The following is a 72,089-nucleotide window of genomic DNA, read 5'->3' as shown; positions in this document are numbered from 1 at the left end:
ATAAGCATGTGTTTTGCTAGCAGCCAGTTTAGCACTTGCTAATTGTTCGTGTTCCAACATCCTTTCCCTGCATTCTAAAGCCCACATTTGAAGGACAACACTTAGGTTAAAGGAGGATTGTTATCTATGTAGTGCCATTTCATGTAAGTTAATGGCTTAAAGTTGTTTGGTTTTTCTGACATTACAACATTGACAAGTGTGGGTAGATAATATATAACACAAGCATATAACATGCTAGCAGATGTTTAGCTCTTGCTAGCTTTTGTGCTCTTTTAAGCTAGCTTAATGTAGCTCATTGATTTGAACTTTTAAATGTAAACAGAAATAAAAAAACCCTTACATTTTAAAAATATTTGGCTTTTCTTAGAAGTTATTATTAAACATATTCAGTTAATTTCATATTAGTAAAGCAAAAAGCATGGATATGATAAGCATGTGTTTTGCTAGCAGCCATTTAGCACTTGCTAATTGTTCGTGTTCCAACATCCTTACCCTGCATTCTAAAGCCCACATTTGAAGGAAAACACTTAGGTTAAAGGAGGATTGTTATCTATGTAGTGCCATTTCATGTAAGTTAATGGCTTAAAGTTGTTTGGTTTTTCTGACATTACAACATTGACAAGTGTGGGTAGATAATATATAACATAAGCAAATAACATGCTAGCAGATGTTTAGCTGTTGCTAGCTTTTGTGCTCTTTTAAGCTAGCTTAATGTAGCTCATTGTTTTGAACTTTTAAATGTAAATAGAAATCAAAAAACCCTTACATTTTAAAAATATTTGGCTTTTCTTAGAAGTTCTTATTAAACGTGTTCAGTTAACTTGATATTAGTAAAGCAAAAAGCATGAAAATGATAAGCATGTGTTTTGCTAGCAGCCGTTTAGCACTTGCTAATTGTTCGTGTTCCAACATCCTTACCCTGCATTCTAAAGCCCACATTTGAAGGAAAAAACTTAGGTTAAAGGAGGATTGTTATCCATGTAGTGCCATTTCATGTAAGTTAATGGATTAAAGTTGTTTGGTTTTTCTGACATTACAACATTAACAAGAGTGGCTGGATAATATATAACACAAGCATATAACATGCTAGCAGATGTTTAGCTGTTGCTAGCTTTTGTGCTCTTTTAAGCTAGCTTAATGTAGCTCATTGTTTTGAACTTTTAAATGTAAACAGACATAAAAAAAACCCTTACATTTTAAAAATATTTGGCTTTTCTTGGAAGTTCTTATTAAACGTGTTCAGTTAACTTGATATTAGTAAAGCAAAAAGCATGAAAATGATAATCATGTGTTTTGCTAGCAGCCGTTTAGCACTTGCTAATTTTTCGTGTTCCAACATCCTTTCCCTGCATTCTAAAGCCCACATTTGAAGGAAAACACTTAGGTTAAAGGAGGATTGTTATCTATGTAGTGCCATTTCATGTAAGCTAATGGATTAAAGTTGTTTGGTCTTTCTGACATTACAACATTAACAAGAGTGGGTTGATTATATTAACACAAGCAAATAACATGCTAGCAGATGTTTAGCTGTTGCTAGCTTTTGTGCTCTTTTATGCTAGCTTAATGTAGCTCATTGTTTTGAACTTTTAAATGTAAACAGAAATAAAAAATCCCTTACATTTTAAAAACATTAGGTTTTTCTTAGAAGTTCTTATTAAACATGTTCAGTTAACTTGATATTAGTAAAGCAAAAAGCATGAATATGATAAGCATGTGTTTTGCTAGCAGCCATTTAGCACTTGCTAATTGTTCGTGTTCCAACATCCTTACCCTGCATTCTAAAGGCCACATTTGAAGGACAACACTTAGGTTAAAGGAGGATTGTTATCTATGTAGTGCCATTTCATGTAAGTTAATGGATTAAAGTTGTTTGGTTTTTCTGACATTACAACATTAACAAGAGTGGGTTGATTAATATATAACACAAGCATATAACATGCTAGCAGATGTTTAGCTGTTGCTAGCTTTTGTGCTCTTTTAAGCTAGCTTAATGTAGCTCATTGTTTTGAACTTTTAAATGTAAACAGAAATCAAAAAACCCTTACATTTTAAAAATATCTGGCTTTTCTTAGAAGTTCTTATTAAACGAGTTCAGTTAACTTGATATTAGTAAAGCAAAAAGCATGAAAATGATAAGCATGTGTTTTGCTAGCAGCCGTTTAGCACTTGCTAATTGTTCGTGTTCCAACATGCCTTACCCTGCATTCTAAAGCCCACATTTGAAGGAAAACACTTAGGTTAAAGGAGGATTGTTATCTATGTAGTGCCATTTCATGTAAGTTAATGGATTAAAGTTGTTTGGTTTTTCTGACATTACAACATTAACAAGAGTGGGTGGATAATATATAACACAAGCATATAACATGCTAGCAGATGTTTAGCTCTTGCTAGCTTTTGTGCTCTTTTAAGCTAGCTTAATGTAGCTCATTGTTTTGAACTTTTAAATGTAAACAGAAATCAAAAAACCCTTACATTTTAAAAATATTTGGCTTTTCTTAGAAGTTCTTATTAAACATATTCAGTTAACTTCATATTAGTAAAGCAAAAAGCATGAATATGATAAGCATGTGTTTTGCTAGCAGCCATTTAGCACTTGCTAATTGTTCGTGTTCCAACATCCTTACCCTGCATTCTAAAGCCCACATTTGAAGGACAACACTTAGGTTAAAGGAGGATTGTTATCTATGTAGTGCCATTTCATGTAAGTTAATGGCTTAAAGTTGTTTGGTTTTTCTGACATTACAACATTGACAAGTGTGGGTAGATAATATATAACACAAGCATATAACATGCTAGCAGATGTTTAGCTCTTGCTAGCTTTTGTGCTCTTTTAAGCTAGCTTAATGTAGCTCATTGATTTGAACTTTTAAATGTAAACAGAAATAAAAAAAACCCTTACATTTTAAAAATATTTGGCTTTTCTTAGAAGTTATTATTAAACATATTCAGTTAATTTCATATTAGTAAAGCAAAAAGCATGGATATGATAAGCATGTGTTTTGCTAGCAGCCATTTAGCACTTGCTAATTGTTCGTGTTCCAACATCCTTACCCTGCATTCTAAAGCCCACATTTGAAGGAAAACACTTAGGTTAAAGGAGGATTGTTATCTATGTAGTGCCATTTCATGTAAGTTAGTGGATTAAAGTTGTTTTGTTTTTCTGACATTACAACATTAACAAGAGTGGGTGGATAATTAATAACACAAGCATATAACATGCTACCAGATATTTAGCTGTTGCTAGCTTTTGTGCTCTTTTAAGCTAGCTTAATGTAGCTTATTGTTTTGAACTTTTAAATGTAAACAGAAATCAAAAAACCCTTACATTTTAAAAATATTTGGCTTTTCTTAGAAGTTCTTATTAAACATGTTCAGTTAACTTGATATTAGTAAAGCAAAAAGCATGAAAATGATAAGCATGTGTTTTGCTAGCAGCCGTTTAGCACTTGCTAATTGTTCGTGTTCCAACATCCTTACCCTGCATTCTAAAGCCCACATTTGAAGGACAACACTTAGGTTAAAGGAGGATTGTTATCTATGTAGTGCCATTTCATGTAAGTTAATGGCTTAAAGTTGTTTGGTTTTTCTGACATTACAACATTGACAAGTGTGGGTAGATAATATATAACATAAGCAAATAACATGCTAGCAGATGTTTAGCTGTTGCTAGCTTTTGTGCTCTTTTAAGCTAGCTTAATGTAGCTCATTGTTTTGAACTTTTAAATGTAAACAGAAATCAAAAATCCCTTACATTTTAAAAACATTAGGTTTTTCTTAGAAGTTCTTATTAAACATATTCAGTTAACTTGATATTAGTAAAGCAAAAAGCATGAATATGATAAGCATGTGTTTTGCTAGCAGCCATTTAGCACTTGCTAATTGTTCGTGTTCCAACATCCTTAGCCTGCATTCTAAAGCCCACATTTGAAGGACAACACTTAGGTTAAAGGAGGATTGTTATCTATGTAGTGCCATTTCATGTAAGTTAATGGATTAAAGTTGTTTGGTTTTTCTGACACTTACAACACAACAAGAGTGGGTTGATTATATATAACACAAGCATATAACATGCTAGCAGATGTTTAGCTGTTGCTAGCTTTTGTGCTCTTTTAAGCTAGCTTAATGTAGCTCATTGTTTTGAACTTTTAAATGTAAACAGAAATAAAAAAACCCTTACATTTTAAAAATATTTGGCTCTTCTTAGAAGGTCTTATTAAAGATGTTCAGTTAACTTAATATTAGTAAAGCAAAAAGCATGAAAATGATAAGCATGTGTTTTGCTAGCAGCCGTTTAGCACTTGCTAATTGTTCGTGTTCCAACATCCTTTCCCTGCATTCTAAAGCCCACATTTGAAGGAAAACACTTAGGTTAAAGGAGGATTGTTATCTATGTAGTGCCATTTCATGTAAGTTAATGGCTTAAAGTTGTTTGGTTTTTCTGACATTACAACATTGACAAGTGTGGGTAGATAATATATAACACAAGCATATAACATGCTAGCAGATGTTTAGCTCTTGCTAGCTTTTGTGCTCTTTTAAGCTAGCTTAATGTAGCTCATTGATTTGAACTTTTAAATGTAAACAGAAATCAAAAAACCCTTACATTTTAAAAATATTTGGCTTTTCTTAGAAGTTCTTATTAAACATATTCAGTTAATTTCATATTAGTAAAGCAAAAAGCATGAATATGATAAGCATGTGTTTTGCTAGCAGCCGTTTAGCACTTGCTAATTGTTCGTGTTCCAACATCCTTACCCTGCATTCTAAAGCCCACATTTGAAGGACAACACTTAGGTTAAAGGAGGATTGTTATCTATGTAGTGCCATTTCATGTAAGTTAATGGATTAAAGTTGTTTGGTTTTTCTGACATTACAACATTGACAAGTGTGGGTAGATAATATATAACACAAGCATATAACATGCTAGCAGATGTTTAGCTGTTGCTAGCTTTTGTGCTCTTTTAAACTAGCTCAATGTAGCTCATTGTTTTGAACTTTTAAATGTAAACAGAAATAAAAAAACCCTTACATTTTAAAAATATTTGGCTCTTCTTAGAAGGTCTTATTAAAGATGTTCAGTTAACTTAATATTAGTAAAGCAAAAAGCATGAAAATGATAAGCATGTGTTTTGCTAGCAGCCGTTTAGCACTTGCTAATTGTTCGTGTTCCAACATCCTTTCCCTGCATTCTAAAGCCCACATTTGAAGGACAACACTTAGGTTAAAGGAGGATTGTTATCTATGTAGTGCCATTTCATGTAAGTTAGTGGATTAAAGTTGTTTTGTTTTTCTGACATTACAACATTAACAAGAGTGGGTGGATAATATATAACACAAGCATATAACATGCTAGCAGATGTTTAGCTGTTGTTTTAAGCTAGCTTAATGTAGCTCATTGTTTTGAACTTTTAAATGTAAACAGAAATCAAAAAACCCTTACATTTTAAAAATATTTGGCTTTTCTTGGAAGTTCTTATTAAACGTGTTCAGTTAACTTCATATTAGTAAAGCAAAAGGCATGAAAATGATAAGCATGTGTTTTGCTAGCAGCCGTTTAGCACTTGCTAATTGTTCGTGTTCCAACATCCTTACCCTGCATTCTAAAGCCCACATTTGAAGGAAAACACTTAGGTTAAAGGAGGATTGCTATCCATGTAGTGCCATTTCATGTAAGTTAATGGATTAAAGTTGTTTGGTTTTTCTGACATTACAACATTAACAAGAGTGGGTGGATAATATATAACACAAGCATATAACATGCTAGCAGATGTTTAGCTGTTGCTAGCTTTTATGCTCGTTTAAGCTAGCTTAATGTAGCTCATTGTTTTGAACTTTTAAATGTAAACAGAAATAAAAAAACCCTTACATTTTAAAAATATTTGGCTCTTCTTAGAAGGTCTTATTAAAGATGTTCAGTTAACTTAATATTAGTAAAGCAAAAAGCATGAAAATGATAAGCATGTGTTTTGCTAGCAGCCGTTTAGCACTTGCTAATTGTTCGTGTTCCAACATCCTTACCCTGCATTCTAAAGCCCACATTTGAAGGACAACACTTAGATTAAAGGAGGATTGTTATCTATGTAGTGCCATTTCATGTAAGTTAGTGGATTAAAGTTGTTTTGTTTTTCTGACATTACAACATTAACAAGAGTGGGTGGATAATATATAACACAAGCATATAACATGCTAGCAGATGTTTAGCTGTTGCTAGCTTTGTGCTCTTTAAGCTAGCTTAATGTAGCTCATTGTTTTGAACTTTTAAATGTAAACAGAAATCAAAAAACCCTTACATTTTAAAAATATTTGGCTTTTCTTGGAAGTTCTTATTAAACGTGTTCAGTTAACTTCATATTAGTAAAGCAAAAGGCATGAAAATGATAAGCATGTGTTTTGCTAGCAGCCGTTTAGCACTTGCTAATTGTTCGTGTTCCAACATCCTTACCCTGCATTCTAAAGCCCACATTTGAAGGAAAACACTTAGGTTAAAGGAGGATTGCTTATCCTATGTAGTGCCATTTCATGTAAGTTAATGGATTAAAGTTGTTTGGTTTTTCTGACATTACAACATTAACAAGAGTGGGTGGATAATATATAACACAAGCATATAACATGCTAGCAGATGTTTAGCTGTTGCTAGCTTTTATGCTCGTTTAAGCTAGCTTAATGTAGCTCATTGTTTTGAACTTTTAAATGTAAACAGAAATCAAAAAACCCTTACATTTTAAAAATATTTGGCTTTTCTTGGAAGTTCTTATTAAACGTGTTCAGTTAACTTCATATTAGTAAAGCAAAAGGCATGAAAATGATAAGCATGTGTTTTGCTAGCAGCCGTTTAGCACTTGCTAATTGTTCATGTTCCAACATCCTTACCCTGCATTCTAAAGCCCACATTTGAAGGAAAACACTTAGGTTAAAGGAGGATTGTTATCTATGTAGTGCCATTTCATGTAAGTTAGTGGATTAAAGTTGTTTTGTTTTTCTGACATTACAACATTAACAAGAGTGGGTGGGTAATATATAACACAAGCATATAACATGCTAGCAGATGTTTAGCTCTTGCTAGCTTTTGTGCTCTTTTAAGCTAGCTTAATGTAGCTCATTGATTTGAACTTTTAAATGTAAACAGAAATAAAAAAAACCCTTACATTTTAAAAATATTTGGCTTTTCTTAGAAGTTATTATTAAACATATTCAGTTAATTTCATATTAGTAAAGCAAAAAGCATGGATATGATAAGCATGTGTTTTGCTAGCAGCCATTTAGCACTTGCTAATTGTTCGTGTTCCAACATCCTTACCCTGCATTCTAAAGCCCACATTTGAAGGAAAACACTTAGGTTAAAGGAGGATTGTTATCTATGTAGTGCCATTTCATGTAAGTTAGTGGATTAAAGTTGTTTGGTTTTTCTGACATTACAACATTAACAAGAGTGGGTGGATAATATATAACACACGCATATAACATGCTACCAGATATTTAGCTGTTGCTAGCTTTTGTGCTCTTTTAAGCTAGCTTAATGTAGCTTATTGTTTTGAACTTTTAAATGTAAACAGAAATCAAAAAACCCTTACATTTTAAAAATATTTGGCTTTTCTTAGAAGTTCTTATTAAACGTGTTCAGTTAACTTGATATTAGTAAATCAAAAAGCATGAAAATGATAAGCATGTGTTTTGCTAGCAGCCGTTTAGCACTTGCTAATTGTTCGTGTTCCAGCATCCTTTCCCTACATTCTAAAGCCCACATTTGAAGGACAACACTTAGGTTAAAGGAGGATTGTTATCTATGTAGTGCCATTTCATGTAAGTTAATGGATTAAAGTTGTTTGGTTTTTCTGACATTACAACATTAACAAGAGTGGGTGGATAATATATAACACAAGCATATAACATGCTAGCAGATGTTTAGCTGTTGCTAGCTTTTGTGCTCCTTTAAGCTAGCTTAATGTAGCTCATTGTTTTGAACTTTTAAATGTAAACAGAAATCAAAAAACCCTTACATTTTAAAAATATCTGGCTTTTCTTAGAAGTTCTTATTAAACATATTCAGTTAATTTCATATTAGTAAAGCAAAAAGCATGAAAATGATAAGCATGTGTTTTGCTAGCAGCCGTTTAGCACTTGCTAATTGTTCGTGTTCCAACATCCTTTCCCTGCATTCTAAAGCCCACATTTGAAGGAAAAAACTTAGGTTAAAGGAGGATTGTTATCCATGTAGTGCCATTTCATGTAAGTTAATGCATTAAAGTTGTTTGGTCTTTCTGACATTACAACATTAACAAGAGTGGGTTGATTATATTAACACAGGCAAATAACATGCTAGCAGATGTTTAGCTGTTGCTAGCTTTTGTGCTCTTTTATGCTAGCTTAATGTAGCTCATTGTTTTGAACTTTTAAATGTAAACAGAAATCAAAAATCCCTTACATTTTAAAAACATTAGGTTTTTCTTAGAAGTTCTTATTAAACATGTTCAGTTAACTTGATATTAGTAAAGCAAAAAGCATGAATATGATAAGCATGTGTTTTGCTAGCAGCCATTTAGCACTTGCTAATTGTTCGTGTTCCAACATCCTTACCCTGCATTCTAAAGCCCACATTTGAAGGACAACACTTAGGTTAAAGGAGGATTGTTATCTGTGTAGTGCCATTTCATGTAAGTTAATGGATTAAAGTTGTTTGGTTTTTCTGACTTTACAACATTAACAAGAGTGGGTTGATTATATATAACACAAGCATATAACATGCTAGCAGATGTTTAGCTGTTGCTAGCTTTTGTGCTCTTTTAAGCTAGCTTAATGTAGCTCATTGTTTTGAACTTTTAAATGTAAACAGAAATCAAAAAACCCTTACATTTTAAAAATATCTGGCTTTTCTTAGAAGTTCTTATTAAACGTGTTCAGTTAACTTGATATTAGTAAAGCAACAAGCATGAAAATGATAAGCATGTGTTTTGCTAGCAGCCGTTTAGCACTTGCTAATTGTTCGTGTTCCAACATCCTTTCCCTGCATTCTTAAGCCCACATTTGAAGGAAAACACTTAGGTTAAAGGAGGATTGTTATCCATGTAGTGCCATTTCATGTAAGTTAATGCATTGAAGTTGTTTGGTTTTTCTGAAATTACAACAATAACAAGAGTGGGTGGGTAATATAACACATGCATATAACATGCTAGCAGATGTTTAGCTGTTGCTAGCTTTTGTGCTCTTTTAAGCTAGCTTAATGTAGCTCATTGTTTTGAACTTTTAAATGTAAACAGAAATAAAAAAAACCCTTACATTTTAAAAATATTTGGCTCTTCTTAGAAGTTCTTATTAAAGATGTTCAGTTAACTTAATATTAGCAAAGCAAAAAGCATGAAAATGATAATCATGTGTTTTGCTAGCAGCCGTTTAGCACTTGCTAATTGTTCGTGTTCCAACATCCTTTCCCTGCATTCTAAAGCCCACATTTGAAGGACAACACTTAGGTTAAAGGAGGATTGTTATCTATGTAGTGCCATTTCATGTAAGTTAATGGCTTAAAGTTGTTTGGTTTTTCTGACATTACAACATTGACAAGTGTGGGTAGATAATATATAACACAAGCAAATAACATGCTAGCAGATGTTTAGCTCTTGCTAGCTTTTGTGCTCTTTTAAGCTAGCTTAATGTAGCTCATTGTTTTGAACTTTTAAATGTAAACAGAAATCAAAAATCCCTTACATTTTAAAAACATTAGGTTTTTCTTAGAAGTTCTTATTAAACATGTTCAGTTAACTTGATGTTAGTAAAGCAAAAAGCATGAAAATGATAAGCATGTGTTTTGCTAGCAGCCGTTTAGCACTTGCCAATTGTTCGTGTTCCAACATCCTTACCCTGCATTCTAAAGCCCACATTTGAAGGAAAAAACTTAGGTTAAAGGAGGATTGTTATCCATGTAGTGCCATTTCATGTAAGTTAATGGATTGAAGTTGTTTGGTTTTTCTGACATTACAACAATAACAAGAGTGGGTGGGTAATATATAACACAGGCATATAACCTGCTAGCAGATGTTTAGCTGTTGTTTTAAGCTAGCTTAATGTAGCTCATTGTTTTGAACTTTTAAATGTAAACAGAAATAAAAAAACCCTTACATTTTAAAAATATTTGGCTCTTCTTAGAAGTTCTTATTAAAGATGTTCAGTTAACTTAATATTAGTAAAGCAAAAAGCATGAAAATGATAATCATGTGTTTTGCTAGCAGCCGTTTAGCACTTGCTAATTGTTCGTGTTCCAACATCCTTTCCCTGCATTCTAAAGCCCACATTTGAAGGACAACACTTAGGTTAAAGGAGGATTGTTATCTATGTAGTGCCATTTCATGTAAGTTAATGGCTTAAAATTGTTTGGTTTTTCTGACATTACAACATTAACAAGAGTGGGTGGATAATATATAACACAAGCATATAACATGCTAGCAGATGTTTAGCTGTTGCTAGCTTTTGTGCTCCTTTAAGCTAGCTTAATGTAGCTCATTGTTTTGAACTTTTAAATGTAAACAGAAATCAAAAAACCCTTACATTTTAAGAATATTTGGCTTTTCTTGGAAGTTCTTATTAAACATGTTCAGTTAACTTGACATTAGTAAAGCAAAAAGCATGAATATGATAAGCATGTGTTTTGCTAGCAGCCATTTAGCACTTGCTAATTGTTCGTGTTCCAACATCCTTACCCTGCATTCTAAAACCCACATTTGAAGGACAACACTTAGGTTAAAGGAGGATTGTTATCTATGTAGTGCCATTTCATGTAAGTTAATGGCTTAAAGTTGTTTGGTTTTTCTGACATTACAACATTGACAAGTGTGGGTAGATAATATATAACACAAGCAAATAACATGCTAGCAGATGTTTAGCTGTTGCTAGCTTTTGTGCTCTTTTAAGCTAGCTTAATGTAGCTCATTGTTTTGAACTTTTAAATGTAAACAGAAATCAAAAAACCCTTACATTTTAAAAATATCTGGCTTTTCTTAGAAGTTCTTATTAAACATATTCAGTTAATTTCATATTAGTAAAGCAAAAAGCATGAATATGATAAGCATGTGTTTTGCTAGCAGCCATTTAGCACTTGCTAATTGTTCGTGTTCCAACATCCTTACCCTGCATTCTAAAGCCCACATTTGAAGGAAAACACTTAGGTTAAAGGAGGATTGTTATCTATGTAGTGCCATTTCATGTAAGTTAGTGGATTAAAGTTGTTTTGTTTTTCTGACATTACAACATTAACAAGAGTGGGTGGATAATATATAACACAAGCATATAACATGCTAGCAGATATTTAGCTGTTGCTAGCTTTTGTGCTCTTTTAAGCTAGCTTAATGTAGCTCATTGTTTTGAACTTTTAAATGTAAACAGAAATCAAAAAAACCCTTACATTTTAAAAATATTTGGCTTTTCTTAGAAGTTCTTATTAAACGTGTTCAGTTAATTTCATATTAGTAAAGCAAAAAGCATGAAAATGATAAGCATGTGTTTTGCTAGCAGCCGTTTAGCACTTGCTAATTGTTCGTGTTCCAACATCCTTTCCCTGCATTCTAAAGCCCACATTTGAAGGACAACACTTAGGTTAAAGGAGGATTGTTATCTATGTAGTGCCATTTCATGTAAGTTAGTGGATTAAAGTTGTTTTGTTTTTCTGACATTACAACATTAACAAGAGTGGGTGGATAATATATAACACAAGCATATAACATGCGAGTAGATGTTTAGCTGTTGCTAGCTTTTGTGCTATTTAAAGCTAGCTTAATGTAGCTCATTGTTTTGAACTTTTAAATGTAAACAGAAATCAAAAAGCCCTTACATTTTAAAAATATCTGGCATTTCTTAAAAGTTCTTATTAAACGTGTTCAGTTAACTTGATATTAGTAAAGCAACAAGCATGAAAATGATAAGCATGTGTTTTGCTTGCAGCCGTTTAGCACTTGCTAATTGTTCGTGTTCCAACATCCTTACCCTGCATTCTAAAGCCCACATTTGAAGTAAAACACTTAGGTTAAAGGAGGATTGTTATCCATGTAATGCCATTTCATGTAAGTTAATGGATTAAAGTTGTTTGGTTTTTCTGACATTACAACATTGACAAGTGTGGGTAGATCATATATAACACAAGCATATAACATGCTAGCAGATGTTTAGCTGTTGCTAGCTTTTGTGCTCTTTTAAGCTGGCTTAATGTAGCTCATTATTTTGAACTTTTAAATGTAAACAGAAATCAATAAACCCTTACATTTTAAAAATATTTGGCTTTTCTTAAAAGTTCTTATTAAACATGTTCAGTTAACTTGATATTAGTAAAGCAAAAAGCATGAATATGATAAGAATGTGTTTTGCTAGCAGCCGTTTAGCACTTGCTAATTGTTCGTGTTCCAACATCCTTTCCCTGCATTCTAAAGCCCACATTTGAAGGAAAACACTTAGGTTAAAGGAGGATTGTTATCCATGTAGTGCCATTTCATGTAAGTTAACGGATTAAAGTTTGGTTTTTCTGACATTACAACATTAACAAGTGTGGGTAGATAATATATAAAACAAGCATATAACGTGCTAGCAGATGTTTAGCTGTTGCTAGCTTTTGTGCTCCTTTAAGCTAGCTTAATGTAGCTCATTGTTTTGAACTTTTAAATGTAAACAGAAATCAAAAAACCCTTACATTTTAAAAATATTTGGCTTTTCTTAGAAGTTCTTATTAAATTTGTTCAGTTAACTTGATATTAGTAAAGCAAAAAGCATGAATATGATGTTTTGCTAGCAGCCATTTAGCACTTGCTAATTTTTCGTGTTCCAACATCCTTTCTCTGAATTCTAAAGCCCACATTTGAAGGGCTATCCATGTAGTGCCATTTCATGCAAGTTAATGTATTAAAGTTTGGTTTTTCTGACATTACAACATTAACAAGTGTGGGTAGATAATATATAACACAAGCATAAGCCCAGAGCTCCTTTTCACTGAGAAATGCAACCAATTTGCAAACTTTTTTGGCCAGAAATTAAAACAATCAGGCAAAATAATAATTCCACACAGTCAAACAAGAAAATTAGTCTGTGTCTAAAACCCGGAAATAATTCTGATGTCATGTCGCAATTTAAAATGGTGAATTTAAAAGTCCTATAAGAAACATTTTGCCATTTGAAATCAGCAACATGCACTCTGGACATGATACCATCCGACTTTATAAAAACAGTTTTTAAGTCAGTAGAAAGTGATCTCCTACTCATAGTTAACAGCTCACTGGCATCAGGCATATTTCCCAAGTCACTAAAGATAGCTGCTATTAAGCCACTCCTAAAGAAAAGGACTCTAGACGCCTCTATAATGAACAACTATAGACCTGTCTCTAACCTCTCTTTTATTTCCACGATTATTGAGAAAGTTGTATTTCACCAGTTTCATGACTTTTTAAATGAAAGTGGAAATCTTGATAAATCTCAGTCCAGCTTCCGACCATATCACAGCACTGAAACAGCTCTGGTCAAAGTGTTAAATGAATACTGATTCTGGTCAAGTATTAGTCCTGGTTCTATTGGATCTCAGTGCTGCGTTTGATACTGTAGATCACAGAATCCTGTTACACAGGCTGGAAAACTGGGTTGGACTTTCTGGAGCGGTTCTTAACTGGTTCAGGTCCTATTTAGAAGGCCGGAGTTATTTTGTTACGATCGGCAGCTATGAAGCTGAGCGAGTGGCCATGACTTATGGAGTCCCCCAGGGGTCAGTCCTTGGACCTCTTCGGTTCAACTTGTATATGCTTCCTTTGGGTAAAATACTGCAGAACTACAGCATTAATTATCAATGTTATGCAGATGATACACAACTTTATGTGTCTCTGTCACCAGATGACTGCAGTCCAACAGACTTAATATGTCAGTGTCTGGAGCAAATAAACACCTGGATGAGGGAGAATTTCCTACAATTAAATGAAGACAAAACTGAGATTATTCTATTTGGTAGCAAAGAGAAGAGGGTCAGCATTGGTAAACACCTGGAGACTCGGGCTCTTAAAATCACCAACCAAGTTCGTAGCCTGGGAGTGTTGATAGACTCAGATCTGACTTTCAGCAGCCACATCAAAGCTGTCACGAAGCTTTTTACCAGCTCAGAAACATCAACAGAATTAAAAGTCTAGTCTCCCAGAACGACCAAGAGAAACCCATCCATGCATTCATCTCCAGTAGGCTGGATTACTGTAATGGTCTTTTAACAGGACTTCCTAAAAAGAGCATTAAACATCTGCAGCTCATCCAGAACACTGCTGCTAGAGTTTTAACCAGGACTAAGAGATCTGAACACATCACACCAATTTTGAAATCTTTACACTGGCTTCCTGTCAGTCACAGAATAGATTTTAAAACCCTTCTGCTTGTTTACAAATCCCAAATGGTTTAGGCCCAGAATACATCTGTGATATGTTCAGAGAATATAAACCTAGCAGAGCTCTTAGATCCAAAGACTCTGGTCAACTAGTCCAGACCAGAGTCCAGACTAAACATGGAGAAGCAGCATTTAGCTGTTATGCTGCAAACAAATGGAACAAACTGCCAGTGGAGATTAAACTTTCCCCAAATGTAGACATTTTTAAATCCAGGTTAAAAACATTTCTTTTCTCATGCGCCTATGCATGAAATCTGCACGGTAACTTTTTTAACTTATCTTGCTTTTAATCATTTTAATGTAATTTATTATTTTATTGTGATTATGTGTTGATGCCTTTTACTATTCAAAATATTTGTAATGTCTTTGTTTTATGTAAAGCACTTTGAATTGTCCTGTACATGAAATCTGCCTTGCTTTGCCTTACCCATAGGCCTCCCCTTGGCAGAGCAAATTTGTTCAGCACGATACAGCAACCAGATTATAATTTTGCTTGCTATGATGCTGGATAGGACAGGTTAAAAAAAAAAAAAAAAAAAAAAAAAGAAGAGACTAGACCAGTGGTAAGTAGAGCAAATAATCTAGAAGCTAATTTAACTCAGAGCTTAGTCTGTCCTCCTGATGACTACCTGAGTGTCAGGAGGCTGAAAATAACAGATAACCTGGATCATATCAAATTAAAACTGTCTAGTGTATATTAACTATCAAATTAAGAAGGTTAAATTACAGAATTCATGGGCTCCTCCCTGAGCCGCCACCTTATCGTGGTGGAGGAGTTTTTGGAGTCCTGACGATCCTAGCGGCTATGTTATCGGGGACTCATGCCCCTGGTAGGGTCACCCATGGAAAACAGGTGTCTAAGGGAGGGACCAGATGAAGTGCAGCTCAAATCACCCCTATGATGAGGAGAAAGCAAGGACCAAGGTTTCTGTTGCGTGGGTCACTGGGGCCCCCCTCTGGAGAGAGGCCTGGAGGTGGGGCATGGAGGCGAGCGCTTGGTGGTCAGGTCTTTGCCCATGGGGCCCGGTCGGGCTCAGCTCGAAAGGGTGACATGGGCCTCCCCTCCCGTGGGCTCATCACCTGCATGAGGGACCATAGGGGTCGGTGCAGTGTGAGTTGGGCGCCTGCCAGAGGCAGGGACCCTGGCGGTCTGATCATCGGCTGCAAAACCTAGCTCTAGGGACGTGGAATGTCACCTCTCTGGCGGGGAAGGGGCCTGAGCTGGTGCGCGAGGTTGAACTCTTCCGGCTAGATATAGTTGGACTCACCTTGACGCATGGCTTGGGCTCTGGAACCACTGTCGTTGAGAGGGGCTGGACCCTCTTCCATTCTGGAGTTGCTCCCGGTGAGAGGCGCCGAGCAGGTGTGGGCATGCTCATTGGCCCCCGACTTGGCACCTGTACATTGGGGTTTACCCCGGTGCACAAAATGGTAGCGTCCCTCCGCCTTCGGGTCAGGGGACAGGTCCTGACTGTTGTTTGTGCTTTTGCACCAAATAGCAGTTCAGAGTACCCACCCTTTTTGGAGTCCTTGGAGGGGTTGTTGGAGAGCACTCCTTCTGGGGACTCCCTAGTTCTGTTGGGAGACTTCAATGCTCACGTGGGCAATGACAGTGAGACCTGGAGGGGCGTGATTGGGAGGAACGGCCCCCCGATCTAAATCCGAGCAGTGTTTTGTTGTTGGACTTCCGTGCTCGTCATGGACTGTCCATAACAAACACCTTGTTCAGACATAAGAGTGCCCACATGTGCACTTGGCAACAGGACACTCTAGGCCGCAGTTTGATGATCGACTTTGTAGTCGTGTTGTCGGACTTGCGGCCGCATGTCCTTGACACTCAGGTGAAGAGAGGGGCTGAGCTGTCAACTGATCACCACCTGGTGGTGAGTTGTCTCAGATGGTGGGGGAGGATGCCGGTCAGGCCTGGTAGACCCAAGCATGTTGTGAGGTTCTGCTGGGAACGTCTGGCAGAGTCCCCTGTCAGAAAGAGTTTCTACTCCCATCTCCGGCAGAGCTTTAACCATGTCCTGGGCGAGGCGGGGGACATTGAGTCCAAATGGGCTGTGTTCCGTGCCTCCATTGTCGAGGCGGCCAGCCACAGCTGTGGCCGTAAAGTCGTCTATGCCTGTCGCAGTGGTAACCCTCGAACTCGTTGGTGGACACCGGCAGTAAGGGATGCCGTCAAGCTGAAGAAGGAGTCCTATCGGGCCTTTTTGGCCTGTGGGACTCCAGAGGCAGCTGAAGGGTATCGGCGGGCTAAGTGGAGCGCAGCTTCGACGGTCACTAAGGCAAAAACTCAGGCATGGAAGGAGTTTGGAGAGGCCATGGAGAATGACTTCCGGATGGCTTCGAGGAGATTCTGGTCCACCATCCGGCTGCTCAGGAGGGGAAAGCAGTGCTCCATCAACACTGTGTACAGTGGGTATGGGGGGCTGCTGACCTCGACACAGGACGTTGTGAGGCGGTGGAGGGAATACTTCGAAGACCTTCTCAATCCCACCAACACGTCTTCCGATGAGGAAGCAGAGTCTGGGGTAGCTGGTGCTGGCTCTCCTATCTCTGGGGCTGAGGTCGCTGAGGTGGTTAAAAAGTTGCTTGGTGGCAAGGCCCCGGGGGTGGATGAGGTCCGCCTAGAGTTCCTTAAGGCTCTGGATGCTGTAGGGCTGTCTTGGCTGACACGCCTCTGCAACATTGCGTGGACATCGAGGTGGAGGAGGGTGTGCTTCAACTACAGGGGGATCACACTCCTCAGCCTCCCCGGTAAGGTCTATTCAGGGGTGCTGGAGAGGAGGGTCCGTCAGACAGCCGAACTTCGGATTGAGGAGGAGCAGTGTGGGTTTCATCCCGGTCGTGGAACAGTGGACCAGCTCTACACCCTCTTCAGGGTCTCTGAGGGGGCATGGGAGTTTGCCCAACCAATCTACATGTGCTTTGTGGACTTAGAGAAGGCATTCGACTCTGTTCCCCGGGGACTCTTGTGGGGGGTACTCCGGGAGTATGGAGTGCCAGACCCGCTTGTACGAGCTGTCCGGTCCCTGTACGACCAGTGTCAGAGCTTGGTCCGCATTGCCGGCAGTAAATCAGAATCGTTTCCAATGTGGGTTGGACACCGCCAAGGCTGCCCTTTGTCACCGATTCTGTTCATAACTTTTATGGACAGAATTTCTAGGCGCAGCTGAGGTGTTGAGGGGATCCGGTTCAGTGGCCGCAGGATTGGGTCTCTGCTCTTTGTGGATGATGTGGTTCTGTTGGCTTCGTTGGGCTGTGATCTTCAGCTCTCACTGGAGCGATTCACAGCCAAGTGTGAAGCAGCTGGGATGAGAATCAGCACCTCCAAGTCTAAGACCATGGTCCTCAGCCAGAAAAGGGTGGAGTACTCTCTCCGGGTCTGCAATAGGGTCCTGCCCCTAGTGGATCTGGTTAGGATGCCTCCTGGATGCCTCCCTGGTGAAGTGTTCCGGGCACGTCCATCGGGCAGGAGGGCAGGCCAGAAATCGGGTATGTATTACTGAATGAAAGTAATTGTATGTTACTGTTTTATTTTCCATGTCCAGTAGGCTAATGTATGTGCTGTTTTAGCTGTAGATGTAGTCCTATAGGGTCATAATGCAGGTTTCAGCACATTTTTTAATCTTCTGTATTGGAACTACATTAAATGATATTGGCACTTTTTAATTAAATTAAAATAGTAAATAATGAAGTAGAAGTCAGTAGAAGAAGTGAAAGATAATAAGCATGCTGTTGTCATTGTAAGAATTATACATTATCATAATAAAAGCATGATGAACCCTGGTTGGAGGGGCCCCTCATTTTGAAGTTTTGGGTTTTAAACCTGATGGTCTGCAGGTGCTCCTTTATGTGGAGTTTGCATGTTTCCCTTAGCCTGTTCTCCAGATAACTTTCCACCATCCAAACACATACATGTTTAGTTAACTGGCATTGACAAATTTTCTCTTTGTTTGAATACTGTATTCCTGCTCATAATTGAAGCTAGAAAATTTCCATATACTCATTTATCGCTTCAATTCAAAAGTATATTTCTGTATTTTTTAAAAAGAAATCAATGAATTACATGGAATCGTTCAGGGTTAATATTTATATTGACTCATAACTCTGAATTTTGGAGAAATGCTCCAGCTCAGTATGGCGTCCATGCACACACATGCAAAGCAGCATCTGCCAGACCAGAATCCCTGAATGAGGTCAGGGGTCAACTGACCTCAAAAACACATGACTCAGCATTTCTTTTGAGAGGAGCCAGCAAAACTTGAGCAAAATGGATACTGCCAGTTTTCAGCAGCTGTGAGCTGTACTAAACACAGAGGTCTTCTGAAATCCTGCACTTGCATTTTGTTTGTTTTTATTTTTTTAACAGTTTATCTTTTAAGAATGTAGCAGTCATGCTAGTTTCTGAAACATTTGAGTGAAAAAGAGATGTCTGAAGCTCCAGAAAAGTCAATAAAAAATGTAGATAGTGCCCTGGTTGGTGGCTGCCTCTGGGCTCTTGGGGCTCGGGGCCCTTCGCTCTGGCCACCCTGGATGGCCGGTGCCTGGTGGGGTCGACGGGCCCGCCTGTGCCCCGTGAGTTCAGGGGGCTCTGGCTGGGGCCTTCCTCTGCCACCCTTGGGGTGGGTAAAGGGTAGCCTTCATGGTGAGGTGACTTGGTTTTGTGCTCCGGGATTGCTGCTGATGGCCCAGGTCTCTAGGCTGCCCTAGTCTGCCTCTTGCCTCCATGGAGACGTGGTCACATTTGCACGATCACACTCGCCTCTAATCACAACTCATTCCTCATCCTCTGCATGCTGACACAGTCATCGACTCATGTCTGTAAACTGAATTGCCCCTTTGGGATAAATAAAGTATTTTGAATCAAAATCTGAATCTCTTTTTTGTTGTTGTTGTTGTTTTTTGAACAGGCAAAGAAAAAAGGCTAATAAAAAACATATCAAGTAAGTTTACAAATGTATGTGTATGTTTCTATTTTTTCTATTTTTAAGTTTTTAATTCTCATTTTCTAGTAAAGGGGAACCAAAGCCAATAAAGGGAACCTGAGTTGTTTCAAGAAAAAAAAAATCTTATGAGGAAGTTGGAACAGAATAAGAAGACAGGACCCGTTATTGTGGCACTTGTGCATGAGATCAACTCTGGAACAACCATTTTCACTTCCTTTAAAATAACTAGCTATTTAATTTTACTTCCCACCACTGCATATAGCTTTAGGCATTGAATTCTTTTAGAAAAGGAAACTGTTTCTTTGAAAAATGATATAATAAGGCTTCCCTTTGTGTCTATAAATGAAAACAGGGGCTATGTAACAAGTGATAGTGTGCTGAGATGGAAGTGATAGGTTAGTTGTGCATGAGAGTGAAAGACTCCATTGTGTCAGCATCTTGTTTGCAGATGGGTTAAAAAAAATCAATCAATTATTATTAGCTTCTATTCTAACAAACCACTTTTTGAAAAATATACAGCTTATGAACTTAATTATTTCTTGCCAGGAAACTGCTTCAAGGAACCCGTAAAGTAAAGCTGTATTCTGGATTTAAACTATAATGCAAACTCCCTGAGGGCCCCTTAACGCCAATAATTAAAAACAGAGGGTCTCTGTGTAATTGCTGGGATAACTGGTGAACCTGGCATGTTGGAAAACAAACTGATCAACTAAAGCGCTTGTGTTATTTTGTCTTTACCCAAGTTAATGTTGTCTCCTCATCACCGTCCTTTATTTTCTCTCCCTCCGGTCACGAGTCACGTCCTCTGTGCTGAGTAAGACCCGGTGATCACCAAGTGTCATAACAGACAAAATGAAAAGATGTAGGAGAGGCTGACGGAATGGAAAATAAATGCACAGGTTAAAAAAGGCACTGGGAAATGTATACTAGAGGAGAGGACGTAAAGGAGGAGAGGAGTACAGTAGAAATCCAAATTTTTATTAACCCCTACCCCCCTCCTTCTCCTCTGTTTGGGGGAGCAGAATGTAGGTCTGTACTTCGCCTACAGCCATCAGCAACAATCAGTTCTGCCCCAGTTACTGACGCATCTCACAGACTAAACATGCACACACACACCTACATCACAACATGCAGAAATACACAAACACATATCCACATAGACACGTTTGCAATATGCTTGTAGACGCACAAATAGAGTCCCACATGCTGGCGTACAGAGGCATGATCTGCAACATGTCTGCACAGATGTATGCAAACAGTTGAGCTTGATCTTGTTTTCACAGGTTAAGAGTAAGATGATGAGCAACTCTGACATTTCTCATGAAAATTTTGTCATGCACATGTACCCATGATGTGATCGCCCAGATTTGAGCGAAAGTGAGCAAACACACATGACAAATCCCAGTGTTTCTTTTACAGCTTAAAATCCAACAAGTTTTGCTACAATCTTTGCTGCATATAAAACATGTATTGACCTATTTCAAGGACCATGATGGTTGAATTTCCCTCATGACACAACCGAGCAGAATTAACCATGCATACTGTGACAGGAACTGTCATACAAAGGCAATCTGGACTACAGGAGGCGGCTATCGGAATGGCTGTTATGCTGTTATTTCACAAACCAGAAAATGCACTCAGCAGTGGTTTCAGATCAGATACTGGGCACTAACTAGGATACACAAGGTCCCCCTTTAATGTTTGAACATTCCCTTGACCTTAAATCAATACACTAGAGTACAATTGCCATTTACTGTTGCCCTTCAAATAAATTCCTGTGCACTACTCAAAAAAAAAAACAAAAAAAAAGAAATTGTGTTGCTGCACAATCAACTGGAAAATAATCATGTTCAACAAAGTTATGTTTATTGTATACAATATATATAATTAGCTCATTCCTAGTCATCCAAGATTACACGTGTATTTAGGCTTAAAATTAAAATAAAAAAAAGTTATGCTCAAACCATTTTTTTAAAGGCATACTTAAATTAAATGGTAATTACTCATACTGGAGGACTCTGATCTCATCAATGATCAGTAGAATAAATACCCTTGAAATAGGAGTCCTGCAAAAAAAAGTGTAAATAATATTCAAAGTTTGCCAACAGTGGTTCCAAATTATTTCTGTAATATTCTGTTAGATTTTGTTCAGGTCCACTCTGATGGGGGCATGCGTCTTTTACTATTTAAAGGGGCTCTTCTGTTACTTATTTCTGCAGATGTTAGGACACAGGCACTGAGCTTCTCCTGATCAATAATCGTTCAGTCCGGCCTCCTGTGGTTACTGCTAGAGAATATAATAAATTCCTGCACACACACACAATTAAAGAGACAACATGTTCCCTCGTCTTGTTTACTAACAAATACTACATTTCATTCTGAAACAGTTAGTTTCTTCTAATGAGAAGGTTTACTGAATTACAGGACATTTAGCCTCTGCAGTACTGGATCAAAGGTTTACTAAACTGAATGTAAATGAATTTGTATGTTGATATAATGTTTGAATCTCTCAATCAACTGAGCTTAAAATACTAAAATTCCAAACTTTGGTTTTATTTCCACATGCAGTTAAGGCATATTTTGAAATTGCTAGTTGCTAGTTTCTCCCTTCATTTGCAGATAGCACCATCGATGGGGAAGGTGTTGCCAAGGAAATTAAAAGAATTTAGGAAATCCATTGTCACTGTTTTTCACAGAACGGCTGCAGAAACTGATTCTGTTGTGAATGGATGATCTGAAATGTCACTAAACAGGAGGAAGGTCTGCTGTTACAACACTTAAATTTGGTGCAATTGTTTTTGTTTTCTTCCTCTCATCCTCTTCTTTTGTTGTGGTTTTATGGGGGTTTTGAGACTGTGTGTATTTCTGGGATATTTAGAAGGTTTCCTTCAAAAACAGGAGGTTTCTAACTTAGTGCAGTTTGATTTTGACATGAGGACATGGTTGAGAATGTGCTTTTTTTCTTTATTCTTTTGGGAAGGGGGTTACATTGGGTTGGGTGTCATTTTGCTTTTGTTGACAAACGGAAAACCAAACATGATTCATTCTCCCATTAGTCATTAAAAAGGACAAATGCCACCCTTTTATTTCCCTAAGAAACTCCAGCAGTCAAGCTCTTCCTGTTTGTTGAATTCAAAGAGCAGATCATCTGCACTTATATGACCCACTTTATTCCCCTAACGTCATCTGTGTTGGAATTTCTCTAAATAAATTATATTGATGTGACTCATCGCGATGCCCATCTGGGCAGCTCTCTGCAGGCCCCATGAGATCGACTGCTTTCTGTTTCATCACATCCTGGATATGTATTTTCACACATTGCACACATATTTTTATGCTTCGTTGACTTGCAGCATTTTATAACATCCTCTCACTTCACAATGCTTCAGTCACATAATGGGGTAGAAATATAAGAAAGCTTAAGTTTTTTTGTTTTTTTAATGTTGCATCTGACACATTCATTATCATGCACATTACATATATGTTAGGGTTCTTTCTCTGACAGCAGGGCCTAAAAGGTTCAAACCTGAGGAGGTTTGTGACACACTACTGTAGCTGAATGATGAGGGAAAGAGACTTATCTGCATTCTTTGCGATATGAAAATGTGTTTGAGGGTTGTTGCCATGGAAAGAATAAGCAGAGAAAGCAATTGAATCTTAATGCTGATGACAATGCTGATATTAAAGCTAAGTAAGCAGGAGAGAGGATGAAGAGAAGACTCTTACATCAGGAAGTGGGAAGAAGAAAAAGCTAATTCATTTTTCACTCTCATTTATTGTAAATTATTTAACAGCCATGTTAAATTTCGTCTCAGATACAGTCTAAGCTTTCACATTCATAAAACACCAACAAAGAGACACAAACACGCAATCATTCACCATCTAAGCACAACCAAGCAGCACATGTATATTTATCATTTGAAAATATTGGGTAGCATTATGCATAAAGACTCGCAGGCACCATCCCAGGGGAGCTGATTAGGGTAAGACATGTCAGACAGTCCCCTCATTCCCCCAACCACACATGTGCCACAGCACCAGTGCCAGCTCTTTTTACACTGATCACACAAATATGTGCACCCACAGAGAGCTGCCTCCCTGCTCCTGGAGATAATGTTGTATTTCTTTAAATTAACCAACTCAGTTTGATGAATAATCCATGAACTGTTTTGGAGAGCTGACTGTCATGTAATGCACATATCATTACATTCTGGCAGTGAAAGCAGATTAATGTATATGTGAACACCTGACTCCTGGCTCCGATCTGCCTTATTACACGAGGAATATAATTTCAAACCTCTACAAGAATCCCAAAAGGTCAAAAAGGCTTCCAGAAGTGTTCGGCATGTGAACTCCCAGAGAGCAGATTTGCATTTTTACCTTCAATATCACAAACAAGGTAAGAGCAGCAGAGAATCTGTAATTCACTTTTCCTCAGACAAACTGTGAAGAGTATATGTCTGCTGTTTGGCCCAGATACATCAGACTGTCTGCATGCAGCACAGCAACAAGGCCTTGGATCAAAGCGTGGAGAGGAGAGGAGCGGAAAGACATGAACACAATCAGGACTGCAGAGACCAAGAAGGCAGGTGGAAGCCAAAAACAAGAAGGGTCTCGGAGGGAAATGGAGAAAAAGTTGAGTAGATGGGAAAAGAAAAACACAGAGACAAACTAATGAAAGACACGGAGGACAAAGAAGATGGATATCATTTAATGATGGTGGATGATGCTACAAGAGGCAGAGGAAAAAGCTCCCATCCAGGGACTCGGCTGATCTGGAGAGAAAGGGATTTCATTTCAGTTTCAAGAAAATCATTTCCAAAAATGATAAAATAGCCTTAAAATGTTGAGACTACAACAAATGAGTAACTTCAGTAGTATTAGATATTTCAGAAAGTATGTGTTTGGTGTTGTCAGGGTACATGTCAGGGTAATGGAATGCATAATCTGACACAAACCCACAAGTAATGAGACTGGACTTTTCATGTGTTTAGAGGCAGTAGAGTTGAGAAAGTAACTCTAATTTCCTGGTTAAATGAAAGGTCGGGTCATTTTATTTTCTCCTTTTTGTATGGCTGTAAGCTAAAAGATATAATTTATTTAAAAAATCCAGAGGTGAGTTGCTCCAGCAACGTATGCACGTTAAGTTCAAACTAGTGGAATATGTTTTCATCTTTGCCTCAAGTGGCAGCAGATGGTTATTCACTCTTTGGAGAGGCTGCTTTAGCTGCAATAAAGATTCAATAGGAGGGACTAAGTCCATGGATAAGCACTCCCAGCAGAATGAACAAAGTTCATTGTAACCATGCATGTAGTCTGAACTGCTGTGAGACCTTTGAGCCTACATGCAGCTGTCATGCGGTCTAGTTTAAGGAAATTCATGTCAAAGCTAATTGTACCCTCTAGTGGTTAGCGTATGCACATGCATCAGTGACCTGCAAGCTGAACTTTACAAGAGCTATATGTCAGTGGTCCTTTACGCGGGGCAGGATGACAAAAATGTCGACAAAGAGAAGCTGTATAATAAACTGTTGTGGAGGGATTTTAAATGTTAATCTATCATCTATAGAGGCTACACAGCAAATGCCTCATGTAGCACCGTTGCTCATGTTTTACTTTACTTTGTAAAATGGCTTGATGAGATTTTTTAGTCTGCTTTGTGTTGTCACACATTTGTACTTTCTTTGTAATAGCTAACTTAAAGATGGTATATTTATATATTAATCTTAATCCTTTAAAAGCCTGTTCTACTGTATGGTGGGGTATTTTCCCACTAACTATAATGAATTTATAACAAACAAATGTGTGGAAATAAACCTGTCACTGCCACCTGTACCACTTGATTTGGGTTTGTAATGCCAAAAGTATGTCAATAAAAAGAAAAGAAAATGAAACAGAAAGTATTTATTATCTCTTTACTGTTTTCAAATTCACTAATGTTACAAATAAATAATAATAATAATATGTAACATAAAATGTCATCTCAATCATTTGTTAACAACATTGATTCTTCTTCTTATTATTGTACAAAAGGAAAGAATAGGGGACAAAGAATGATTTTTCTCTACAGTCATTTATTACAGTCAAATGCTTATGAGCACAAACAAAAGCTATTTTTGTTGTTTTTCAACCAAGAGCCATGCAGATTATGCACATTTATATTAATTCATTTTGAGTGAGTGATTTTTATAATTAATATAATTTACGTTTTTCTCTATATATTTATGTAATAGAGAAGCTACGACATGTAAAATCCTAGGATAATAAAGTCTGGTTTTTGGTTAACCAGTGAGGATGACAGTGTCGTGTAAGTTTGTCATGGTGGCACCAGTGAAGTTTAAACTGGTTATTCCTGTTTTTTTTGTTTTGTTTTTTTTTGTTTGTTTTATGGTTTTTTTTTTTTTTAGGTTTGTCTTGGATGTATCAGCTGTGAGGACAGACGCTTCTCAGTGACCAATCCGCTAACGCACCCTGATCTTAACAACCAATCACAGCAGAGCGTCTCTCAACGTTCTTCCCTGCCTCCGATCCACTATGGGAGAGCCCATAGACGTATGTCAGGCGCTCGTGGCTTCAGTCACTGTTAACCAATCAGAAGTCATAAACCCAGCTCAGGCCCGCCCTCCGACAAAATGCCTTTGTTAAAATGTAGAAGGTAGTCGCCTTATGGGCGGAGCTTATCGCTGATTTCCGTCTAGCGGTTACAACAAGCAGAAATCGTCCCTGAAAGTAAGAAAACAAGAACAGACTTCCTTCTCCGTGTTACCAACAGGTGAGCGAGCTACAGTAAAATTGTACAACCGTATAACGTGTTTGGCCTAATATCATATTTATAATATTACTATGTTGATGAAAACAGCCTTGATAGAAAATCTTTTCGCTGCAGTTTTTAAACGCTGTAGTTCAGAAACAAGAATATAAAAAAATAAAAAAAGCACGCGTAAGATTCACTTTATTCCCACCATTGTGCATTTGTTCTATAAGGGAAAACAGTTCATTTTTTATTTTATTTCATTTTGTTAACGTTGCGTAACCAGGAGTTTCTCCACTCTCTCGTTTTCATCTGTCCAAAGAGAAGAAGCTCCTGAGGACTAAAACAAGGAAGATGAGCTATTTTTGTATCTGATTTCATTAATACTAATAATTCGTTATAATGATGGTATGCGTGTATGTTCAGTGTACATATTTCAGTCCATTTTTTGCATTATCTGTAGTCTGAAAGCATGTTATCTGGAGGGAACATGAGTTCTCCCACACTGTGGCCCTACGCCCCCTTTCTGTGGACATGAGCTAAATCACATTTTAGAAAAAAGGCTTTGTTGAGGTTAAAACAGATGTAAGCTACGTTTATTGACAGGATTATGAAAGAAGTCCTGGTGGTGCTGGTTAAGGTGCTGAAAAATGAGAGCAGTTTATTGAAATAACTTGTGAAAAGACAGAAACCTAATTGTCTTTCTGTGCAACAAGGCAAACAAAAACCTGTTTGTCACCTTAAATCTCTAAAGACATGAAACTCATTTCTCCAATTACTTGATTGGTCAGAAGCTTCTGCCTTTCTGAACTATCTCCATGGTTTATATGTTCATTCTTTAATCTAGTTTAGAAAAAAGACATTAAATGTGTTTAGAAATGGAAAAGTCACACCTATTTTGTGATTGATGGTACCATTGAACACTTGGTGAATCTTACTGGGTGTCCACTAACTTAGTAGTGTGCAAAGGACAGCTAAATGTTGCATAACTGGTGATAACCTGATAACCGGGTCGTTCAGCAGGACTGAATGGTGCAGTGAGCATGGAGGCCACCAGGAGACGTCCCCAGCACAGTTCCAGTGGGAAAGCATCTGAACTGGGAGAGCAGTCGGCGCAGTGGGGGAGAGCATGGTGAGTAGATGCCACACAATGATTATCACCAGAAAATATTAAACACTGCTTAAAGTTCATCTTATCAAAATACACTAGCATTTTCAACTAATGTGTGATATTGGGACCACGTTAATATTATGTAATTTGCTTCTTTTACTTTCTGTACTTTTATAGCCAAATTAAACTAAATTACACTAAAATAAAAGAACAGATCAAGTTTAATCTAAAGCAGTGACTAAAATGTAACTTTGCTAATTTGTTCTATAATCAGCAACTGATTAATTTAGGCTTATTTATAATGTGAAACAAGGATTCAGAGAGTAAGTAATTACACATGGTGGTGCAGACTGAACTGAGTAGACAGAGAGGTTCTGATAAGTTCGGATCCTGGTCACCTGCTTTTGGAGGTTTTTTGGCACGTCCACCTGGGACAAGACCCTGAACACACTGCAGGGATTATATTTCTTCTGGCCTGGGAATGCTTGGGCTCACCTCATGCGGCGCTGCAGAGGGGATGGATGGATATTTCCTCTCAGTCCATCTTTACTTAGCCTTCTTGAAACAACATGACCTTGTTAAAATTCACACAATGCACACACAACACTGTTGTTTGCAAATATTTTATTTTTAGTGAAGAATAGCTTAACAAGCTTTAAAGTCTGTGCTCTTTAATGTTGGTAGATTCTTGTATTTTAAAGACCTTTAAAGACATTCAGAGAAGCGTGACTAGTGAATTCATGTGAATAATGTTCTCGTCTACGGTCTGTTTTTATATGTTTATTTTATCCATTTCCAGGGAGGTGGACTGGTTTTCCCTCATCGGGGTAATTGGCCTCCTTTGCTTTGCCCCCTTTATTGTCTTCTACTTTGTGATGGCCTGCGACCAGTACGAGTGCTCCATCAGCCAACCTCTATACGATCTGTGCAGAGGAGAGACAACATTACTCTCTATCTGGGCCAGGGCCCCCTCCTTCACATGGACAGCAGCTAAGATATATGCTGTTTGGGTCAGCTTCCAGGTAAGAAGAGGCAAAACAAGTGGTGCAACTCCAAAAACGTGACTGTATGTTCAGGTTAAAACTGGCTGTCTTATGCTTTAGGTGTTTCTCTATATGTGCATTCCTGATGTTACCCACAAGTTTATTCCTGGCTATGTTGGTGGAGTGCAGGACGGAGCACGAACCCCAGCTGGTATGTAACACACACATTCCCCTACGCATCAGACCGCATGTTTTATTAAGGCTTTTTGGAGTTATACCATTTTGTAAGTGAACATGTTATTCCCCTGCAGGTCAACAAAACAGTGCGTTTATAATAATTCTTAAAATAAAACTGTTTTCTTTTTTTTTATTCACAAGGTCTTATTAACAAGTATGAGATCAATGGGCTGCAGTGTTGGCTGATCACTCATGCTCTGTGGTTTGCCAATGCACAATATTTCCACTGGTTTTCTCCCACCATCATATTCGATAACTGGATCCCCCTGATGTGGTGCACCAATATACTTGGCTATGCTGTGTCCACCTTTGCTTTCATGAAGGCCTACCTCTTCCCAACCAACTCTGAAGACTGGTGCGTACTGTTTGTTATCTGGCAGGGTGACTCAGCAAAACTCCACAGTACTTCAATGTTTTAATAGTAAACTAATATTTTCTGTATTAGCACAGAACTTTGTCAGCTTATTTCCTTCCACCTGTTTGGGATTTTGCAGCAAGTTCACAGGAAACATCTTCTATAACTACATGATGGGCATCGAGTTCAACCCGCGCATCGGCAGCTGGTTTGACTTTAAGCTCTTCTTCAACGGCAGACCGGGCATCGTCGCCTGGACTCTGATCAATCTGTCCTACATGGCCAAGCAGCAAGAACTGTACGGCCACGTCACCAACTCCATGATTCTGGTTAACGTTCTGCAGGTAGGATGGGAAAGTTGTCTTCTAAGTTGCCATCTAATTTAAATAATGCGGAAGCAGAAGTGCTGCAAAAATGGAAATATTGCAAAGGATAAACTACCAGTCAGATGAAGTCATGTTTCAGCCTAAAAAGCTTATTTACAGGGCTTGTTGTGCATTATATTTCACATTACCTGAAACTTCACTCAACAGTAGGAGTAAATATAATTCTATTTATTTATCTTTATTAAACTAACCCTTCACATATAGACATGTTACTTTGAGGGAAATTGTACTAAATTAAATGTTTCTTGCCTGAATTATTACATCTAGATCATGTGGTTCAGAGAGAAATGACTCAGATTTGAGCCTGAAATCTGCCTTTGCTTTATCCAGTGTTGTTTTCGTCAACGATGACGAATTTATTTCGTTGACAAACCTTTTTTTCATGACGATAACGAGACGATGACGAGCTAAAAATGGCTCTCTGGTGACGAAAACATGACGAGACGTTTGTGAGATTTTGTTGACGAGACGAAAATGTTCAAGGCTGATTGTCCGACATTAAAAACATGACATTTCTGTCTATTGTGAGCCAATCTGTCAGTCAGCAATGCTGCTGCACCTTGGCCACGCCCACCACCAGGCGTGCAGCACACACACAGACAAGCAGTTCATTCATTCATATGATAACCTTTCCTGTTTTCCTCTTCTGAGCGTGGTCGGAAGACATGGTGGAGATCCTTCTTCTCTAGGGCCGAAGCAGCGTTCTCTTCGGGGTGAACTCCCGACGCTCCTCTACACGTGTTAACGGGGTGAAACACAAGGAAAGGAAGGCAGCGGTTGTGCTGAGAAACAGCTTTATTACAAGACCTTGTTCATACTTTTACACCACTTCTCCACTCGCTTCACTCCCGATGCTCATTTCCATCCACGTGCACGTTCACTCACACACGCACTGAGCTGGCTGAACCACACACACAGTAATTAGACACATCCCATAACACACAGATGAATGATGACGCAGCGTCGACAAAAGGGTTTGAAAAGCGATAAAACGATATATGGACATATTTTAACTATAATCCATCATAATTTCACTGGCAGACCAGGTCAAGTTGAGCATGTGTTCCTCATCCTTTGCTCATATTTTGGACATGTGTAGTTCAGGGTGGAGTTTTACACTTCAAAAAATTCTCAGAAATAAAGCCACAGTTACCAAAGTAAGGATGTTGTTGCTCTTTGCTTTTTTGGAGTAATTGATTACAGCATTTGCTGTTGGCTGGGAAACCTTCTAAGTCTAAAGCATTCATTTTAATTTTGTAATTATTGATGAAAATAACCAAACAACAAGCTCACAATGTGTTGTTATAGGTTGAACTTATAAATCTGCTATTTTCTTGTGACATTTTGTATGATGAAGTAGGGCATTAATTCATGAAAAAAGCTGAAATATAGAAATGAAATGTTTCTGCCCAACAGCAGTAAAGTAGCACGGCAGCATTGCTTCCCTGTTGATGGGAAAGTCTCAGCTAAACTCAGTCTGGTAAAGAATCTGGTTATTATGTAAAAGCATTAAGGTTAACTTGTTTTATGAATTGCAATACTTGTTATAACCTGTCAACCTTGATTCCACTTGTTAATTTGATTATTGACCTAAATTAATTAGTTTTAGTTATGTCCAATAAGCATTTTTGTCATGATGAGTAAAACTAAGACTAAAACTGAGGTGCCTGCCAAAAACAACACTGGCTTTATCCTGGAAACAAGTCACAGAGAAGTTTTAAGTCTAACCACAGTATAACATCGCCTCTTCTTTTAACAGCGGTCTGTAAATGAGTGGGACCTGAGGAAACCAGCTGTTGGATATTTGGGAGAGGATATTTGTCCCGTTCAGTGTGGGTTTCTAGCTCAAGCTTTTATTCTATAGCATAAAGCAGCGGTGTCCAGGGTTGGGCCTTGAAGGTGCTGTCCTGCAGGTTTTCAGTGTTTCCCTGCTTCCACACACGATCCGAGCCAGTGCAGGGATTTCTATAACAAAACCATCCTTGTTTTTAATGTCGTGCTTTTTAGTTTCCTCGCATACAAAGAAATTCCCGGATCTCATACGTTGTACTGCAGATGGTGGAATATTCAGAAGTCTGCAAAGCACCTGCTCTAAAATTGCTTTACAATTTCTAGATTTAGATGAGCAAACTTCTACCCAGCTTACTTCTGAGACTCCACCTCTGTAAGGGGCTCTTACTTTACAACCAGTCACATTCCCGACCTTCCCTACTTCCCCAGCCTGTTCTTGTCCCTGTCCCAACTTTGTAATGTGTTGCCGACAATTTAAGATGAGCTAATATTCTGTCATGCGTTAGAAAATGCCTCACTCTCAATATTTGGTGTGTTTTCTATTTTCTATTGTAAATTGCAAATAATTGTATTCTGTTTTATTAATATGTTAGTCAGTGTCCTAAATTTTTGGAGGGCAGGGTTTAATATACAATAATAATAAAAAAATACTTTTATACAATAATATACAAGTGGATTTATATTTTTTTTGTTATAGGGTATTTATGTGCTGGATTTCTTCTGGAATGAAGCCTGGTACCTGAAAACCATTGATATCTGTCATGACCACTTTGGATGGTATCTTGGCTGGGGGGACTGTGTCTGGCTGCCTTACCTTTACACGCTGCAGGTTGTACACACTACTAGTCTCTTGTCATACTAGTCATACTACTCTCTTGTCAAATTTAAGAGCAATAGTGAGACAGTACTCATAAGCATGTTTGTTATTATAACACGTAAATTTGGTTGAAAGTGCAGTAAATGAAATTTACAGCTGAAAATAAGCTTTGTATAAATGTCATAGCACATAAAATCTAGAAATGTACTCACAAGGACAAAGTTCACAAAACACTGAAAGAAATAGATCCATTAAATAATAGATGAAGGCATTAACCCTCAGGAAATGTGTTTGTGGCTTTCAGGGCCTCTACCTGGTTTACCACCCTGTCCAGCTGTCCGACACCCACGCCCTAGCTGTCCTGTTGCTAGGCCTCGTTGGATATTACATCTTCCGCTCCACCAACCACCAGAAGGATCTGTTCCGCCGCACAGAGGGCTCCTGCTCCATCTGGGGTCGAAAGCCAAGCTACATCGAGTGCTCGTACCGCTCTGCTGACGGCGGCGTGCACCGCAGCAAGCTCCTGACCTCCGGTTTCTGGGGAGTGGCTCGCCACTTCAACTACACCGGTGACCTCATGGGCTCTTTAGCCTACTGTGCTGCCTGCGGATTTGGCCACATACTTCCATACTTTTACATAGTTTACATGACCATCCTGCTGGTCCACCGCTGCGTACGTGATGAACACCGCTGCAGCAGCAAATACGGAAAAGACTGGAAGCGTTACACTGATGCAGTGCCTTACCGGCTGGTTCCTGTAGTGTTTTAGAGAGAGAAGAGGAAGGAGTAAAGTGAGAGGGAGAAGGACAGTGAGCAAAGTAAAGCTTTCTTTTTTTAATTATAAAATGAACTGGTTAGCAAGAAAACATGAGGTTTATAAATATTGAAGACACACCCCACTGAACATTATACACTTCATATTATACTCTGTATTTTTAGTATTGCTGTGTGAGGGCATGCACAGTAAGTTTACAGCTATAATTCTTAATGCAATGACAAATCCTGTAGTTAAGTTAAAACTGCACAGCCTTGTGTAGTATGTTTGGCATTAAGAACACAACTTAAACCAATTCTAGCCAAAAGGAGGAACATTTTTTTTTACCTCTGCAGCACATTTAATGTCTGTTTTTTTTTCTTCTTTTCAAATATTTATCCTCCGACCCATGTTCTGTACACCTGTTTGTTTCAAATCCCCAACATCACTTCTCTAATGCAGTGAACATAACTAGGAGGGTTTTTCTTCTTCCAGTTTAACATCATGAAGTGGTGAGCATGTAGCGGTGCATAGGCTACTGCATTTTTATGAAGACAGGACAACTTTAGCTCTTTTCTAACTGCATCGAAGACAGCTACCAAAAGATCAGGCTGTAGAGTTTTACCAGGTATCGAGTGACTGAAAGCTTAAAGACCAGAAACCAGAACAGAAGCACTAAGGTGATTTATCTAAAATGTTTTATATTAAAGACTCTTTAATGAGAGAAATGAATTATTACATTTGTTATTTTTTCTAAATGTAACTGTGGGTTTGAACGTGTCCCGTAACACTCGGGTCGTTGCTGGTCTTTAGACTAAACGTGTTAGTGATGCATGGAACTAGTAGAAATGATGTCTCGCTCATTAACACTGACTAAAATGGGTTGTTGCTGCGCTTTGGTTTAATGGACAGAATCTGAAAGTGTTCTATAATCTTTTACAGGTGCTGCATTCAGTGTCATTCTCACATGGGATCGAATGGCTGCACATTTTCAGCCTTAACAATATTTGATTGTAAATGTTTTTCCTGAATGGGAAGAAGAAAAACATTTTTGTGTGTGTGTTTTTCTCAAACTACACCTTTCTCATACCAGAAAGCTATGACAAAAAATATACTTTAAGTTTTGTGATAAGCATGCTCTAATCTGACCCACTGTGTCACTTTACTGTAGGCACATATAAAAAATACTTTATTTATACTTTATTTTCTTTCAGTGAAATCATTAATACTTTGCTAAAACAGAAATCCTAAGCAAATTTGATTTCAGCCACATAGTTTTTTTTTTCATAAATTATAAAAATCTGTCAACATGAAGTTAAAGTAATTAGGACATCAGTTTAATGTTTGAAGACAATCTCAGTAATTTTATGCCCAATCAGATGTATTTTTGTTATGTTAACACCAGAGGGGAGCAGAGGACAGCTAATCTGGTCGGTTAGCAGAACAGTTGTAGCTTTCCCCCTTAACACTGGCTTTCCCTGTTTGTAATGAATTTATTTCAAGTCTGAACTACGCACTGAAGACTTTTAAGCAGTCACGTATCCTAATCTAATGTTGATATTCTTGCACTGAAAGTGTGTTTTTCTTGCATAAAGACTTTGCTATATCAACAGAACAAAAAAAAAAATAAGCTAAAATCAGTAAAGAAAAAAGAAAATTAAGATAACTGAGACAAACCATCAGTCACAGAAGAAGTCCCTGGAATTTGCTAAATAAAAATATGTATTTCTGCTGAAAAAGACTGAGCTGTTGTCAGACCGGCTGTCTTCAAGGTCCAAGTTTAACACAGAAGAGGAAACTTCAGATTCACAAGAAAAAACAAATCCAAACATTTCAGTTTATGAGATGTGAACAAAGTCCAGCTGATAAGACCGACTACAGGACGACTATTAAATGAGCTCTACTGATAGCAATAAACATCACACCCACCACCCAGAAAGCATTAACACAGCATGTAACGTAAAAAGATGCCATTAATGAGTTAACAGACACGGAATGATGCATCAGACCCAATCCTGCCTCTTAAGCACAGCACAGGCCTGTATCCTGAACCTCGCCATCAGCAGGTGTCCACTCAGTATAATGATACACGTTATGGATGTAAATCTGTTACCGTAACGGAAGACTCATTGATCCCTCTTGCCTTAATTCAAAGCAAAATCAATTTGCACCTGATTCATCATCTTGCACCGCATTGAAGCAAATTACCTTTGATTCTTGTTTCAGGCTGACCTACTCTCAGATTACACCTGAAGGCGAGCTCCATTGTACGATGACTGGGTTCACTCACACGAAGTTGACTAATAGTTCTCAGTGCAAGAAATGGAAATCTGAAGAAAGGAATGATCCTTTTGCGATGACACTAAAAGCTGGACTATTGAATTTGCCACTAGGGATCACGCACCCATCCATATAAATGTCCAGAGTACACAGTAACCATATTGTCGAAGCCCACTTTTTACAGCTGCACATTCTTCTCCTCTGAGGGGCTGGTGGGGGTCATGGAGAAAATCTAGAAAAGTGGGCTGTGTGAGTGAGTGGCAAAGATAATGAGAAGCAAAGACAGAGAGGGAGTAGCAGAATGAGAGACACAGAATTCACAATGGGATACTTAGAGCTGGTGCCACTCCTCAACAAAAGTTGGCTTGATTTCCCACGAGGCCAAATTAGTTTTTATTGGAAGTTTGGGGGGTAAGAGATTTGTGGGCGAGAGTCGTAAGCCAGGAGGAAAGAGGCACCACAAAGGGAGTAAAATACATGATTTGTCAGCAAACTGATAACTCACATGTACCATAAAGTACAGCAGACCACTGAAGAGCGTTCCAGGCCACAGTAGGCTTAATAATCACGTTGTGGTCGGTGAGGTTAGATGGACTGGCCTGTGGTTGGTGGCTGAGGAGCAATTCCTGCCATCATAATGCTGATTTCTTGTATTTCGGGCCTGATGATTAAATTTATTTCAAGTGTCACCCTTTATTTCCCGCTTCTTAACAGCCTAACAACAGAAAAACCCACAAAAGTGTCCTGTGGTGCTGGTAGGTGCGCCTGTTATACAACGTTACAGAATCACGTACAATGGCGTATAATAGGCCGTGACTGTTTTTCTTTTGCAATCAGTTAGGAACACAAGTTAAGTAACTATTAATCATGAATCTGTTATACATACGTTCTACAAACTCAGGACTTCACGCCAAATTCCAGTCAGAACAGCTGAATTCACTTTAATGCATCAGAAACCCCCTGAAGTTGATTTTAGACCAAACAATAACAGCCTCCAAACTAGAAATCCAATATGGCTGCCGCATGACGAGCAGTGACAGCTTTATACTTTACCAGTAACCTAATTACCTGTTTATGAGCAGTTCTATCAGTTTATGTCGAATTGAATCAGTGGCACACACAGTCCAACCTCCACCGATGAACATGTCGCTACACTATTTGTATCTGTGATACATTATGTTGCTGTCAAATTGCATCGCTAACCCTCGCTAATTCAGTCAGTGAGCACAACAATAATCAAATACCAGATTTTCCAACTTGCAAATGGTATTCTGACATAATTTCCTGAATTTCAAGGTCAATTTAAAGCAGTTATGCCATGTTTTGTTCAGGATTTTAGAGGCAAAAAACTGTTTCTTTTATAACTTTTTACAAGTTGTTTTGTTTTTTTTCTTGCGTTCAACGAATATATGTACACTTACATGATATGGATCAATAACTAAAACTTTTTATTTCATGTAATTAATTTTTTCTCCAAAACAACAACAAAAAACAAATATTAGCAAACAAAAATAAAGTTAGAAGGAAACATCATTGACTGGAAAAAAGCTAATTACACTCACAAAATATCCCAAAAGTCTCTGACTAGATTTAGGCAATAAATAAATAAATAAAAGAGGTGCAATATGAGAATAATCTGACCAGTTAGTGTACATCTGTTGTAGAAACAGTTCCTCTCTGGTTATAAAAATCCAACTCTACAAAAAAACAAAACAACAACTATGTTCTATGAGCTACAATGAGCCGAAGTTCCAGCTCTATCCAAAAAAACACAAGGGGAACTGTCTACAATAGTTGGAGAAACCATTGAAAAGTTCAAAAGCACGTACTAACTGTACTTTAAAGCAGGATATTCAGGATCTTCAGCTCTGGTCCTTGAGGACCACAGTCCTGCAGGTTTCACGTTTCCCTGCTTTTTAAAGGTGTGTTGGAGCAGGAAAACACTTAAAGTATCAAGGACCAGAGTTGAAGAGCCCTGCTGCATAGTAGAAAAAAAGCATTTGCTGGAAAAGATGTTTTGCCTTTCCAGTGAAAGTCCTCAAAAGTCCTTTAAGTAATCAATAAGACAAAAAGCTATAAAGCCCCATGTAGGCCAAACACGTACCCTGAAACCATATGTCACACCCATCTCTTAATACTCACGCTTGTGCTCTTCCAGACATATTGAAATGAGTCTTAAAGAAAGAAAAGGTCTTTTTCGAAGTAAGGTGATTGAACCTTATGTTTACATTTGAGCCTTGACTCTTCGTAAGTCGCCCAGAGAGTTAAATTAAAAAGGATTAGGAGCAGAGAAAGAATTAGAGGGATTAAAAAGGATTCTCAGGCTGCAGCACAAATCATAGCTAATGTGGTAAAAAATGATTGGTGGTAGATTCTACATCTTATATTAACATGGCTTCTGAGGCGTAGGGACAGGCTCTTAACAGATCAGCGGCATCGCCAGCATGAGTTCAGGCAACAAATTGCTCCTATTTTACATGCATGGAGTGAGAAAACCAAGAACCTCATACTGCTTTCCTCATGTTGATAATCAGACTCCAGCTGGGAGCAGCTTGAATTCTGCACCCCTAACAGTGAGTCAAATTAAGCTTAACAAAGGGGCAGAAGAGCCGCTAGTTACATTGTTTGCAGGATTAAAGCTGATACCAAGAGATTGCCAGCACTGACCATTAAAACATCCAAAGTACAGAATAAGCTATTTCTTTCCATTGACCTCACTGACACAATGCAAACTGCTAATGACAAGAATCTTGAACATTACAGCACATATGCGATAAACAGGTGTGCAGTTTCCATAAGGAGGGGATTTCTTGGATGTGGGGATTTCTTGGATGTGTTTGGTTGCTTTGGAGACACACAGGCATGCATCAGCGGGAGTGTGGGAGTATGTCTGAGTGACAGCCAGTTGTCCAGAGTATAGGGAGTAGGGTAAGGGATATTAGCTGGCACTGAAGTCCAGGGTTGACACAGCCAAAGTGGGCAGCACATCAGCTCCAAAGACGACATCTGACGAGAATTTTCCAGCCTCATCCGACCTCTCCCAACTCCAGAATTCAGAACATTGTCTGGTACAAAGGCCAACCACTGACAGTTATCTCAGACTTAGACTCTGAGGTCGAAGTTGATTTTCAGGTCTATTTACTTTTATTAAACAGAACTAGAAGATGGACTCTTTCCACATAGTCAAATGTCCACAAATGCATCTACGGTAAAGCAAATGGTTCATAATTTTCACAAAAAAAAGATAAAGAAGACTGTCTTTTCAGCTGGAAACTCCTGACTTTGTAGAATTCAGAGTCAACTTTTGCTGTGAGATTATCTAACTTCAAAAAGAGACCTTAGCACTGTTAGAGTGTTAATGTATTGTATGTATTAAATGTGTTAAAACCTTCAGATCTTAAGTGGAAATATAGTTCTTCAAATATATGTCATGGTTCAAGTTCCATTATGTCCTAAAACAATACTGATGAGCAGCACATTTTTAATACAAACCTATTTATTTAGTCAATTATTGCATTTTTATGATCCTCTGCCAAGGAATTCACTGTAGTTTAACACCCAACATTATTATTATTATTATTATTTAAAAAGGCATTGTAAAGCAAGGCAGCTGCCCTGTATACCATTATAATATCTAAAATGCTTCCAAACCCTGATTCTCTCATGTTGTGATTGACCTTCAAAGACAACTTTTATTTCCTGTTTGCTTCCTCCATACTGTAAGCTGTCCTTAGCTTAGTGTAGAGGTAATAAGGGTATACGTACGTAAAGCTAAGACACCTTCTGCTGAATCACAAACTACTTTTAACAGTCTGCTTCATCTGTAACTCCAGCCTATGAAGGAATTATACACATTGATTTTTTTTACTTTTTAACAGGCTCAAAGTTTCCCGAAGTAGATGTTCAAACATTGAAGCAATTGGTCGAACCCTGCTGAACTATTTGACCACAATTTCCAGCGGCAAATAAAACCTTCCCTTGAGCTTTGCCTCATCAATACCATCCTTAAGACCATTAACTGTTTCCAGAGGTGTTTTAAACATGTGACAACCATCTGACTGATTAAAAAGCTAAATTAATTGAATCCAATTTTAGATAATTCTTGAAATCAGCATGATGTGGAAAACAAGTGTCTAAAAACTTTGCTGGCACCGTGATATAATATGCGGACCCAGAAAGAGATGCTGAATGAGCCTTCCACTTTCCCCTTATCAATTAGCTGACTGGTCTGAACTAGAGTTAATGATAATCGAAGCTACAGCAGCACCTCATGCAGGCCCTAATAACTTTCTCTTTAATAAATCACAACTGCAGTCACTCTTCTATTACCTTCAATCACATTTGTAACAATCACACACCATTAAAATCCTGCGCCGTATAGATTACTTTAATTGACAGAAATTCAATGCTTCGTCTTTTCAGCTGTCTGAAGCACAAACAGAAGTTGGATATGACACTATGCCTGCAGTGAAGTCAGCAATTTTAGTCACATATGCACCCAATAAGTGTTCAGTCTTGCCTTTTGTTGGCAATTAAGCTAAGTTTTTTAATCTTGTTTTCACAAGTTAACCACACAGCTTTGCAGGCTCTAACTTTTCTACTAGCCATCTCAATGCTTAGCCCAGCTCTTCCTTGCCACATTATTAGCTTTGACCTTTGTATGTCAGTTCTAATGTTGATACAGAGCCAGCGAAACTCGGCCAGAACCCAAGCCAGAAATAAAGGGCTAACACATGTTGCATTTTATGAACATTCTCGGCATGGATTGTACTTAAACCGTCATGAAATCAAGTCTGTAGGGATTGTAAAACCATGGTAGACTCTCCTCACACACAAAGTCCTGCCTTCCACACCCAACAGCTCTCCCCTGGCTCAAACTATCTGTATATACAGTATAACACCCCTTCCTTTTAATGCTCACTTATTCCCATTCCTAACCTTTATCCAGCTGTAGAATTCTCAACACATGCACTCATCCCCACCCTAAATTTGATCTTCCCCAGTCTGCCATCACATATTCTATCTAGGCCTTCTCTGACTTCTGTATCAGCTCATGATCATTGATTTCTCCTTCCATGTCACACTTCTGATCCTGTCTCCCAACACACCGCCAGTGAACAGGTCACCTTAACTCCCCTTCATCCTCAATGATAATTTGAGGTCTAAGGAGTGATGCCCTTTTCAGTTGTATGGTTCTTTTCTGCTGTCCCAGCAGCTTCTGAGTGAATTAGTCAGCTGTGGTTGTATGTGTCACGGCACAGTCACTTTCTTTATTGCATGACAAGCGTATACTTCATCTGGACGTTTCAAAACTCACAACAAGCACCTACATCTGATTCCAGACACTTGAAATAATGTGGCAAGGAGTATTTTTTACCATAACATGGTGATGTTTTGATTACAAATGTTCTTCATTGTAATGAAATGTCCCATACTGCCAGATTTAAATGCATGCTTAAGCAGTTCAATTGATTTTAGAGACAATGGAATATGGAAAAAACTGACGCTGGTGCAATAATATCATGGTTTTTGCATCCTGACAGACAAAATGTTAAAAAACAGTGTTTAGAAACAATATATATACAAAGAGACTTAAAGGCACATATACCATTATGTAGAAGGCTACACTGGAAAATAAGTTACCATGTTCAATTAAAATAATTGTACCAAGAACTGATTTTATGACTATTTAAATGAAACTTTTCTAATCTTAGACACATAGTGATGCAGACAGAGGATTCTCACCATTGCAGTGACGAGACAAATTAGAGTTTTCATGCTAAACAGAATTATAGTTTTCTGTTTTTAATTGATGATTTTCTTTTTAGAGCCTGGCTGTGCCTCCCTGTTCCTGTTTTTGTTACTCCCTTTTCCGTGCTGTTCCCTGTTTGTTTCTCTTTGTCTGTCTAGGTGCGGCTGGCTGTGTAGTTGCTGTGATTACTGATCCCACACACCTGAGAGCATCGTCCACCCAGTAGCATATCTGTACATCCCAGTCAGCTCTTCAGTCCTCAGTTTGTTTACCTCTATGATACTCAGCAAGCCAAACTTTAGTCCTGCTCTTTGCAAAATGTCTGGTGATCTATACCATCCAAGCCCTGTTTTTCCCCCAGTCATAGCAGATCATAGTAGATCTTTAGAACCAACCCTTCTACACTACAGTCTAGTGCTACGCTTAAACTACATAACTTTCCAGCTTTAAAACTCCATGCTTTTGACTTGTTTGATGGCACAGGGACATTTATTATGTACATCCCTGGAGTTGTCATTGTCCAGCAGCACCCTGAGGTTGAGAAACCACACTTCATAACTTTTCCCATCCTGGTGCATCACTTTACAGCAGCATTGTGCTTTTTGGCACTTTATCACACGCTAGCAACTGAACATCAACACACCGGCTGCTTTGGATGTCACCATGGCTGATGCAGCAAAGAAATCTAAGAGGACATTATCTGTTTCCCCATCACATTGTACCATTAGCAGATCTTAAGGTTAATGGCACAACAAATTATAAAAAATCGTCATTATGGCTCCCTGTGGCCCTACCCCTATTACGTGGCAAAGGTCAAGTCCCTTATTTTTATTTATTTATTTATTTTGAAGGGATCAGGACAAGTAGTCAACTAACAATTTAAATGGCTAGATTAGCTGACCATTAATCTTTTATTTCTTAAGGCTAAGGGTATAAACAGACTGGATCTACGAATCTACTTAATGCAACCATTATGGAAAAGGTCATATTGTATAACACTGTGCCACTTGAAAAAAGATTTCCCTGGTGGCTTCAGGTCTCCGGTTGTCTCCTGGGTGGGGATCTAGGCTGCTCCGCTGCTGGGTCGGCTGGGGGTTCCGGTCTGGGCGGGCGGCATTGGGTGGGCCCCGGAGTGGGGCTGCCTCGTGGCGGTGGGGGGTGGCTGCCGGGGTGCCTGGGTCGGTGTCCGTCGGCCCCTGGCCGGGTGGCCGGTCGGGCCCGGGGTGGGCCGGGTGGGGGCCCCGGGCTCTGGGGCGTCGGGTCTCCCCCCGCTCCTGGGGGTGGGGGGTCTGCCGCTGCTATGGGGGGCTGGGCCCGTCCGGATGTGCCGTGCCGGGGGTTGGTCCGTGCCCTGGTGCTTGGTCGCAGCCCCGGAACCTGGGTGGGGGTGTGTTTGTGTGTGGGTGTGTGTGTGTGTGTGTGTCTGTGGGTATGCTGGTGTGTGGGTGGGTGTAGAGGGACGTGTGTGCCGTATGTGTGTGTGGGTGTGTATGAAGGTCTGGGTGTGTGCGTGTATGTGTGTGTGTGAGTAGTGTGCGGGTGTGTGTGTGGAGGTCTATGTGGGATGTGGGTGTGTGTGAAGGTATGTATATATGAGTGTGTGCACGTGGAGGTCGAGGTGTGTGTGGAGGAGTGAAGGAGTGGGTGGAGGCGTGAGTATGTATGGAGGTGCTTGTGTGTATATGCAGGTATGTATGTGAGTGTGTGTGTAGTGGTGTATGTGTATGGAGGGGTATGAGAGTGTGTGTGTATGTGGGCACCGGTGTGTGTGTTTATAGGTATGTGCGTGACGTGTGTGTGTGGAGGTATGTGCACGTATTGAGGTGTTGGTATATAGAGGTGTGTGAGAGTGTGTGTGAGTGGCTGGGGAGAAAAAAAAAAAAAAAAAAAAAAAAAAGGAGTGTGTGCGTTTGCAGGGGGTTAGGACGTGTCCTCTGGGGGGCGCCCTGGCTGGGTGTTGGGGGCGGGGGCCTGGGGTTCCCTTCCTTCGCCTCGCCCCCCTCCCACTCAGAAAGAGGAAAGTGGCCCCTTGGGCTGGTGGCTGGCCCCTGGGGGGGTTCGTGGCGTGCCTGGGTTGGGGTGCCTGCTCTGGGCCTGTGACGCCCTTCGGGGCCGGCGGGGGACGGGGGCGCCCTAAGCCACTGGCGGGTCGTCTTCCAGGGGGGAGGCTTACCCCCCTCTGGACCTACATCTCCTGACCCCTCCCCTCCCCACTCTTCACTACATACACAGGTAGGGCCGTGGGGGGTGTGCTTGTTGCGCTGGGCGGGGCAGGGGGGGTCATCATAGTGGCCCCGTTGCTTCGCCGAGCGGCAGCATGCCTCCCAGCTTTTAATTCCACTTAGTCACTGAGCACAAATAACATTTGCAACATACAAACACGTTTTGGGGGGTGGAACATGCGAGGTCAGGTGGGTGGGACTGCTCAGGTGGCCCCACCTCCTCCTCAATGCAGTTACTGCCCCCCAATTTTAACCCTCTTTTTTTAATTGCAAACAGCACATAATATATTCCCTCACTAGTGGGGGAGGGAGGGGCGATGGGGTCTTCAAGCGCCCCTGTCTCCATGGATGGCCCGGGGGCGGGGCGGGCCGGGTGGCCTGTCGCGTTGGCCCGGGGCGTGGGCGGGCTGTCCCGGGGGGTTTGGCTGCTGGCCCTGGGGGGAAGGTGCTGTTTTGGGGGTGGGGAGTGGGGGACTGGGGCGGGGCGGGGGGGGGTGGGGGCCTGGCTCGTGTCTCCTCGCCTCCTGGCTGGGGCTGTCCCCCCGCGGCGTGGGGTGGCGGGAGGATGGTGGTGGGGGGATGGTGTTTGTGTGTGTGTGTGTGTGTATGTGGGGGGGGGGGAGAGAGAGTGGTGTGTGTGGGGGGGGTGGGTGGTGGAGGGATGGTGTGTGTGTGTGGGAGGGTGGGGTGTGTGGAGGTGGATGTGTGGTGTGTGGGAGGGGGGTGGTGTGGGTGTGGGAGGATGAATGGTGGAGGGATGATGTATGTGGGGGAGGATGGGGTATGTGTGGGAGAATGTATGGTGCAGGGAGGGGGAGTGTGTGGGAGGATGGATGGTGGAAGAATGGTGTGTGTGCAGGAGGATGGATGGTGTATGGGAGGGAGGATGGTGAGTGTGTGGGGGAGTGGTGTATGTTTGGGAGAGTGGGTGATGGAGGGGTGGTGTGTGTGTGTGTTGGAGGATGGGGTACGTGAAGGTGGATGTTTGGTGTAGGAGAGGGAGGACGGTGTATGTGTAGGAGAATGATGTATGTGTGGGAGGATGGGTAGTGGAAGGATGGTGTGTGTGTGTGTGTGTGGGAGGTGTGAAGGTGGAGGATGGTGTATGTGTGGGAGGATGAGTGGTGGAGGGATGATGTGTGTGTGGGAGGATGGGGTAGGTGTGGGAGAGTGTATGGTGGAAGGATGGTGAGTGTGTGGGAGGATGGATGGTGGAAGGATGGTGTGTGTGTGGAAGGATGGATGGTGGAAGGATGGTGTGTGTGTGTGGGAGGACAGAGTATGTAAGGATTGGATGGTGTATGTGTGGGAGGATGAATGGAGGAGTGGAAGGAGAGTGTGTGTGTTTGTGTGTGTTGGTCTGGGGGGGGGGGCAGGACTGGTTCTCGGGGTGTGCGGCTGGGCGCTGGGGTGTGGGGCTGGACTCTGGCGGTGGCCGTCTGGGCGGGCCGGGTCCCCCCGGGTGGCGTGCTGGCCCTTGGCCTGTGGGGGTGGGGGGTGTCCCTGCGCTCCTGGGCCCGGGCCCTCTGCCCCGTCTGTCCCGGGCGGCCGGTGCCCGGGGGGGTCGGGGACTGCTGGCCTCGGCCTGCCGGGGCCGGTGCCCTGTGTCCGCGGGGCGGCTCCTGCTGGGGTCTCCTGCTGCTGCCTTCCTGAGCGGGCGAGTGGTCGTCTCTGTGGACCGGTCGGGATCTGTAGCCTACGGGGGGGCTGGTGGCCTGGGTCTCGGGACCGCTGGCCTGACTCTGGCCTCTGTTCAAGTGAGGTGGCATCTGCATGATCACTCTGCATGGTCACTCCTTCCTGAACGTCTCCACACAGTCTTTGCGTCGCCATGTGGCCGAGTTCTCCAGCATATCCACACAGGTTTCTCTGCGCGTGTTCTTGAATACAGCAGTTTCACTTATATCTATTATCATATTTTTTTTTCTTTTTTTTTTATTATTTCTGTTCTTATTATTATTATTATTACTCTTACTCTTATTATTATTACTACTACTATTATTATTATTACTATTATTGTGATTATTATTATTGTTACTATTATCAACTAGTTGTGTAATGACCTACTGGCCAGGATGATCTTAGCTATATATGTTGCAAGGAGTATGGATTACATGGTTTTCTGTATAATGTTTTAAGTCCCCACCCGCACTCCCCACACCCTTTCTGTCCCTCTCTCTCCCCTCCCTCTTCTCTCTACTTTCTTTTCTATCTCTCTCTCTCTCTGTCCCCTCCGGTCGAGTCCAGCATTAAGAGTCTGATTTAATAAAGTTTTTCATGTCATCAAGAGGGACTTTATACATGTAGTATAAATCCCTGCTTGATAGAGTAAAATTGCCCAGCACCAGACAGCAGCCAGACAATCATTCTGTTTGCAACGATGCTGGACAAGACAAGTTAAAAAAAAAAAAAAAGAAAAAAAAAAGAAAAAAGATTTCAACTATCAATGGATCCACAATGGGGTTTTAACTTTAACAAAAACCAACTATTCTTTGGTTATGAAGAAGCAGCATATGTAGCTGACTCCTGCCAGATCTGGGCGGGGAACTTAGTTGGTTAAAAGAAGTATACAGTAAGTCCTCTTCAATGAATGAGTGAGTGAGTGAGTGAGTGAGTGAGTGAGTGAGTGAGTGAGTGAGTGAGTGAGTGAGTGAGTGAGTGAGTGAGTGAGTGAGTGAATGAATGAATGAATTATTAAATGAATGAATGGAAATTACTTGATATGCATAATTTGGCCAGGGATTGTAACAGATAACCCTAAGGACCTGGAGGTTCAGCCATAACACAGCAATGTTAAAAAGAATGGATTTATTGAACTGGAGGTTGATTATGGTGGTTAGAGGACTCTGGGATGGCAGCCTGATCACTTGAGAAGGAGATGTGGATACTCTCCAACTAAAGCACCAGTCCCAGATCCAGACATATTTATAAATGGAAATGGTCAAACCAGGAAGGCAGATTTCAAGATACTTAAGTTTAGGTGAGAATCAGTGGTCAAGGGTCCGAGTGAGGGTCGATGCCCAGATATCCAGTAGGCAATTACCATGGGCAAGGCAAGGAGAGAATAATCCAGGGACGTGAATTTTGTCAGCAACTGCTGCTGGACATCTACTGACACAAGACTGTCGATAATCAGGCAGCGAAAGAGAGACTGGTGAGAGTTTAAATAATGCTGAGCACAGGTGAAGATAGAGATCAGTCATGGAAGCCCGGGCGGAATGAATGAGGTAGATTGTGAGTCCATTAACAAAGATGTGGCAGAAATGCGGACCATGACAGGAATGTTTCCATCTGATTAGCAGCAACAGTGGATTTTTTTTCCTGATTAGTTTTTGAAATACAAATTAGCTGCAGGCATGTATTTTATGAGGAAACATTACATTACAAACACTTTCTGATAGCCATGATCTCTGGATGGACTTTTAAACTTTGTTGATGTCACCAGCACAGAGTTTTGTTGTGTTAAACATAGAACATAGAACAGCCTTCTGATATTTCTGTTGTTTTCAGAATAGTTATCTTTTCATATAGAGTTTAAAACAAATGTATTGAAAGACAGGGTAGCAGCAGCTCAAATGATCTGAACAGGCTGATGTTATAAAATTACAGAGACGACAGTCTTTATGCTTGCATAAATGCGATTCATCTACTTTTTCTGAGCATAGTATTGAAGATGAGACAAGTCATTAATACTAAAACAGATTAACCTCTTGGGAGCATGAATGTGCTGAGTGAATTTTATGGCCATCGACCTCTTAAATCCACTTAGAGAATTGTTTCAAAAGTGGAATTTTATCCTGATTATATGAATGGTCCACAGGGATAAATCACAGTTTAACTATTTATCAATCTGGGATCCCCATCACTAAATTTATTGACAATCTTGATGTTTAAGATTTTTTGCTGAGAAGTGTCAGTCAGGTTTATATTTTGGTTTCACTCAATGTGTTTCATCAGTATAGGAGATTTTATGGCAAATGTTTCATATGCACTTTGGTATCCATGTTCATTAAAAAAGTGGTAATGGAAGCAGTAATCCCGTGCTGCAGGACTCGAGTAAAGATAACCTTGCAACACTTATGGTGGAAGAAACTAGATGTCTTTGTTGGCCAATTAAACTTGCACAAGTGCACATTCCTTGTGGATTACTCCATAATGTGACAGCATATTTACACCTTTTGGGAGTCAAACAGGAGGATACAGTGGTGCTGAGTGTCAAGCCAAGTAAGGCTGATCCAAGTGTCTCATCAAAGGGAATGAATATGAGCACAGACTTAAATATTATTGTAATCAGACTACGGATTTTCCCAAAACTTTGACTTGCATCATCAGGCTACATCACCAGCAGAGTAAAACGTTTCAGTTGTCTACCTGTTATTATTTTGAGCAGTCATTTTTGCACATGCAACGTGCACAAAAACAGATGTTTGTCCCTTTAATAATTCAGAATGAGTGAAAGGCTATCTGAGCCATCTAAGTTAACCCTATAACACCAAATGTATCATATTTGATACATAAAACCTCTACCCCACTGTTTCTAACACGTCTTCTGCCCACTTCTTAATGGATTTGTTGATGTTTTGGAGTTACACAGTCCTCAAGGAGTCATTTTCAAAAATGGTTGCATCCGGTGGATATGCAAATGGATATCTAGTAGAAAAAGACAGTTGGATGATGTTTAATTGTCCAATAAAAAGTTTATGTTACAAAATACAAAACTTTCTCTATTTCATGTGTCAGGTTTTACAAGGTTAATTGTGAAATTTTATCCTTTTAAATTGCATGTTAATCACATTATAAACATGCAGACTTAGTATTTAACTCTGGCCTCTGATGAGTCTGAATTCTTTAAATCAAGTTTTTAAAGTTTCTTGTTAATGCATTTAAAAAAATAAATTCTTTACTCTAAGCATTATGCTACTGGGATGGGGTGGGGGGTGGACATTATAACATCACTCTCTAAATCTGTCAGACGAACAGTGGCTGCAGATGAATGCATTTCCACCAGTCTGACCTAGCTGTGCTGTGCGGTTTTTGAAGGATGTAGAATTTATTGTTATCACCCACTCTGCTTCCTTTCTCCACTTCCTTTTTCCTCTTTAGCCAGTGGCTCTGCAAAAGCACAGGACCATTTTGTCAAACTCATGTGTTCTAATTTTTTAGATACCATTGGGATCTTATCTGATCTAAATACTGCCTTGGTCCTTGTGGGCACCAATGCCCACTCCAGAGTCTGGATGTTGCTTCTGTGGTTGTTTATGGGAAGGAATAAGAAGTGGTAAAAATTAGGAATAGAAGTGAACTGCTTTTTGAATCATTGCATTTTTACAATGAATGGAATCTGTAAGATAAGACTCAAAATGAAAAGCAGTTAAAAGAAAGAAACATTATATCCACAAACAGTAAAAGTGCATAATTAGCTGTCAGTCAAAGTTCAAAGTTCACTATTACTGCAGCTCAAAAGGAGATAAAAACAAGAATTAAATGAAAAACAATTAGAAGAAAAAAACATTATATACACAATACAGTAAAAGTGCATAATTAGCTGTCAGTCATACTGTCCTGTGAATGTGGGTTACAGTGATGCAGTAGATTGTAATGCAGCATTATACAATCTACTTGCTGTGGGAATGAAAGACCTGCGGAAACGTTCCCTTTTGGTGTAGGAGTCTATTACTGATGGAACTGCTTAAGCTCCCCACAGTCTGATGCAGAGGGCGAGAGGTGTTGTCCATGATGGGGGACAGTTTTTCCAGAACTCTCGTCTCTACCACCACCTCAATGGAGTCCAGGGGGCAGCCACAGACTGAGCTAGCTCTTTTTACCAGTCTATTGAGTCTGTTCTTGTCTCTGTCTTGCTCAGTACACCCCCCTCCCCAACACACCACAGCATAAAAAACCACGGTCTCATAGAAAATTCTCAGCAATTGTCTGCTCACTCTGAAGGATCCCAGCCTCCTCAGCAGGTATAGATCACACTGACCCTTCTTATAAAGAGAGTCAGTGTTATATGTCCAGTCCAGTTTATTGTTAAGGTGGACACCCAGGTACTTGTATGTCCTCACTCTCTCGATGTCAAGTCCCTGGATGTTTAACGGTGCAGTAGAGGAGGGTTTTCTCTGGAAATCAACCACCATCTCATTTGTCTTGCTGGCATTTACTAGAAGGTGATTCTGCTCACACCAGTCGACAAAGTCCATGATGACCTTCCTATACTCACCGTCGTTCCCCTCCGACACACATCCCACTATGGCAGTGTCATCTGAGAACTTCTGGAGGTGACTACTGTCAGTGGAATACCTAAAGTCAGATGTGCACAGGGTGAAGAGGAAAGGTGATAGTACTGTGCCCTGAGGGGCCCCTGTGCTGCAGAACACCCCATCCAACACACAGTCTCCCAGCCTCACATAGTGGGGTCTATCAGTAAGGTAGTCCATGACCCATGCAGCCAGATGGTCACTGACCCCTGCCCACACCAGCTTCATCCTGAGTAGTGAAGGTTGAATTGTGTTTAATGCACTGGAAAAGTCAAAAAAGTGATCCTCACAGTGTTTCCAGTGCCTTCCAGGTGAGACAGGGATCTCTGCAGCAGGTAAATGACACTGTCATCCCCCCCAATGCCAGGCTGGTATGCAAACTGCAGCAGATCCATGCATGGGCTTACCAGTAGGAGGAGATGGTTAAGTATGATCCTCTCCAGTGCCTTCATCAGGTGAGAGTTTAAGGCCACAGGTCTGAAGTGGGTGGGCTCCTTGGCGCACGAGGTCTTGGGAACTGGGACCACACAAGAAGTCTTCCACCTGACCGGAACTCTTTCCAGACTCAAGCTCAGGTTAAAAATGTAGCAGATTACCTGACAGAGCAGATCTGCACAGTCCCTGAGGAGTCTGGGGCTGATGCCATCAGGACCCGTGGCATTCCTGGCTTTGATCTTCTTTAGTTGCACTCTCACCTGATCCACTGTTGGTGTAAGGAGAGAAGGGGGTGGTGGAGAGGAGAAACTCAGAGATGGTGGTGGAAGTGAGGGGGAGGGTAAGTGGGGGTTGTAGTGGGGGTGGAGCATGAGAGACCCAAAGATGATGATGATGGTGGTTGTAGTGAGGTCGCAGACATACAAAGGGAGCTGGGGGTAGACTGATTTGAGCTCAAGCAGAGGGGGTTGGGAGTAGGCCCAGTATCAAATCTGTTGAAAAACAGATTTGGCTTGTTAGCCCAGTCTCTATCACCAGATGCAGGATCCCTCCTCTTGCCCTTGCCCTGCCCTGATATAGTTTGGAGTCCTCTCCAAACCTCCCTTGCTGCAGTTGGTCCTCCATTTTTCTCCTGTAGCTGTCCCTTCACTCTGATCTTTCTTTTAAGATCCTTCTGCATCCTATGTAGTTCCTCTCTGTCACCAGATTTAAAAGCCCTCCTTTTCTCCAGCAGCAAGGCTCTCAGCTCAGGAGTCACCCAGGGCTTGTTGTTAGAGAAACACCACACCATTCTGGTGGGCATCGTGGTCTCTACACAGAAATTAATATAAACAGTGATGCAGTCCATTAAACTGTCAATATCCTGTCCGTGTGGCCCACAGAACCACCTCCCAGTCGGTGGTGTCAAAACAGTCCCTCAGTGCCTTACCGGCCTCCAAAGACCACATTTTCACACACCTTTTGGTGGGGGGCAACCTCTTCACCATAGGTATGTAAACAGGGAGCAGATGGACCAAGTTGTGGTCTGAGCAGCCGAGGGGGGAGAAGGGGTAAGAGCTGTAGGCATCTGCTGTGTTCCCATACAGCAGGTCCAGAGTTTTATTGCCCCTGGTGCAGCAGTCCACATACTGATGGAGGTTAGGGAGAGTGGCAGACAGGGAAGCATGGTTAAAATCCCCGGTGATGAGGAGAAAGGCTTGAGGATGCGCTGTCAGTAGTTGTGCCACAACACTGTGGAGAAGGTCGCAGGCTGCATTGGCGTTGGCCGAGGGGGGATGTACACTGTAATTGCAATGACATGAGAAAACTCCCTCGGTAAGTAGTACGGCCGGATGCTAACAGCTAACAGCTCAATATCCCTAGTACACCGTTGCTCTTTAACATGAGTATGATTAGGATTACACCACTTGTTGTTCACAAACATTGCTATTTCCCCGCCTTTCTTCTTACCACTCTCCCTTAAGTTTCTGTCTGCTCTGACAAGATGAAATCCGTCCAGCTGCACCAGTGAGTCTGGGGTGAGCTCGTTTAGCCAGGTCTCCGTGAAGTAGATCAGACTGCACTCCCGGTACTCCCGCTGTAGCCTCGTTAGCGCCGCTAGCTCTTCCATCTTGTTCATGAGAGACCTCACGTTTCCTGTGATACCAGATGGACAGTGTCCTAATAAGGATAGCTGCACACTCTTGTCTGTTTGTGTGCGTATGTATGTTTATTTTTTCTTTTCCAGGAAAAGTCCCACTAATTCCATCCCATCTTGACTTCTGTTGTGGTTGAAGTGTTATCTGACCCAGTTTGTGTGCAGCTGCATGCATGTATTCCTGTTTGCATGTGCAGATTTGCAGAACTCTCTAGGACACACTGACTAAGAAGTTATTCTTGTGTGGATTCACTTTCATGCTTTGGCTCATTGTTCTGCTTATTCAACAGAATTCATCCAAATGCCTGCTGTGTGTTATGTGAGTTTTTCTTCTTTTTTTTAAAATACCACCATCTTTAAAGCTGCAACATGTGAAGAATCTGGACAACTGCTGTTGTATGCACATTTTTTCTAATATCTTTATTTGCCATTAGCACTCATCTCTTGCTGATAATCCGTCCTAATCTCCTTCATGAAAGGTTGAGAAAGCTCAAGGATTTACAGCTGTGTCTTAGGCTATGTTCACACAGCAGGTCTTTACACTTAAGTCCAACTTTTTGCAGAGAAACAATTTTTTTGGGGGTGATTCTGACCATTGTGATCACTCGATCAGACTACAGTGTGAACAGTCTGTGGCCCTGAAGTGAACTGCATGTGCAGAGGAAGGTGTGACATAACATGCAGCATGCTGTGTTTACAGAAGTACACATGGATGCCATACTGTATGTCAGCATGTGTGTTTTGAAGTTGACTAAGTAAGAAACTCACCCAAACATAATAAAAGGGTAACCAAAAGCAATATCTAGGCGATGTACATACCAATCCTCCAACTAATTGGGCACTCCACCCAGACTGCTTGTTAAACCCATCAGCACCTGGAAGCAACAAAAGACAACTGATTGAATTCCACTAACACAAACACTTAAGACAAAAATGGACGAGCCTCCAGTTTTTCATGGCTGGCTCAAAATCGTGACCAATGAAGGGAGGTAGCACCAAAGGTTGAATGAAGAAAGAACAAGTTCATTTAAAAATTAATAACTTCTTATGAAAAAAACAAATGTGCTTCACTCAGTTAATCAGTAGTGCTTGCATGTATGCATGAATGTACACGTGGTGAACTGAGTGTTGGATGGAAAAAACAAAAAGCAAAAGGCCAGGTGTTCCCAACACACAACAACCTGACCATGCCCACAGGGCACCTGCCACATAAAACACAAAGTCAAAGAGGTAGCCCAGCAACCAGCAGAGGCGAGGTCACCACATTTCACAATTAGAGCCAAGAAAATCATGATATAGCCTAATATTATTTTATCCATTGTTTGCATTAGATCTTGTTGCATCTGCCTCCTCTGGTGCAGAATTGTGATGTCTCTCTCATTGCAGTGACATAAAAGTCAGTGAAATGTGATGTGTTCAGAGTAAGATCGCTTTGAAAACGACTCGGTATGTATGTGATGTAGTACAACATATTATAGTAACCTGGGTTGGATTTAAAAAAAAATCTCATTTGTGTTGTTCAGACTGTCATAAAAAGTTCAAATATGGGTCACATATGAGCAAAAAAGTCAAATTTGGGCTACGGTGTGAAAGCCTTACTGTTTACATTTTTGTTGGTTTATCTTTAACATGACAATGTTCTTGTGTCCCTCCCATGACCGTGTGTTTTCTCCTCACCATTTTGGAATATCTAGTGTACAAACATAAATGTAAAAATCACATATCTTTCAGAATGGTTGTTGCAAGGGACCAACCTTCCCTTAGAATTAAGAAAGAAACATCTACGTGATGACCATATAGGTTTTAATAAAAAAAAAAATCTTCCTGATTTTTCAGGAAAGATGAGCTTAAACTATAACTGAGCCCATTCTGCAGTTTTAAAGCCTTTTATGAATGTTATTAATCAGTAGAGATCTATGTTTTAATTCAGCATTAAGATTATCTTACTAAATGACCTGAAAAGTAATATCAGATTAACTTTGATTCAGTGGTGTAAAATGTGAATACACAACCTTCCCCATCAGCAGCTGCCTCAGTGATCTATTGGCTGGGCTTTGTGGTTGAGCTGTTTTTAGATGAGGGGTGTGTTACTGCATTTATGTGGCTAATGCAAAAGCAGCTGCTGCCACAAATAGCCCAATGAGGACTTGTATCCACATCCAGATCCGTGCCATTCAGGAAATGTTGCAGGTGAAGGTTAAGGCAACAGAACGTGAACACAGATTATAGCATGAATGGTGTGCAGTGGTTGTATCCACACTCTTAAACAGCTCCATCTCAGTCTTTATCTCCTACTTTGGCAGATACACATTAAATACACACACACACACACACACACACACACACACACACACACACACACACACACACACACACACACACACACACACACACACACACACCAGTTTCCTCTGCCAGCCCGCTGGCATTGTTCCCATCTGAGTCCATTCTGAGGCCTGTCTGCCATTTATGTTCCCAGCCCATCCACAGGCTTTCACATATGTGTGTGTGTGTGTGTTTTCCTGTGGAGAACCAGTCGTCTGACACAGATAGTCCCATTTCCACACCCTGCTCCATCCGCACACCTCCCCTTCACACAGCAGCAAACACACATTTTGGATGAGCCTGGTGGTGGAGCTTGATGTTACTGGAAGGAAGCGGTGGAGGGAGCGTCTGCCAGTGGTGAAGGGAGTATTTAGGTGTGTATGTGACACTGAGATTGTTTTTGGTCGAAATAAAAAGTACAAAGTGACATCTTGTCATGAAGACAAGATAAAGCCATGAGAACGGACATGCAGTTTATATTGAACTAAATTATTTTCTTTATTTACACAAACTGCATGGCTGAGAAAAGATGATCATATACTGGTGAGAAGCCAGTGTGAAAAGTTTCTTTATTAAAGTTAATATGTATTTATTTCCCTGCTGCCTTTCAATGCTATTACAGCCCTCACAGGTTTCTTGACAAAGTGAAATTTTGAACGCTGTTATTTTTCATGTCAGACATACAAACCTGAAATCTTGTCAGTGGGTCCAGAAAGAGAGAGAAAAGAGATCTGTTTAGATTAAGAGACACAATTTGATTTGAAAAGTCACAGTGACATATTAGTGTTCGATGGAGCGGTTGCCAGAGGGAGTAACTCTGAGTGTGTGTATTTAGTATGGTATCGTTTTGCATGTGGGTGGGTGAATCCCTTTATAAATCTTGGCTGTTAAGTAGAGATGCAGTGTATAATGCATTATGACAGTTATGGATCTAAAAGAAAAAAAAAAAGACGCACACAAACAAAAATTAATCCAGACCCGTTATGATCCAGTATGCTGCAATCTCATTCCAAACAATGTTAACAGTAATCAGTCTGGTAATCAAAGCTCTGCCTGCGCTTCCAATGAGTGCAACAACAACGTCCTCATCATTTCTCTGGAGAGAAAAACAACAGTTACCGATGAAAAAAGAGATGACATGGAGACAGCACAGCAGCTGTAGACAGAGACCATCCTTCTTACTTGTTTGCTTCAGTCAGTTTAATTGTATTACCAGGACTGACGATGCCTGAGTCCATGTTGTCTACCCAGACGATGATGCTCTACCTACTTAATCTTGCACTTTTAATTTTACACTTTACACAGTTCTTCACTATTTATTTAAACGATAACTGCTTTGTCAGTTATTGATGTTTTCAGAGTTGCTTTAATGGATCATGCACGCGCTGTTTCTTTAAAACAGCCATTTTAGCTCTAAAGAGGAATTCATGAAGCTGAACTTTAGTTTTAATTATAATTGAGTCCATTATTATTTTTACTGTCTAAACACTGATGAAATGTGCCAAGTTTCAGAATGTGAAGATAGGATTTTAATTACAACAGGATCAGTGGTTTAGTCCTCGATAATTACGGCTAATTTAGTCCAACCTCAATACAAACACCTGTGCATACTGACATTTATCTCTAGGGTCAATATGGAATCACCATCTAACCTAATATGTCAGTCGGTATGTTTTCGGTGGCGTGGCTCAGAGGGTAGAGTGGTCGTCTTGTAGCCTGAGGGTTGCAGGTTCGACCCTCGACCTGTTAAGGTCATGTTGAGGTGTCCCTGAGAAAGACACCGGACCTGATGGATGGTGGTTGAGCGCCTTGCATGGCAGCTTCCACCATCAGTGTGTGAATGTGATGGATAATGTAAAGTGCATTGGGTATCATTCCAGGTACAGTAAAGCGCTATATAAATGCAGACCATTTAGTTTTTGGACTGAGGGAGGACACCAGTGCACATATGGAAAACCCTCACATGCACAATGAGCCACAGTTGAGATTTGAACCAGGAACCATCTTACTGTGAGGTAATGATGCTGAACACCATACTACCAGGCAGCCTGCATTATACGTCCAGCTGTTTCCATTTGATTTTCCATTTTTCCATTTGTAGCCTTGTTTTATTTTAAAAAAGTGATAATGCAGTTTTACCATGATTTACTACTGTCACTGTTATCTTTCAGGGATTAATGGAAGAGCTGTGTATTGGTAACACACATGCTCTATTGTAAAACCCTATCTTCTCTGTACAGTCTCATTCTCTGGCTATACATAAAGTTATGCTAACTTAATGCTACTTGTGTAATAACACAACAGCAACCTGTGTGACTCCAGTTGTTAAGAACCTAAGCCTCTTTTAACACTGATCTGGTAACACTGATCAAAAATCGTGCAAACACTTGCTAACACCTGGCTCCTGAGTGCAATGATAAAGTGTTTAGTTGGCATGCAGACAGATGTAAAGGACTCCTCAGTAGATGCTGATTGTAATGAATCTGAAAGAAGAAGAAAAAAAAAAATAAATAAATAAATAAAACATGGAAACATTGTACTTTTGGTCTATACATGGTATTAAAGTCCCGCTCTTCTAAAAATCCCATTTTTAACCTAAACTGGAGGTGCTTCTAACATTCTCATTATGAGATTATCATACATCCAAGTAAAGCCAAATTCTCTCCACTGGCATTATTTTAAAATAACTTGAAAGGTGATTTTATCAGATAGTTTTAATTTTATTAGAGTAGTAGAGGAGTTAGCACATAGTCTTAACAGACCTCTTTTCAAGCACCATCTCTGATGTGTTTAACCATTTCACAAAATAACCAAAAAGAAATGTGAATAAGAATAACTTTATTAGGACTTGTATAAAAATGTACACTTTACTGTTTTTACAAAAGAAAAATAAAAAAATAAAAAAACACGAGTAACTTCCAAGCTAGCGCAGCACATCTTTCCCACTTAATTTTAGTTGAGTGTATGCGTGCAGGAGTTTATAAAGCCTCAACTGCATTATCTAGATATGAATTTGAAGATCTTTGGCTAAGTTTAGTTTTGGTTGGACTAACATAGCAATGCTGGCTAACTAGGACAAAGTCAAAGACAAAGTGGGGCAGAAATCTCTCATCGGTGATTCAAGCAGTAAGCCTCATTTTGGATGTTTTCTGAAACAAATGGGGACAGCCATGGCTATTGTGTGAGAGTGGCCTTCCTTCTGTAGGATGATTAATGTTTCAGTCCTTGCACTTTGTAGAACTTTCAAAATACAGACCATTTACAAAACGCCAGCCAATAGTCCAGCGAATATTAAATAAAAGATTGTGATTGATCCAGGACTGACGGGCTGATTGGAAGTCTGTTTGGATGTGACAGGGACCAGATATATTCTGACAAAACATATGAAACATGATCTCTGAGATATGTCAGGTTCCCTGGCTCTTGGCATTACAAAAACTAATTTACTGAAAACATGTTTCCCATCAGATCAACACCAGGCTTTTTGGTGACCTGTCATTACCATCAAATATTTTACATAATATTTACAACAAAGTTTACAAAGGGAAAACAGAAAAAAAATTACAGATGAGGCCAAGATTCAGATGTTCTTTCATCACTGGACTCTGCTCAGCTTGACTTTTCCTGGTGACCAGTGGCTGTGCCAGGCCCTCTGTCTTTATTATTCACAAATGTTACTAAGTCAACAGGCTAATCCACAGAGTAGCTAACTTTACAACTAAAATAAAATAAACACTGACTTTTGGGATTTAAATGTGACTTAAATATGTATAGTGGGTATGATTTGCTAAGTCTTGGCAAGATAACAAATAAGCATATTTCTTAAAGATCTGCAACTAAAAATATCCATTAGCTCTTTAGATTTGCAGTAAATTTATACATCGTACTCCCAGGAGAAAATCTAGCATCCCCATCTTTATGTCCAGTCAGTTTTAAGTTCAAATCAAGCTGCAGTCACCTCATCTTAGAAGTAACTTGAATCGTTTTTATTCTTGCTTTGGTTTTTACCTCAAATTCCCATAAGCAGTTTTAATGTTCAATGAACTTTATTTGAGCTAAATAGCATTCAATTAATGGCATTTCTTAAGAATCTTATCAATCTAATGCATCTTTTCATAGCCTTACAACTTAAAGACAAGTCAATCATAGATCACTTGATCTGTAATTCACAGTATATTTATTCTACAACTTGCTTTTATCACAGAATAAAATGTCTTCTTTTCTCCCTTTTTGACACTATAATGGTTAGAGGCAAATAACCTTTCTACCAAATAGTATTGCAAAATTATATTCTTCTGCTTTATATCTTAACAGCCATTTTATAACCATTACACATTCACCCAAGTGAACAAAAGCTGCACACTATTTAATCAGCATACCCCGTCTTTCAGATGCAATGCTCTAGTGATGGGATGTTCGGCTTTTTTCAGAGAGCCGGATCTTTTGGCTTCCGAACGGCTCTTAATTTAGCATCTTTTTTTAGCCCCATTATTTACCTTAACTTCTTAAAAATTAACGAATTGTGTTGTGAAAACCCTGTTGTGTTCATTTTTACGAGAAGCCTCATATTCGCCTCCTTTTGTGGATTTATTCTGCTACAAAACCACTTACTTTTGTTTAATATTTAACAAAAACAGAAAACAAATCCACAAAACAGAAGAAGAACCAAACTCAAGAAAGCAGCATCAATGTTCTTAGTGCAGGCTGGCATTCATAAAAAAAGGATGCCTCATCTTGGATGGCTGACTCGGTTTCCCCCCTCTGTGAGTAGGGTTTGATGACACGACACACTCACTCACGTACTCTCCTCATGTCTGTCTGCTTTCTCACTCGAGGTGTAGCGCCATCTAATAATGACCCTGGTACTACCGCTGTAGTAATGACCCTGGTACTACCGCTGTAGTAATGACCCTGGTTCTACCTGATGTAGTAATGACTCTGGAACTACTGCTGTAATAATGACCCTGGTACTACAGCTGTAGTAATGACTCTAGTACTACTGCTGTAATAATGACCCTAGTACTACCTGATGTAGTAATGACTCTGGTAATACCTGCTGTAGTAATGACTCTGGTACTACTGCTATAATAATGACCCTGGTACTACCTGCTGTAATAATGACCCTGGTACTACTGCTGTCGTAATGACCCTGATACTACTACTGCTGTAATAATGACCCTGGTACTACTGTTGTAATAATGGCCCTGGTGCTACTGCTGTAATAATGACACTGGTACTACCTGCTGTAGTAATGAGTCTGGTACTGCCTGCTGTAATAATGACCCTGGCACTACTGCTCTAGTAAGGATCCTGGTACTAAGGCTGGGCAGTCTCTTATCTGTCTAAGTTGAGCTGATATCTTCATTTTCTAATGTTAGGTGAATCACATCAGGTGAAGTTGCTGTTGACCACTTCGTTTTACTGTTGTAGCAAATATTAATGTTAACATATATTTATGGTAAACTAAATTATTTGTTGATGAAATGACACAATAATGTGGTTTCAGATTAACATAATATCATGATATGAATAAAACAGTCCTGTTGTGACTGTTTTATTTATTCTTTTGACAAGAGTTGGACAGTGTAGTTCTGGACTGGTGGTACATGTATGTGTGTGGAGTATTGCTTAACAGCAGAACAACAGATCTGAACATTGTGAATCTCTGGATGCTGAATCAGCTAACACCAGCAATAGCAACAACATTTACAAATACCACAGCATACACCCAAACTCCTTAACAGGGATGGGCATCTGTTTAGATGTTTCTCTGTTAAAAGTTACAACACACCTGGTTCTTATTAACAGGTCATTGTGCATAACTTTGCAACAAGCTATTGGATCCATTTCACGTTAATCAGGTGTGTTGGAGCAGAGAAGCACCTAAAACCTGCAGGACAGTGGTATTCAATGAACAGATGTGCCTGTCTCTGCTCTGTAAGTTTAAAGGTAATTACAGCAACAGTTGTCTGATTTATTACCAAAGACTTACACACTTTAATAAAGTGTGTGAAAAAAAATGAGATATGTTAGAGCTGTGCTAAAACATAGCAACTAGAAAGTACTTCATCAACAAATGTCTGCTAGATTTTAAAGTAAAGAATGATGTGAACTCGTAACTAATAAATGCATATTTAAGAAAAATTAATTAGTTAATTTATTATTATTTTTCACATCAATGGAAAATGACTTAATTATAAAATAATTATCTATGTTGAATCATTGAATCATTCTGTTTAAAGATTAATTTTTCCTCCTACATCTCATCTTTCTTCAAATATGTAATTACCCTATGAGAAAGGATGTTTTATACTCCTACTGTGAGAGCTTTGGTCTCAAAGAGAGGCAAACCATAGAAAAGAGAAGAAGAGTGGAGTGAGAGGGTCAATCTACAGCCTAAATAGGTCAATATGGACAGAGGTTTAAAGTCATGATGGAAAAAGTCTCTGTTTTGCTGTATTTGGTATTTTCAGCAAGCATTACAAAGACATTTAATTAAGCCCTCAAAAAATTGTGTTGATTGGCATAATCTTTGTTTTACACATGAAATGAGCACACAAAAACATTTTTTGATCTTTTAATATAAAAAATCTTTCAAACAAAAGACAAGTAAAACAAATAAAAACAAGTAAAAGAAAAGGAAAGCTGTCTTAGTCTTCTCTGCTGAAAATTCTGTTTTTAAATCCACTTTAATCAAATTATTAAGTGCTGTTGTGTGTTAGAGGCAGTAAAAAGCAAAGACTTTGATACTGTCTGAATTTTTTGATGCTTAAGAGGATTTCCTCTTCTAATTATTTGCAAGAAGGTTACTTAAACTTTGATAGCTTGTTTCCTCTGGCTCACAGACCTGAGTTTCCAAGTGGCAGGAAGCTGTATTTTCCTACAGACGGACGAGAAGACTGATAGTAAAAATAAAGCTGAGGGAGAAGAAAAGAAAGAGAAGAAGAAGAGCGGCGGCGCTCAAGGACATGTCCTGCTTGTACTTTTTGTCGCTCGTCCAAATTTCCACACTTCAGAGTGGAAATAAATTAGCTGACAAACCCATGTGTGTGAATGAGAATCAGCAGTGTGTGTGTGTGTGTGTGTGAGAGAGAGAGAGTAAGAGACAGAGAGAAAGAGAGAGAGAGAGAGAAAGCTAAAAAGGAGTGCACAATCATTTGTTCCCCTTGGACCAAATGGATTGTGAAAAACCATTTGTCATTTCAGCCCTCGTCCTCCAACTTGACTCCGCCCCCTGAGTCTCCACTCGCATACCGTCGCTCCATCATCAACAAGTAGCAGAAAACCTGCGTGGCCATAACTGGCGAACTGCCTCAGCTGATGGACGGTGACATCAGTTCTCTCTCCGCCTCTCTGTGCGCCATCCTCTGTTTTAATTTGGCAGCCTTTTGTTTTTCTTTGAGCATCCATCTAAAAATATCATCTCACTTTCCTGCGTGCCACTCCTCCAATCACACTTGCTGGTTTACTCTCCTCTTTTAACCCCATATCTTCCTCCTTTTCTACGTATTCGTTTAACTCTGTGGCCCAGTGTATTACGGGGAATGCTAATAGTTTCCCACGCTCACAGTGAAGACTAAATGGTTGTGTGTGTGTGTGTGTGTGTGTGTGTGTGTTTGTGTGTGCATGTAGGAGGCTGGGCGGTCAGTCCACAGTTCCATTAGCCTGATGGAGTTTCTATTAAATTAGAAACCCTCCCTCTCTCTATCTCTGTCGCTCTCTCTCTCAATCACATTAGTGCTCTTATCTCATTTGTGGAGCCGGTGCAGAAGAGAGGGTGGGGTTCGGAGGTGGAGGGGCGGTACAGCGAGTTCTGATCTGGAAATGAACATGAAGAAGAACGAGCCCTCGTGGAGTCATGATGAAGGGCAGGTCTGTGTGTGCATTTCTGTGTGTGATTGTATGTGTGTGTTGTTACGTTTGCTGAAGGCTAATCAAATGCTTGAGTTCGGGATAATAAGAAAGATAATTCTTGATTCTAAAAATAAACAATTTACTTTTATGATGAACCAGTTGCATCTCTGTTCAATATTAATTACTTTAAACTAAATTGATGATTAGACTGTCTTGCAGAAAGGGGGATCAGAGATTAAAACTAACCAAAACAGATATATGAAAACAACTATAAAGGGAGTTGCTGGAAGTCCTCATAAATATCACTTTTATCTGTCAGCCATGGCCGAATGACCTCAATGTGACAGGAAGATTCAAGAAAGTAAACAACACTCAGTTGTTCTTCAGAGAGAAAAAACACTTGACTAAAAGCAAAGCCAGACAATTTATCTGGTTTCTCTCTAAAAAAAAAAACCTCTAAATTTCAGAGGCACTTATTGTAAAACATTGTTTTAATGAGAGCAGTTTCTTAGTAGAAGTCTAATAACATATTTGAAACAGTCTCATGAGTGCAGCTTTTGTGTATTATATTTCCTGTATATGTTTAAAATACAAGAAAATACCAAAAAGATCACAGAAATAGAAGCGAAAATGTATGTCTAATGTGAAATAATGTAAAAAAAGCAGCAACAAAAAAAAAAAAAAAAACCCAAAAACTGTAAAAGAAAAACAATAGAAAAAAAGCTAAAATGTTAATGTTTAATATTGTTAATACTTGTTATTTACTGTGAAATTCTTTATTTATACTGTGAAAATTATATGTAGAATAGAAATAGAAGAGAAATACTTTATTAATCCCTTCAGAGAGCCCTCAGGGAAATTTGGGTATCTCTGTGTGAGTGTGTGCAGATATATAGTGTGTTTTTTACAATGTATGATATGAAAAAACTATTTGCAGCATACCAACAGGCACAGCAGGTTCTTCTGCAAGTTGCCGTCATATTTCTACTGTGGTTTATGGTGGATAAACATCAGATGTAGAGTGAGCTTTCTTGCATTGTTAGTTGCCACTGTGCTGTCTCTACAGTTTAAAGTGGGGCAGAGTGAGGCAGCGGGTCTTTGGCTGGTTGCAATCTGTAGTATACCCTCTGTAATTAATGTAAATAAATCCTATACACTGCAACCAACTTTACTTACTGTAAACTGATTATATGAGAATATTAAAGATTAAATTATATTCTTTTTCATATGTCTTGACTTGGTTTCGAGGAATTTTTAGTTCACTTGTTTTGTTTTTGCAAAATACAACAAAATCCAAGATTTATAAGAGAATATTGAATAAAATCTGTAAAAACAAGCTTTTACTCAACATTTTACTGAGGAATTTGTATGCAGCATTAAAAGTTACAGAGGAAGAGTTTTACATGACTATGTTGATAGCTTTATGTACGAGCTCCTGTTTATACTTAGCACAGATACACAGGAGTGGTTTGAGTCTTATCTTGATCAACATAATTGCCAAAGTGCTGAGCCATGCTTTTATAGAAGCAGTTTTGTTGACTGTAGCTGACTGTCAAGGAAGTTTAACTTAAGAATGGTCTTTGAGAATGACTATAAAGATAAGTCATCCAAAAACTATTCAACAAACAAACCTGATGATAAAGGGAGGGAGCTAAAATCCCCAGAAAACATTTTATTTTCTGTGTTGCTGTTAGCGAGCTGCTGTCGCCCAGCAGGGTGGCTGGCTCTTAATCCCGAAAATGACCTTCAAAGGACTCATAATGTATGGTGTCAGACAGCAAAGTCAAAGAATGCTGTGACACTTCTCATTCTTTTCATCTCTAAATGTTCCTTTTATCTCTTCCCAGCACTTCATGATGATGATATTGATGGTGATGATGAACAAGTATAATTTTAATCATGAATCAAATATACCAGCAAAACAAGAAAAACAAAATTTAAAAATCATACGAAGACAAAGGAAAAACAAGAAAGCATCTACGGAGTAGTAAAAAGTACAAAAAGTTATTGAGTCCACTTTTTTTTCTAAATTTTATTGCTACACTTAATATAAGTCACACAAAGTACATAAACTAATTGCCTGTCGGTCTAAATATAAATAAATGAACATCACAACTACATGTTCACTAAGTCACACATATAGAGTATACAAGATATGCACATAAATACATGAACAACCCACACATATCCCCTACACTACATTATCCATCAACACATAAATATACAACGTGATCACGTACTATTATACTTATCTATTTGCCGCAATGTACAATTCACATCATCCACTAGTTCAGATGCATCTGTGTAGTGTTTCTCAATCCTGGTCCTCAGGGACCACTGCCCTACATGTTTTAGAGGTGTCCATCTTTAACACACCTGACTCAAATGAATGGCTCATTAGCAGGCTTGCAAAGAACTTGACAAGCAGTTCAATTAATCTAAATCAGGTGTGCTGGAGTTGGACAGAACTAAAACATGCAGGGCAGTGGTCCCTCAGGACCAGGATTGAGAAACACTGGTGTACGCCCTTGCCAAAGCAATCATACATCCAATATGATGTAAATATGCACCACAAACCTGCTATACTACATACAACCATATCCCAATTACATGTCAAGCCCCCTCTCTCCCATACCTATTATTTTTTTTCTTAAACAGGCTGATCTTTGGATATTGTTTCACCTCAACATTTAGTCTGTTCCAGAGTCTACTCCACTAAATCATTTTCTTGTTGTTCAGTATCGCATTATTTTAAATTCTTACCTGTCCCTAAAATTACACCCCCCATTTCTTTCCTGGAACATTGTTTGCAGATGACATTGTAGTAAATATATATATTTTTTTTATATTTTTCCTTACATATATTATGCATCTTTGGCTGTACTGCTTTGTATTACATAGAAAGAATCAATAAAATTCTAATCATAATATATATATATATATATATTAAGTTGCCTTTTTGAAAAGTCTCGTAACATTTGCGTCTCAAAGTAGTTTTATTTAGCTGGCTGAGGGAAAATGTCTCTTTGGATAGGAAAGGCTGCAGAGCCCTGCACTAAACACATAAACTGGTTTAGCAGCAGTTTTCTCTTTGAACACCAACAGATAAAATATTTCTTCATATATATTTATAAAATCAAATATTTATGAGAAAGAAGGATGAAATGTTCAGGATTTACTAACTAAAAGGTAAAAACTCAGCAGGATTAATTTAAAGCTGTGAAGCTGCTTCCTTCTAAACACAGAAGGAACAATATGTGATGAATATCAGCATCAGATGAACAGACAGAAAGCAGGATTAGAATCTCACAGCTTCTAGATGGTGAGGAGAGAGAAATATTCACAATATGCACAATAACTTCCATCCATGCACCTTCAGTGTTTCATTATCCAGATTTTTGGCCTATAAATTCTCCAAACTTTAATTTTTAGCTTGACTGCACCTGCAGCCTCCGCTACAGGGAGTTAAGCGATTAACATCTTGTTTCCGGGTGTAGCGTCAGGTCTGTAGATGTAACTATAAACTTGTGTGGTATCCACAGAAAGTCCAGAATCTCAGCTACCAGCTCAGTAAAACCATTTCTATCACCACCAAACACAGTTAAGACAACAAATAATTCAAAGACCAGCGACATAAAGTCTGAAAAATACATAAACACAGATGATGTCTCCCATGAACATGAACAAACGACGCCGCTACTGAAAGCTCACATCTCACAGATTCCACAGCTGGAAGTTTTATCTCACATGAGATATATATATATATATATATATATATATATATATATATATATATATATATATATAATGCTGTATGAAAATCTATGTCATATAATTTCATTACTTTGCAGTTAATGAAAATTGTTTTTGTGTGTTCAAGATAACCTCCAAACGATGCAGATTATCTTGAACTAAATCAATTTATGGTTTACTTTGTGACAGATGCCCTGGATCTTTTATTTATCTCTGCAATTTAAAGGAAAAGAAATTATTTATGCAAGTTAATCAAAGGTTAGAGTAATATCCTGTTTAGTTTATAGTATGTCATATGGAGGGGTGTGTGTGTGTGTGTGTGTGTGTGTGTGTGTGTGTGTGTGTGTGTGTGTGTGTGTGTGTGTGTGTGTGTGTGTGTGGACGAGAAAGATGGCATAGTTGGGCTAAGGTTAATGGATACAGTCTGTTATCTAAGAGTAGAAGTTACTGTCCCATGCTTGTGTGTATAATCACAGGGATGACAGAAAGATGTCTGAACCATGGGGGAACTTAACAAGAGTTGTAGTCAGGCGAGGAGAGATGGAAGCGTGGAGACAGACGGGCACAGAGACCTTTAAAACTGAGACAATGTGTCCCAGGAATGTGTAATTATCAGTGTGTGTGTGTGTGTGTGTGTGGTGGGGGGGCAGGCCATTAGCCAGGTTGAAATGAAGGTCTGCATCAACAGCAACTATTCTAATAATGACTGTCTTTGTCACAGACAACCTAATGCAGCGGTGGCGTCTCCGATGTCCTATTGTGTTCATGAATGTGTGCATGTGCATGTGCATGTCTGTGCATGTGCACGCAGCTGGCTGAGTAAGGAAATGTTCCTCTTAAATCGTTCAAGGTGACGCTTGGTCTCTGTATGCAGACATTGTTTATAATGCACCTCTGGCAGCGGTAGGGTTTCTCTGTTCTGCTGAGCACTGTCAGTGTTACACTTATACACACACACACACACACACACACTGAATCATCCAACAGCATCAATTACAACTTATTCAACACAATATACAATAACTTGTGAAATCTGTTTGTAACTTGTGTAATCATATTTTAAACAACTATTTGATCATTTCTCGTTAAAGTGATGCCTCCCTGCGGCGTTGCTGATGCTGGTGAGTTTGCTCTCGGACTCAAATGTAGGGGGTGCACGTCGTTTTGGTGTCATGTTACAGTTTCTTCTCCTAATCTGAAGGTGGCAGCAGGGGTGGTATCGGCTGGTAGACTCACCAGGGCGGAGTTCTTTTGATGGTTTGCTTCAATTCTGTAGGTATTTTCTCTTTTAAAACAACAATGGTGTCCAGTATCATTCAGTGTCTTTATTAGCATGTGGAAGATAATGAAGAAATAATTCGATCAATCTCTCATCAACTTGATCCACTCGTTACTGTTTTTAAAAACGGTGGTTACCACACAAATTCAGTGACGAGATCCAGATATCCGGCAACACGGGATCCCAAACTGACCAATCACAAAGGAGTACCTCTGTGTAACTGTCTGCACGTCATGTCTGGAAGAGGTGTGTGTCGAGCCTGGTCGGAGCTACGCAGTGCCTACAGCGGTGACGCAGATGCAGAAACTGACAAGCATAAATCCGAATGCAACCTCACACACACTTACTGGCCCTTACAAACCCACACACATGAATATTGTTCCAAGCCACAATGGATTATTTTGATAATCGACTAGTCACCAATTATTTTGGCAATTAGTCGACTAATCAGATATGTAAACTGTGCTTATCACACCAGCATGGACCTGCTCTTATATAACCATCATTAGCTTCCAGCTTGAAGTGTTCTCTAAGTGTTATGTGATATCTAAAAATAAAGACAATTAAGATGATAGCTCATTCAACATCTTTGGTCTGACAAAAATTTTAAATGGTTCAACATTAAATGGTGTTGTAAACATGTTGATATGCTTTTGTTTCATTTTCACATCATGAAGCCTTTCATCAAACACCTGGGTTCATTTTGCGCATTCACTTGCTGCAGAAGGCTTTTGCTCTTGAAGAGTAGAAAAGTACAGTGTTGCCCATTTTCAGCTGATTTTGCCTTAACTTCCCTTCAAATACCGTCACATGTGAGAGCAGAGAGCTGATAAGCTGGTTGCAGCTTGACATTCAGCTCTGACAGGTGTTTGGTCATGTCCACCAAGAATGCCAGATCACAGAGCCACTGGTTATCACTGCCCCACAGCATGTTTCCCCTTCATGTCCATTTTTTTTTCTTTTTTACTTCCTCCCTCTGACTATAAAACCGTTCAGGCATGTTGACACGACACAGTCATTGTACTTTCCAATGGTAAACCAGTTCTCCATACTCTACAGCTACTACAGCTGACTACAGTTGACTGAGCAGCTCCCTGAACTGGTGATTGTTTAGTAATCTGCTTTTGATAAAATTTACAATAGAAACAACCGTTATCATCCCATTGTTCATCTTCAGGGAACAAGCACACAGATTCTCTGTATGGAAAATGACAGAGGCCTTTGACTAAATTATCAGGATCAAGACCAAGGTGGCTCATTTCTTGGTGGTTTGCAATCATCACTGGTCCATGCTGTGAAATTCAGTCATTGTTTGGACAACTTGATGGAACAAAGCTTCATCTTTGGTTGTTCCATGTATTGCTAGCAAAGACACTAACTCCACTTTCAAAGCCAGCTGTAACCCTGTACACAAAAACTACTTGTCGCAGGCCAGAGACAAATACATATATACTATTTGCCATATCAGTGATCCTGTCTGCAACTTTTCTTTTAGACAAATTGATGCTTTCAAATAACGTTACTTAGTCTGGAGCTAGAGCTCTGTAGCAGTAACAATACATTCTTTCACCAACGCATGAGGCTTCAACTTCTTTGCCATCAGTTTACTCATCACAAAACTTGCTGTCAGTATGTTTTCTCTGTCGTTCTCTGGTCTTGTAAACGCTGACTGCTGTGCATCCAAACTCTGAAAAAATGCTCTGACTTTATCTGTGTGCTTATGAATTTATTAATTAGTCATCAAAGTCACTTGTCACAGGAAGAGTGAGGGCATACTAGCTGAAAACACTTGGTTGCAGTGAGTCAACAACATCTGTCTTGGACTGCAGATCAGACACACGATATTATTTAGATTGATTTTACATCTATGGTCTCACATTATTTCACAAAGTTTGCCTTGTTTGTGTTTCCCTACATTAGTTAAAAGAAAAACAAGGCCTGAGGAGCAGAGCTAATCCACACGTGATCTTACTGCTCTGAAAAAAAGATCAGTGTATCCTCACAGTCATGGTCAGCTGGCTGATGTTCTCACCAATACACCCTATGAGTGTAAAATAGATAGGATGAACAGTTAATGAGAAAGCAAAGATCAGACACACATGTAGTGACACCTACTTTATAGTTAGATTAGATGCCCAGGGGAAGAACAAGCTGTTTTCCAAATGTTGAAAAATGATCTGCTCGGCAGTACAAGAGAGAACAAAGACTTTATTATCATTACCATTCAATCGATTGTCCTCTCTGTCCCAGCCTTCAGTCATCTAGCCAAATTGCAATGTGTGCATGTGCACTTGTCTGTATTCATGTGTTGTTTCTCCCAGGATCTCCTGTCTGTCCAGGTCATGGGAATCAAACACAGTAGCCGACAGTAAACACAGCTGAGGTCAGATGGGAGGAGGATATAGATTTTATATGGTCATGGTCAGTCTAGCAGAAAGTTGAGAAAGAAATTCCAACTGGTGTATCACACACACACACACACACACACACACACACACACACACACACACACACATACACACACACACACACACACATACACACACACATACAAAACTGCAGCATGGAAGGGATTAGATGTTTTCAGCAAAACTTATCAGTCTGACTAAATCTGTAAGTTTTGGAAGGAAGGAAGCCTACGATTGAAAACCATGACTGAAAAAAATAAATCACGATCTTGTGATAAAGATAGTTAACTTGTTATCTTGCAATCATCATATTAATAGTTTAAAGTATTTTTAAACAACTAGAGGACTTTCTGATCTCTCTACTGTCATTTGCCAAGACGAAACACCGATGTCAGCACGCACAAATAATCAAACCATTGACAGCTCCGGTGAATCTGCTGCTGCAGCGACATTGTAACTTCTGTTTATTAAATGCTTAATAAAAAGGGATCAATATGAGCAGCAAACAGCAATGTCTGTATTAAAATCAAGGACGCTGGCTCCACCTTCGCCCACTTTAAAACACACCTGGAGAGGTTAGTCACTGTAATATAAAAGCTGATGTTTGCATCTGTGTTAGCAACGGGCTTAGAGCCACAGGTGTAAACGTTAGCTTGTTACAGTTTTTCTCAGTTGCTTTGGTTCATTTCTCACATCAGAATTAATTTTTGCATGGCAGTTAGTATGTTTCTCAAAACAATTAGTACAAACTGCAGAACCTTGTGGATAACCTCCAAGAGTGTATCACTTGCTAAAAATAGTTCAATCCTCAAAAGCAAGTTTTTGTCATGGGGTGGTTGACACAGTCAGGACTTGTTCTGAATTGAACTGTTTAACTTAACTGCTTTCAGCAGCAGGTGGAGAACAAGCTCGTTTGGATCACCTCCTACACTCCTGACATGCATCAGGTAATTAGGAGGCTGGGTATACCTAGCTGCAGGCTGCAACAGTTCTTTGCCAGATCGTCATCTCTCCTGCTTGGCCTGAGACTACTCCTGAAGAACTTCCACCTTGCCTGCCTGATCTCATGAGTCTACGGCTGCTTCTGCCTGTCCTTTGTCCACCTTGTCTGCCTGATCACCTCAGCCTACTCCTGCATCAACATACTCTTTGCCTGCCCTGCCTGCCGTCATTTCCTGGAGGGAGACCATCTGTTTACCTGTCGGCTGGTGGTTCACCTCCCTGCCCTGGATCTCGAAGGACTAAGTAGGACTGGTTCAGTATTACTATTTCAAGTTCTGACCCTCCTTATGAAATTGTAGGCTCCATATAACCTTGACTGTCCTTTTCTGGCAGAACCACACCGTGCAGTGAAGACTTCCTCCTCTGTTCCCCCATTTTCGCAACTGGTCAATCAATAAATTCTGTGTTATTTTGCAGTAACGGTGGCTGTGTCTGCTTCCTGGGTCCGATCCCTTTCCTGCATCGTTTTTATATCAATGAACCTGTCAAAGCCATCAAAATGAAAATTCCTGTGATCGTTGAGTACGAATTAGGTACTCAAACACCTTTGTCATGTTTTTATTTTGAGTTTATAAGTCTGTTTTTGAATACAAAAAAGTCAAATCTCTGAGACACTAGCTGCAAATGCCCAAGACAGCACTACACACTAGATGTACAGCCAATTACAAACTAGTGAAGTTACACGTTTCTGTTGTTAGTAAAGTAATTGAATACATGACACTAAACACTTTTTTTTTCCACATTTTTTACTTCATATAATGTTTGCCATCTTGCAGTAATTAGTTCACAGCATTACACTTCAGTCACTTATAACAAACTTTAAGTATTAACCTAGGTAGAGTGATGAACAACTGTAAACAATATACTAACAGTACATTATATGTACATACAGTGCATACTCTACTGTATGTTGCTGAACATACTAACTCACTCCTCTGCATCAAGACGTTCCTGTCTGTCTGGTCACATATTTTCATTGACATCACATGGGATATCATCCCTTGCGATGCAGCAAGGAAGGTTGCTCCTCAAGTGGTGAATCTCTGCAGGACTCTCATTGCATCCTGCAGCCATGGCTACTTGGACAGCCATTTGTACGTGGATACTGGTCATACACCTTCCACCTCCGGGCAGAGAAAATCACCTCTACTGGATTTGGTGAAAGCTGAGGGTCAGCTGAGAGCAGATGGCCAATTTCGGAGACATTCCAAGAAAATATTACAAAGAAATGTTTCTGCTTTACAGATTTTATTAACTAGTTCAACTTATTTTCGGATGTAATGACTCAAGCGATGAAATGAGGACTATTAGTTTTATATGCAATGACTATTCAGCATTCACAAGTTTAGTTAATTTTGACTGACATGACATTAGCAAATGATAATGTTATGAAACAGCAGAGAGTTGTATGAAAGCAATTAATGCATGTCCAAAAGCATTTGCAATTTGTTGGAAGGAATGAGAAACTGCTACTATGATTTGCACAAATGACTAAATGTTGTGGAGGTTAAACTAACTGTTGTCAAATGTAAACAGTGATGTGAGAAATGCAGCAAAGCGACTGAGAAAAACTGTAATACTTTTGTTCTAAAATCTCCATCAGATTGGCTCAACTGAATGTATTCAGAAAAAAAAATGAGACATTTACTGAACACAGTTTCCATAAACTGTGACTTTGCCATGATGACCTTAAACTGGGACCAAACTGGGATCAGGCCCACTGTAAACAAGGTTTTACTGGGTCAGTTTATTTGAAAAGTACAGCTGTTGCTGATTTAGGTATATAAGGAATATTTATTGGACCTGCAGGTATTGGTTCTAAATTAAATAAAATATTGAGTTTTTTTTGTTATTCAATTTGAAAAAGTTTAAAATAAATATTTTCTATACTCCAAATCTGCATAGTTTCTTTTAAGATTGCATTTTTAAGATTGAACATGTTTTAATACAGTTTTCATGTAACGTTCTTTTCCTCTTTCGTTTTTAATTTGAAATTGTGCTTCTTATTTTCTGATGTTTCAGTGTCTCCATAAAGCACTCTGAATCAGCCTGTCATTGAACTGATCTACATATGAACTTACCTTGCCTTACTCATCTCACACAGTTTAAAAAAATCCAATTCAGATCTTTTTCCATAGCACAGGAATCAGCAACTGTGGACCTGTTGAGTCACTGTCCTGCAGTTTTTACGTGTTTACCTGCTGCAATACACCTGAGTCAAATTATAAATGGGTTATTACGAGGCTTGCGCAGAACTTGACAAGAAGTTAATTTGAATCAGGTGTGTTGCAGCAAGAAAACTATGAAAATACTATGGACTGCATCATTGGTATTTAAAATTATTTAAAATTTATCAGATGGATTTT

At 39.6% G+C, this 72,089-nt stretch overlaps 1 protein-coding gene and 1 long non-coding RNA gene across 4 annotated transcripts; one reads left to right on the top strand and one right to left on the bottom strand.

The window, feature by feature from the left end:
- Positions 1–26,023: 26,023 nt before the first annotated feature.
- On the top strand, positions 26,024–33,118 carry dhcr7 (7-dehydrocholesterol reductase). 3 transcript variants are annotated; one of them, XM_041976980.1, is made up of 9 exons: positions 26,090–26,107; positions 26,409–26,444; positions 27,110–27,218; positions 27,997–28,219; positions 28,301–28,391; positions 28,559–28,772; positions 28,912–29,116; positions 31,647–31,778; positions 32,071–33,118. In XM_041976980.1, exons 2-9 carry the CDS (start codon positions 26,441–26,443, stop codon positions 32,533–32,535), a joined length of 1,443 nt encoding a protein of 480 aa, XP_041832914.1. In that variant the 5' UTR covers positions 26,090–26,107; positions 26,409–26,440; the 3' UTR covers positions 32,536–33,118. The 3 variants fall into 3 exon arrangements, with proteins under 3 accessions (XP_041832993.1, XP_041833077.1, XP_041832914.1); XM_041977059.1 differs by lacking the exon at positions 26,409–26,444 and having other exon boundaries at positions 26,024–26,107; XM_041977143.1 differs by lacking the exon at positions 26,409–26,444 and having other exon boundaries at positions 26,024–26,107; positions 27,107–27,218.
- Positions 30,815–39,702, bottom strand: LOC121634926. The gene is made up of 3 exons (XR_006009329.1): positions 39,692–39,702; positions 31,314–31,318; positions 30,815–30,902 (listed from the first exon to the last, which is right to left on the bottom strand). It is a non-coding gene; the product is annotated as an uncharacterized LOC121634926 (long non-coding RNA).
- Positions 39,703–72,089: the final 32,387 nt, after the last annotated feature.

Source organism: Melanotaenia boesemani, chromosome 1 (assembly GCF_017639745.1).
Source record: "Melanotaenia boesemani isolate fMelBoe1 chromosome 1, fMelBoe1.pri, whole genome shotgun sequence".
In the NCBI taxonomy this organism is placed as follows: Eukaryota; Metazoa; Chordata; class Actinopteri; order Atheriniformes; family Melanotaeniidae; genus Melanotaenia; species Melanotaenia boesemani.
Note: the sequence above shows the minus strand (reverse complement) of the source record. Positions and strands in the feature narration are given on the sequence as shown.

Excerpts from the sequence above, each read along its gene's own strand:
- dhcr7 (XM_041976980.1), top strand. Across the intron at positions 28,773-28,911 it reads CCAACCAACTCTGAAGACTG|CAAGTTCACAGGAAACATCT; the intron begins GTGCGTACTGTT and ends GGGATTTTGCAG. Across the intron at positions 31,779-32,070 it reads CTTACCTTTACACGCTGCAG|GGCCTCTACCTGGTTTACCA; the intron begins GTTGTACACACT and ends TGTGGCTTTCAG.